At 36.7% G+C, this 62514-nt stretch overlaps 2 protein-coding genes across 2 annotated transcripts; one reads left to right on the forward strand and one right to left on the reverse strand.

Annotated features, from left to right (window-relative positions):
* Positions 1–31502: 31502 nt before the first annotated feature.
* On the reverse strand, positions 31503–37033 carry LOC121995287 (proteasome subunit beta type-6-like). The gene is made up of 3 exons (XM_042549066.1): positions 36794–37033; positions 31774–31851; positions 31503–31547 (listed from the first exon to the last, which is right to left on the reverse strand). The coding sequence occupies exons 1-3, from the start codon at positions 37031–37033 to the stop codon at positions 31503–31505; spliced, it is 363 nt and encodes a 120-aa protein (XP_042405000.1).
* An 11212-nt stretch (positions 37034–48245) lies between these two features.
* Positions 48246–56117, forward strand: LOC121995288 (4-diphosphocytidyl-2-C-methyl-D-erythritol kinase, chloroplastic-like). The gene is made up of 9 exons (XM_042549067.1): positions 48246–48353; positions 49630–49791; positions 49881–49937; positions 50034–50234; positions 54160–54252; positions 54341–54440; positions 54511–54610; positions 55535–55620; positions 55720–56117. The coding sequence occupies exons 1-9, from the start codon at positions 48246–48248 to the stop codon at positions 55827–55829; spliced, it is 1017 nt and encodes a 338-aa protein (XP_042405001.1). The 3' UTR covers positions 55830–56117.
* The last annotated feature ends 6397 nt before the right edge of the window (positions 56118–62514 follow it).

Raw genomic sequence — 62514 nt, forward strand, 5'->3', positions numbered from 1 at the left:
AGAAAGAAAGACACGTTTAACTGAATAATTAATACTATCTATATATGTTAAGTTCAATAACTCATCGCTGCTTAATTAATGTTGCCGCTGTCTAGACAACGACAGACTGTAGTTTAATTAATGCACCCTATTGGAAGAAAGATTTTCACCGTAGTCAACCTGCCGCTCCGCTAATTAATTAATACACTATCAGAATGTCTAATTAATTAATATTGATTCGAACATGCTCATCTTTATGCTTCGGCTAATCTCATTTTTTAATTACAAAATATCATATTTTATATGTATTTAATTAGTAATAACGAGGTAGAGATTGATTTTTTTAGATTAATGAAAAGCCAAATTTACTCACATTCATATATAATGTAATTAATGAGAATTGTACAGTGAGATAAGGTTGACATGCTTTCCTAGTGGTTAATATGCACTATCTATATTAATATTTATGATATGATGTGATATAATTAATTACATTAATTTGAATAATTTTACTTATCGTTCAATTATGATTTTTATTAGACCGACATCTTAAATATTAAGGTCTTATAAAATTACGGACCACTTACAACATCCCATGCATAAGTGTACGATGATAATATTTTTTTTAAACCTTAAGTGAAGCGGAAAAATCACGGCACTGTGCACGATTAATGAGTACAGGATATTTTTTTACTGGTTTAGAACTCTTTCAAATATGTTACGTATATATAAAAGAAATAAATAACATCTAAAACTTATTGATAATGTTTTCATTTGTTATATTAAATTGATTAAATACGTTTTCAGCCTGTTGATAGCGACATCTTTTTGAATTTTAAATCGTACGGGATAATTTAAGAACACACTGCTTTAGTTAATTCACACCCTCGAGAAAAGATCTTAATTAATGCTGACGGAGCTTTGAACCTGTCAATTTCTAGAGCTGTCATCTCGAAAGTCGGAATGCTACTCCAATTAATTAAATTAATTAATATTGCTTCAGAACATCCCTCACTTATACAATTAAGTCACACAACAATAAAAAGGGGAATGCCATTTGTTTTAATTATAAAAAAATATATTTTATATGTATTTAATTAGTAATTACGAGACTATTTTTCTTTTAAATTAATAGAATTAACGTACGATAAGCTAAACATACTCACATCACCCATTTAATTATTCCGACAATCTATTGAATATATGTAGCACATAGGTGAATTGTTCGCCTCGAGCGTGAGGGCAAGTCTGAGCGGGACGATGCGATGATTAAGATATGAGGTGTTATCACATAAGGTCTTGAGGTCAAAACTCGGTGTGACCAAGTATAATCTCCCCCATGTCTTGGCCATTTACACTAATGACTAGTAGTCACCCGTGATTTACCTCTTCCGTGTTGGCCTAAGAACGGGTTAGCGGGGGCGCTGGAGACGAGCGAATCGCCTTTTGCCACGTGAGGGCAAGTCTGAGCCATGTCACCAAAGACAATTATCATGGGTTTTTAATTTTTATGGATTACTAAATTTGACATGTATATATAATATATATTATATATAATTAAATTATTTTAATAAAAACTCTAAAAATATATTTTAATAGATTATTTTAACAAAATCTAAAAATATATTTTATTTTAATAAAGGTCTTAAAAAAATATATTTTCTAACAAAATCTAAAAAAATAAAAGAAAGAAAAATAATAAGGAAGGAAAATAATTCTTTTTTCTCTTTTCAATATTTTATTTCTTATACAATTTTTTTTCATTAATTTATTTACAGATGTTATAAGACTTTGAAGAGTAAAGTATAAATACTGAACACTAATTTTCTTCCTTCTTCTCTTTTGAATCTCTTCTAATTAAATCAGAAAACTTTAATCTTCAATTGAAATTAAATTTTAGTTTCATCAATATATAAACTTAATTACAACGTAGGTTATCTACTTATCTATAATTTTTTTGGTTGCCAATATTCATTATTGATTTTTTTTATTGTATTGGAGCTAATATTTTATGATTTTTCTTATCGATTTGAAAGAATTTAAATAAATTATCCTAATTTTAATCATCATAGAATAGATGATATTAATTGTTTCAAGCACAAATCATGCTTTATTGTTCTTGGACTATTATTTTCACTAGTTGTGTTTGTTTTATTGCTAGTTTTGTGTGTTTTATTTTTACACTTTAAATTTATAGTACAAATATATTTCTAAAGAAATAACAATCTTAGAGTCAGGAACAAAATTAAAAGTAAAAAAGTGAAACATATTAATAAAACTAACAAAGGTACGGTATTCTTTGTAAGTTTTTTAAAGCTAGTTCTTTAATTGAAGATTCAGTCGATGAATTACAAGAAGAAAGTCAAAAAGAACTAAATGATCATGCAACAAATAAGCAACAATCGAGTAATCAAGAAAAACTAAATGATCATGCAATTAATGAGCGGGAAGAGTTGAGAGAAAATAATAATCATAATCATGCACTGAATGGCCAAGAAGAATTGAGAAAAAATGATGATAATGATTTGAATGTAAATTACTTGACAATTTTATGTATCGAAAATAAGAGGTTAGAAAAACTTGATTTTGAAGACCTTATTGATGAGTTTGTTTCTCAAAATGCTAAAATATATAGATTTTTTTAATGATTATTTCATATTTATTTTTTTTATTGGTAGGTATTATACCTTTTGTTTTTTAGAAACTTAGGAAACATATTTTGTACGGTATTGTACTTTTTGAAGAATCTTGAAAAATATATTTGGTATAGAGTTTATCATATTTTAAATAAAATATATTGATTTTCAAGTTTTTCTATTAAATTATATTCAAATCGTATGTTAATAAAAAAAAAATCCTATAGAGGTCCCTTTTCTCTTCTCTTGAAAATTTTAGCTCATGAATATTCATTATTTGAATAGTTAAGTTTAATAGCAATTAGAAGAGGATATAAGAAGACATGATCCAAGGAAATTATTTATAGAGTAGTCTAGTTGATATTTTCATCTTGAACTAATACATGTGCTAATAGTTTGTCTGATAACGTTGTTATGTCTTTGGAGATTAGTTTTTAAAGAGGGCTTACCCTATCAATTTTTTCTGGGAGTACTCTAAAAGTGTTAACTGTGTTACTAAATAATTATTATATAAAAGATTAAGAAAGTCAAATTTTGTCCAATGAACAATATAATTTTAAATAATTGAATTTTAGCCACGACACCCTGAATTATGTAAAATTATACATAAGTGAATTAGAATAATATAACGAACATAAATTATAATTAATTATATAAACATAACAAATTATACCCCACTATCTTTGTTATATTTATTTCATTAACTTGAATGAAATATCAAATTATATTATCTTGATTTACCACATGAGTCAAAGAAAATATAATTAGATAGTTTTATTATAAAATTATAGTAAATACAATTGAATTAAACTTTAACCCATGATTTACATTTGTAAATATGACATTTTCTTTTCTTTTTAATAAGCATGTATTTAATTTACATAATCTTCAAATTTCTCTAATATGCATTGTGATATCCCCAAACTTAAGGGTGATAACTATAAAGTTGTCTGGAAGGAAAGGATTCTTCTCCATCTGAGGTGGTTGGATCATGACTTTGTCATAAAGAAAGACAAATCACTTGTTATTAATGAAATCAGTATTCCTAATGGGATTGTCCTTTATGAAAAATGGGCATTCTGGATTCGTCCCAGAATTTTTAAAAAAAAAATTTAGAATAGTTAAATATGGACCTAGAGACATCAGAATTTCATGAAACAAGTTTTTATGTGTTTGTATTATTCATCTAATCATAAAAATATCCTCATCCATAAATTTAACAAAATATTTTGAGTGTGGTGATTTTTTAACCTGAATTTGGTCAAATTCATTACAAAATCACCATATTTAATATATTAGGTGAAAATTATTTATGAGGGTATTATTATGATCAGGAGAATGATACGAATACATAAAAACTTTGTCACGCCCCAGAGGAGTCTCTGTCCGAATAAATTTCGGCAGCATCTCCCCTGTACGGCGGACAATCTGAAACTTTTCTACAAGCACTATATACCTCAGCCACATGCGGCTGGAATAATAATAATAAAAGAAAACAAACACCACGCAGTTAATATCAAATTCAGCCTCTGGCTGACACAACCACGCAGTTAAAAATAAAGCAGCCTACTCGGTTGTACCAAAATCAAAACACAAAACTGCTAGCCGGCTAGGCTTACACAACCAATAACAAATACAAAATACCACATAACAACATCAACACTCCCAAAAATAAAACCAGAGTACAAAGCTAAACAAACTGATACATAAAACAAACAAAACATACGTGAAACCGATAAGTCTTCTGATGTGACGTGGGGACCAGCAGACAGGATGCTCCAAGCGACACCATAAATATCCTGGTACCTGAAAAAGATAGTGTCAACGGGGGTGAGTTCAACAACTCAGCGAATACCAATGGACATGAGTAGTAAGATATATCTAACAGCAACAAACATGGAATACATCTTCCTAATCATATATAGGGAATATGCAAAACTGAAAGGTAACTGAGGAAGCTGTACTCACCAGGAACTCCTATCCAGACAAAAGGGTCGTCAAACCGAAAGTGTCAATAATCCTGTATGCAGGTCAAAAGTATGCATCCAACCAAAATGCAGCAACCAAATGCAGCAAACACAATCATAAGAATATAAATGCATCAATGCATATGATGCTAATTATGCGTCCTGGTCACCGCCAGTCGATCATCTCACACTCAAATGGTGAGACCGAGTTGGGTAGTGACAACCGTGCACTCTGTCTCATTGCTCCCGATGAGTGACCGAGTGGACGGGATCTTGTCGAGTACTCCTGTCCCGTGACCCCAAATCATAAATGGGGAGCTCAATGCTCTCAACCCGGTACACGATGACGGGAGGTATCTCTGCCGGCTACCCTGAGTCACCGACCAACGGAACCAAACAGAGTCCACCGTCTGCCATTACGCTACACTAAATGCCGAGCCAAACAGAAGCGGAATCGTCGCGGCTACCACGCTGAGTCCTCGGACCAACAGCAGAACCGCCACACACCTGCCTGATATACTACTAATCCATGAGTGGTGATGTGTGCAGTATATGTAACTGGCGATGCGCTCAACCATAGTGGAGCTAACAATCGCGCAGCATGCAATCATGATGCATGACACTAAGCATAGCAATAAAACTGATCAGCATAACCATATCCATATATGTATAATATGGGTACCACAGTATCAGTGAGTCAAATCCACGAATCTAGGGTATACAGATCCTCTATGGTAAAACAACCTAGATCCTAAACATATCCTCCTTCTATAATATATGTATCAACAATATACACAGATCAAAGAATCAGAGTCTAGGTGCACGAATCATATATGATATACAAATAGAGGTACACTAGTCAGGTATGGTATAAAAACCTAGGTATCGGATAATCTAGATACACCTGCCAGAAATAAAATCCAGAACCTAGTCCCAACCTCAGTAGAGCATGGTATGTCACTTACTCTAGGAACTAAGGTACTCATGGTAATAAAGTACTCATGGCAATAAGATACTCATGGTAACAAATCACGAGATATAAGCACGGATACATCACAAGCGACAAACCTAACATGCTATGGATATCAAACAATGACATACCAAAGGCAAACATGTTCATTGCTTGTAGTTATAAAATACTATGCATATCCAAATGACAATATCATAAAAGATAAGTCAAGAGGTACCCGCCTTTAACTGTAGATCATGTCCAGAAATCCTACGTTGAGACGCTCGTCCAAAACAAAATCCTGCGATCACATATGGTATGATATTACTAGTCAAGTAAGTACTAGTTAACTAAATTCATCATAAACCAAATAGCTAACTTATCCCAATCTGAATCAGAATCTATATATTAATTCCATTTCAATTATCAACCCCATATCTGGTAGTTTACCAATCTCATTAATCTTGTTAGGTTTAACTCAATCCATAACCTCTTATTATTCCACAGCATCTAGTTAACAACTACACCTTTCCAATTTGAATCTACATTCATGTATAAATCAACAACTTACCCAAATCAATGCATTCCATTGCCATCTCATAGCCGGAGAGAGTTGCTGTTGTGAATGTCCAAACCAAATATCCTACATTACAATCATCACAGTAACATCTTAACATTTGATCTAATTCCACCATAAATCCATATCCCTACATTAACAACAATCTTAGATGAATCATAGCTAGAGCACAGTAACAACAAGGATAGGACCACAGTGAAGAACCAACTAGAGCACTGACCTTGGCCCTTGGTTGAAACCCAACTCGTGTAGAGGTGGCACCTCGAATCGGGATGACCAGCACTCGTCGGCAGTGGACCGAGAGCTAGGGTAGAGCGAAATTCTGGCCTAGACAAAGGAGAGAAAATCCATCAATGGCAACAAGCATATCACAGTGAGGATGCGCAAGAAAGGGAAAATCTAGGGCACGGGAGGAAATCGACAACCCTACCTCAACCGGCGGTGACTCAACCGGAGCAGGCGGCGGTGGAGACGACTAGGACCCCAATGCTAGGCAGAGGGGAGGTGGCGCCCAGCGACAAGGTGGCGATCGACGCCGGGTCGGGGAGAAGAGGAGCGTCGGCGTTGAAGAGGAGTGAGGGGGAAGGAGATCTGCCCAATTTTTCCTGCTTTTGCCGAGGCTTTGTTCGCGTGGGAGAGGAAGTGTGAAGCGGCGCCGGTTGGGGGAGATGATCGGAGGTGGGGGAAGAAGTAAGGGGTCGGCACAAAGAGGGAAAAGGATCGAGTGGAGAAGGAAGTTAGGGCACGGCATGGTTTCGGGTTCGGCAGCGGCAAAGAGAACGAAATGACGATAAATGAGGAAAAGGAAAAAGAAATAGAAAAAAAAGAAAAAGAAAAATAATTTCCAACTTTTCCTCGCTTAAATGGGTAGCCTAAACAGGCTTTTCCGGACCCCATTTTATCCCCGTAAATTCGTCCATACGAGCTCTGAAAAATTCCCGAAAAATTTCCAAAAATTCTGAAAAATTCCCTTATTAATATTCGCCTATTTTCGGTATTTTACATTCTCCCCCACTAATAAAAATTTGGTCCCCAAATTTCATTATCTACCATCAGCAAGTACTTACAACAGATATAGAGTATAAATGCTGAACGGTAAATAAATCACAAACCTCAAGTGAAAAGATGGGGATATCGAGCTCGGATCGTATCCTCGAGCTCCCAAGTAGCCTCCTCGTCTGAATGATGCTGTCATCCGACTTTAACCAGCCGAATAGTCTTGTTCCGCAACTGACGCTCTTTCCGGTCGAGAATCCGTACCGGAACCTCCTCATAAGTAATGACAGGCTAAAAAGGAACTGAGATATCTGTCAGCACATGTGTCGAGTCGGATATATACCTCATCAACATAGACACATAGAATACGTCGTGAACGCCCGCCAAAGCTGGTGGTAGCGCTAAACGATAAGCTACCGCTCCAACTCTTTCCAAGATCTGGAAAGGTTCATTGTATCGCAGGCTAGCTTACCTCGGAGGCCAATCCCTTCACCCCTTTCGTGGGTGAAACTCACAGAAATGCATGGTCGCAAATGGAGAACTCTAAAAGTCTCCGACTCCGGTCAGCATAACTCTTCTGGCAAACTCTACCAATGACAAATAGTCCTCCCAACTGTTTCCAAAATCCAATACACACGATCTCAGCAAATCCTCTAGAGTCTAAATGGTCCGCTGCGACTATCCATCTTTCTGAGGATGGAAAAACTGTACTGAAACAGAGCTGCGTGCCCAAGGTCTGCTGCAGCCTCTGTCAAAACCGAGACGTGAATCGGGGTCTCTATCCGAAATAATAATCAACGGAACACCACGTGATCGGATGATCTCCCGGCAAAACAGATCTACCAATCGATCCAGGAAATCTGTCCTCCGATTAGCTACAACTTGCGCGGATTTGGGTAATTGATCAAAGATTACCCAAATCGCATCATGGTCTCATAATGTCCTCGGCAAACTCACCACAAAGTCCATAGTAATATATTCCGATTTCCACTCAGGAATAGGAATCGCTGAAATAAGCCGACAGATCTCTAATGCTCGGCCTTCACTTGTTGACAGACGAGATATCTAGCTACAAAATCCGCGATGTCTTCCTTCGTGTCGTTCCACCAATAGAAACACCTCAAATCTTGGTACACACGGGTACCGCATGGGTGGACAGCAAATCATGAGCGATGAGCCTCCGGAAGTAACTCTTATAAGACCGGATGAGACTGAGGTACGCATAATCTACCTCGGAAGTATATAATACCCTCCTCGTCTCGTGTGAACTCGGTCTGCTACCCGGAAGCTATCTGGCTGCAAATAACCCGCAAATACAGCCTAGGGCTCTCGGATCCTCGTACTGATCGATGACTGAGCAACCATGGTAACCAGTCTGTGACCACAACTCGGTGGCAAGCCAAAGTCACTCTAGACTTCCGGCTAAGTGCGTCGACAACCACATTAGCTTTTCCTAGGTGATAGTTAATGGTATAATCAAAATCCTTCAGGAACTCCATCCATCTCCTCTGTCGGAGATTAGGTTCCTTCTAAGTAAAACAGATATTTGAGACTCTTATGATCAGTGAGAATCTCAAATGTAACGTCATATAAATAATGTCGCCAAATCTTCATGGCAAAAATAATGGCGACTAGCTCCAGATCATGTACAGGGTAGTTCTTCTCATGCTTCTTCAACCGACGAGAAACATAGAAGACTACTCTATCATGCTGCATCAAAACAGCGTCCAAACCCGGTAGAAATGCATCGGTATAGAGCACAAATTCGTCCTCTCCAGAAGGTAAAACCAAAAATCGGAGCCGACACTAAACTCCGCTTCAGCTCCTATGCAAACCTCAGTCCAAGTGAACTTCACGCCTTTCCTGATCAGGCGTGTAAGTAGCATAGCAATCCGTGAGAAACCCTCAACGTATTTCCGGAAATATCGAGCCAAACAAAAGAAGTTGCGAGCCTCCTATATCGACTCCGTCTACTCTCAACGGTAACAACCTCGATCTCCTGTGGAATCACGGTATACTCCTACTGGTGACCGTGTGTCCTAATCATCATCACATAAGACAATCCAAATAAGCACTACTGATCATCACAGATAGATGTTCCCGTCGAAACATCTCTAGATCTAAGCAAAGGTGGTGTACGTGACTCACCGCGGATCCGAAATAGATCACAACATCGTCAACAAAGACATTGGAAACTGATCCAAACATTCTAGGAATACCCAAATCATCGAGTCCATGATAACATCTAGGGCACCGCAAGCACTAATGGTAAAACCAAGACACATAATGTCCGTATCACAAACATTCCTAACCATAAGATCCTCAACAATAAATAGTTCTGATCACTAACGATATAAATCACCAAAGAATATATCCTCCAGTGTGAGAGCAACGCTCCATCACACGAAATACCATATATGTAGGAGCAACGCTCTACTACAAGAAATCCTCCATATATGGGAGCAACGCTCCACCACAAATAATCCAAAATATATATCTACAATAAACATGGTAGCAATGCTCCGCTACAAGCAATCCGCAATATATATGGAACGCTCCACCACAAAACAATCCCTAAATATGTGGGATCCAGACTATGTGAGAGCTACGCTCTACCACAATAATACATAAGTGTCCAAAGCACCTAACTATCTAGCTAGAGACTGCACGAGATCTCTCTACCACAGATCACTGTGGGTAGCCTAGGGTATAACCACCCAGTAAGCAAATCAAATCCATAGTCAACTCTATCATCCCTCCTAGTGGGTCGTGTTAGGACCAAAAGTAGCTAGGGGGGGTGAATAACTCGTCGCGTTCGCTCGGTGCTTGGTGTTGCTTGGCGTTGATTGTTTCTTCAAGAATATGCAGCGGAAAATACAGAAACAAATACACTCACGCTAACACTAGGATTTTACTTGATATCCACCTCCAAAGGAGGTGACTAATCCAAGGATCCACACCACGCACGCACCCTCCACTATGAAACACTCCTTTTCGGTAACTACCGAGGGCAGAGAAGCCCTACAAGACTCTCGGTACAAGAAGAAGGAAAGGGAAACAAAATACAAACACAAAGCTTACAATGAATGCAGAAAACCCTAACCCTAACTTCTCTTCTTGCCTTTGATCCGCCTCTTGACTCGGAGAGCTTCCAAGAACCTTCAAGAACTGGCGATCACGAGCTTTGAGAGTGCTGTGGAGGAGCTGGCGAAGATCTGAGATGAAACCGTGAAGAGATGCTGAAGGAAATGAACGCCTGCGGCCTTTATCGACGCCAACGGTCGGATCCCGATCGATTCGAATGTTCCCAATCGATCGGGGAGGCTTTGGATCGATCCACGGATCGATCCGGGCCTCGTGCTCGAAAAGCGCTGGATCGATCCACGGATCGATCCAGCTTATCGGCCAAAGCCCCAATCGATCCATCGATCGATTGAACATCTGATCGATCCACGGATCGATCCGCAGGCTCTCTGCTCGCTAGAAGCTCGGATCGATCCACGATCGATCCAGCTCTGGATCGATCCACCGATCGATCCAACACTTGGTTTTGCCCAAAACCAAGTTCCAAGCCTCTCAAACCAACATCCGGTCAACCTTGACCTGTTGGTACATCATGCCTAGCATCTGGTCACTCCTTTGACCTGCTAGGACTTCCCACCAAGTGTCTGGTCAATCCCTTTGACCCACTTAGACTTTTCTGTTCATGCCAAGTATCTGGTCACTCCCTTGACCTACTTGGACTTCCATCAGATGTCTGGTCAATCCCTTTGACCTATCTGTATTTCCTCGTGCCAAGTATCCAGTCAATCCTTTGACCTACTTGGACTTCCCAACACCAGATGTCCGATCATCCTTGATCCATCTGGATTTTCCCTTGCCTGGCTTCACTCACCAGGACTTTCACCTAGCTTCACTCACTAGGATTTTCACCTGGTTTCACTCACCAGGACTTTCACCTAGTTTCACTCACCAGGACTTTCACCTGGTTTCACTCACTAGGATTTTCACCTGGTTTCACTCACCAGGACTTTCACCTAGTTTCACTCACTAGGATTTTCACCTGGTTTCACTCACCAGGACTTTCACCTAGTTTCACTCACTAGGATTTTCCTTCTGCCTGGCTTCACTCACTAGGACTTTCACCTAGTTTCACTCACTAGGATTTTCCTTCTGCCTGGCTTCATTCACCAGGACTTTCCTTCTGCCTGGCTTCACTCACCAGGACTTTCATACTGCCTAGCTTCACTCACTAGGTCTTTCATTTTGCCTAACATCCCAGTTAGGACTTCCCAGTCAAGTATCCGGTCAACCTTGACCTACTTGACTCTTCTTCAATCAATATCTTATTGTCAAACATCTAAACCCAAACCAAGACTCAGCTTAGTTACCCAGGTCAACCTTGACCTGAGGGATATTGCACCAACAATCTCCCCCTTTTTGATGTTTGACAATACCACAATAACACTTACAATCCCATATGTAAGTTAGGCTAATCCCATAGCCTCCTTCTTCATGCCACTAGGTAATGAAAGCATAAATTAAGCTCTTCATTCTCCCCCTAAGAGGGCAAACTCCCTCTAGGTAATGAAAGCCTAACTTACTCCCTTTCATGAGTCCTTTCATTCTCCCCCTATGACCTTCCCATAGGTAATGAAGGCCTAAGCTTAACCATACATTCTCCCCCTATTGGCACACATCAACCCATCGTTGGACACACATCAACCTATGCTCCAATTCTGGGCACACTTCAACAAATCCATTTGTTGAAGACTCTCCCCCTGAAGAGTTGCTCATCGTGATCACAACTTCACTCATTGTGATCACCCGATAATGAGATCCCATACCCGTCATTATCACCTTAACTTCTCCCTCAATGTTGACAAATACCCAACCTTGAGCATTTTCAACCACTTGAGTGTCCATTTGAAATAATGAGGATATCCACTCCCCATTTCTCCCCATTTCAAGTTTAAATGTTCAACCTTGAGCAAGTTCACAACAGAAGGTTAACCACCTTCCAAGGTTCATGAAAAGTAATTTTTCATGTCTTTAAAGAGTCCCTCCCCCTAAAGACATGGTGGTGACTTCTGTCATTGCACCAACAATGACTTGGAATCCCTAAAACCTTTAGGAAACCCAAATTTAGAAGTTTTGAGGTTCAAATATTCAAAATTTGAAACACACCTCAACCTAAACTTCAACTTAGCCTTCCTTAACCAATCCATCCTTGTTTTCACATGAAAACACCCTTTGTATGTATACAAATGTATTTTAGGGGTTTGGAATGGTTACCTAGACTCAAAGAGGTTCAAAGATGCTGAAATCAAACCTTCCCAGCCAAAATCAGCAACTTGGATCGATTGGAGTTGGGTTCCAATCGATTGACCCTTTCTGAATCGATCCACTGATCGATTCAGACTACCTGGATCGATCGGCTGATCGATCCAGCGAGCTTCTGCTCGCGGGAGTCTTGCCTTCTGAATCGATCCACGGATCGATTCGGGCACTCCAATCGATCCATGGATCGATCGGAGCTCTGATAGTTGCTGAAATTCCATTTCAGTCAACTTCAGAAACCCCTAGAAAATTCTACAAAAATCCAAAAATCATGAAATTTCGTGCAGACATTATTTAAGGCATACTTAATCATGGAAAAATAGCTTTCTATGAAAATACATCATATTTTCAAAGATTGACACAAACTTGAAAACTTGCAAAAACTTTAGTGTTTCTCTTCAAGTTTGTGTCTAACTATTCAATGGTGATTACTATCAAAAGATAACATTCACCAAGGTTTTCCAAAAACATTTTAAAAACATTTTCAAAACCAATATCCCATCATGTTCCTTGGGCATAATGCACATGACTTGTACATTAGCTTTCCCAATGATGGGAAAACACATAACTATGTGTTTTGATGAACCTAAAACTCAAAAGAATGCACTAAATCAACATCTTGAGTTTTGTTCATCTTCCTAACATCTCACTTGTATCTAATGTGCACTAATCACATACAAGTCACCTTATAGTCTTTGTGAGATGTAGATTTTGGTTTTTGCCCTAATCTAGGGATCATGCATATCTATCTAGGTATTCTAGAGATATTAGACATCCACCTAGGATGTCACTTGTCAATAAGTGTCGTTAAATGTCATTCGTCCTTAATTACAAGGAATTAAACTTAATGCATGATTATGTTATGACATACATCAAAAGAAAATAATTTTCAAAAGAAAATATCCTATTACTACATGATGTATGAATGTCATGACATGGTATTTTTGGATTTTTCATACTAAAACAATGAATTCAAAAATAGACATGATGTCATGGCATATGATGGGCAAACAATCATGGCAAGATTTAGCATAAATAAAATATACCTAGATTAACTATCTAAGTATCCTTAAAGTCTTAGCTAAACTTACAACTTAAACCTAGATTGCCCTAAAGTGCTTCAAGAGAATGCCAAAACCTAAATTGGCATTTCTAATTTCCTTGATTTAATGTATGTTAATTGAAAATAAACATGTCCTCAAATGTTGGCATATTCCATTTTTCCTCAAGAGTGATTACATAAATCAAGGCCCGGATTGCCTTAAATTTCCAAGAGAATACCAAAATCCCAACTTGATATTTCTCAAGGTTTTCCAAATTTGTGTCATTTAAGATAAAATCAATTTTTCCACCATTAGGCACATTTTACTCTTTCAAGGAGAAAAAAAATAATTCCATTTCATTTTCAAAGGTTAACAAAAACCTTGAAAATGCCCCTTGAGTGTCAATTTCCTCAAAGTTGGGTTAACTACCCTTCTAATCGGAGTTGACACTCTCTAACCCATCTATGGGGTAGAGAAGATGCTCCTAGGAACCCAACACCTATTGGTGCTCCTTGGATGCTCTAGGTATTCACTAGGGATAACTTCCCTAGATACCTTCCTAGTGACCTTGTTTGGCTTCTTGGAAGCCTTGGTCACACTTTCTAGGTCAACTCTAGGGATAGCCTCTCTTGTGACCTTGTTTGTAACTTTCTTAGACTTCTTAGAAGCCTTAGTCACATTTATTGCAAAAATACTCTTAGGGATGACTTTCTTAGTATTTTTGGCTTGACCACTAGACCTAGGGTTTGTTCCATAACTATATGGAACTCTATGGTAAGAGGGCACATCCTTCTTAGCCTTTGGCTTGTATCCCAAACCTCCATGGCCATTGGATGGCTTTTGTACCCCTAAACCTAGGTTATGCTCATTTTGCCCTAATAGGATATTTTCCATCCTTTTTAGGGTCTTTTCAATTTTATCAAGTCTTGACCTCAAGACTTGATTTTTCATCACTAAGTCCTTAGTTTTTGGTTTTCCATTAAGTTCATGAGCATTTTTGTTTCTAGGCTTGTAGCTGCAATCCTTAGAGTTTTTACCTAGACTTTTACCTACATTCCTAGTCTTAGGTGTAGTAGTTTTAGCATGAAAAGCTATATGTTTTTCTTTAACGCTATCATGCTTTCTATTTTCATGGTAAATAGCATTAAAATGATAGAAATTTGACCTAGCATGCTTTTTACCATTTTGTAAGGGAATAGGCTCAATGAAAGTTACCTTCCTTTTTACCTTAGAGGCTCCCCCTTGACTAGTGCCTCCTTGAGCCGTGACCACCTTCTTCCCCTTGGGGCATTGACTTCGGTAATGCCCCTTTTGATTGCAAGAGAAGCATATGATATGCTCCTTGCTCTTCTTCGTTCCGGGGATGGTCTCCTTGGGCTTCACCTTGCCCTTTTGTGCCACTTGGCCCTTCTTCTTGGTCAATTTAGGGCACTTGCTCTTGTAGTGCCCATGTTCCCTACACTCAAAACATATTATATGATTTTTATTATTAATTGAAATATTCATACCTTTGCTTGTAGGGGTGGCATCTTTTTCTTTGGATCCAGAGGTAGAAACTTCCTTTTGATAGAACCTTGATTCTCCTCCATTTAATTTTTCTTGACTTGTGGAGGTAGAAGCTTCTTCCTCCTCTTCTTCTCTTGACCCGGATGTAGAAGCTTCTCCTTCTTCTTGATCCGGTGTCACCAAGGATTGCTCCCCCTCAATCCTAGAGGTGGAGGCTTCATCATCTTGAATATGAAACAAGGAGTATGCTCCCTCCTTGTTCCCTTCGTTGCATTCCCTTGAGGATGAAGCATCATCTTGGATTTCTTCTTTGGAGGTTGAGCATCTCTCAACCTCGGAATCCTCCTTTTGGTCTTGCTCCAAAGAGTCACCCTCTTTGGATTCTTCATGATCTTGTACAGTGGAGGGGATCTCTTCATGAAGCTTGGCCAATTTGCTCTAAAGCTCCTTGGCATCTTCGAATTCTCCAACTCGAGCCAAGATGTGGCTAGGCAATAAGTTGACCAGAAGCTTGGTCACTTTGTCATTTGCCTCGCCCCTTTGAATTTGCTCTGAGCTCCATCTACTTTTCTTTAGAAGCTTGCCCTTGGAGTTCGTTGGAGCTTTGAAGCCTTCCATTAGAGCAAACCATTGCTCTATCTCCATCATAAGAAGTTTTCGATTCTTGATCTCCAAGAATCGAAGCTTGCCGATGTGTATGGTGGAGCCACCCTTGTGTCAAATCCAAGTCCATCTTGGAATTGCATCTTGAAGTTGAGCTTGATAAAGTCTTGAACTTGAAGAATTTGCTTCAACTTCTTCACCCTCTAGCTTTTCTTGTTATGCTTGACCCTTCCGGCGATGATTCCGGTGAAGAGCAACCTTGCTCTGATACCACTTGTTAGGACCAAAAGTAGCTAGAGGGGGGGGGTGAATAGCTCGTCGCGTTCGCTCGGTGTTTGGTGTTGCTTGGCGTTGATTGTTTCTTCAAGAATATGCAGCGGAAAATACAGAAACAAATACACCCACGCTAACACTAGGATTTTACTTGGTATCCACCTCCAAAGGAGGTGACTAATCCAAGGATCCACACCACGCACGCACCCTCCACTATGAAACACTCCTTTTCGGTAACTACCGAGGGCGGAGAAGCCCTACAAGACTCTCGGTACAAGAAGAAGGAAAGGGAAACAAAATACAAGCACAAAGCTTACAATGAATGCAGAAAACCCTAACCCTAGCTTCTCTTCTTGCCTTTGATCCGCCTCTTGACTCGGAGAGCTTCCAAGAACCTTCAAGAACTGGCGATCACGAGCTTTGAGAGTGCTGTGGAGGAGCTGGCGAAGATCTGAGATGAAACAGTGAAGAGATGCCGAAGGAAATGAACGCCTGCGGCCTTTATCGACGCCAACGGTCGGATCCCGATCGATTCGAATGTTCCCAATCGATCGGGGAGGCTTTGGATCGATCCACGGATCGATCCAGAGCGCCTCTGTGCTCTGGAAAAGCGCCTGGATCGATCCACGGATCGATCCAGCGCTTATCGCGCGAAGCAGCCGCGTCCCAATCGATCCACTGATCGATTGGAACATCTGGATCGATCCACGGATCGATCCAGAGGCTCTCTGTTCGCTTAGGAGAAGCCTGGATCGATCCACTGATCGATCCAGCTCCTGGATCGATCCACTGATCGATCCAGCTCCTGGATCGATCCACTGATCGATCCAACACTTGGTTTTTGCCCAAAACCAAGTTCCAAGCCTCTCAAACCAACATCCGGTCAACCTTGACCTGTTGGTACATCATGCCTAGCATCTGGTCACTCCTTTGACCTGCTAGGACTTCCCACCAAGTGTCTGGTCAATCCCTTTGACCCACTTAGACTTTTCTATTCATGCCAAGTATCTGGTCACTCCCTTGACCTACTTGGACTTCCATCAGATTTCCTCGTGCCAAGTATCCAGTCAATCCTTTGACCTACTTGGACTTCCCAACACCAGATGTCCGATCATCCTTGATCCATCTGGATTTTCCCTTGCCTGGCTTCACTCACCAGGACTTTCACCTAGCTTCACTCACTAGGATTTTCACCTGGTTTCACTCACCAGGACTTTCACCTAGTTTCACTCACTAGGATTTTCACCTGGTTTCACTCACCAGGACTTTCACCTAGTTTCACTCACTAGGATTTTCCTTCTGCCTGGCTTCACTCACCAGGACTTTCACCTAGTTTCACTCACTAGGATTTTCCTTCTGCCTGGCTTCACTCACCAGGACTTTCCTTCTGCCTGGCTTCACTCACCAGGACTTTCATACCGCCTAGCTTCACTCACTAGGTCTTTCATTTTGCCTAACATCCCAGTTAGGACTTCCCAGTCAAGTATCCGGTCAACCTTGACCTACTTGACTCTTCTTCAATCAATATCTTATTGTCAAACATCTAAACCCAAACCAAGACTCAGCTTGGTTACCCAGGTCAACCTTGACCTGAGGGATATTGCACCAACAGGTCGGTCACCCACTAATGGGAGAATTAGTTGATAGGGTAAAACAACCAATATCATAATGTAGACATTTAATATTCTACATTTAACATAGGTAGAATCATCATGATGCTACCAACCATACACCTGACACACATGCACATACAACATATGTATGATCGACATAATCCTCCAATTGGTACACACCAAAAATACCCACATCGTAGGTATAAATCACCGTGATACCTCCAACAATGTATACCGAACCCGTGTGCATATATCATCGTAGGTAAAATCAACAATACCCCTCAAACAACACTCACATGACAAATATACACATATGCCAAGAGTATAATCAACATATACTTCCAATAAGGCATACTAAAACTCAGGTGCATTCACAAATCACACATAATCAACAAGATACCACACCAAACACATATGTACATATCACAACACAGATTTAAATCAATAAGATACCTCCAATATGTCAATCAGACACGTACAGCTAACTAAGAAGCTATAATCCACAAGGAACATACAACAACCATATCTAGATGTGAATACTCACACTTCCTGCAAATGAACTAACCATCAGAGACCTCCTACAACTCATTACAATCATATGTACACGAAACAAAGCTAGGGATAATCAACATATTTGACCCAATCAACCTGACATTCTGAAACGGTAGGGTCACCTTCTAAGTTATCCCACTAGGTACATACAGTCAAAAATTAAAGTCCACATGGAATAGGATACATCGATCCTCTATAGACGAACCCAAATCGACAATGATATACTGTCCACTCAATCTTTTCCACGTCAGTACAAAACATGTACTCAAATGTGCTCTAAATATCCAACTAAGCACGAATAACCCAAGATTCAAACATCTAAAAAATAAAGTAGGTCAATCCCCTACTGATCGGATCAACAAAACTAATCGGTCATCGACTAACTAATCAAGAACAAATAAAGCCTCTACAAGCGTCTAAGGTAAATCAACCCACGACTACCCCAAGTCAATATGTGTAAATCAGTTTTCTATTGACCGATCTAACCAGAATACAATAATCATCTACCGACGAAAACTAACTAAAGTATATCGGTATTCTACTGACTAGTCAACATGAATATGAAGGTACTATCTACTACACACTAATAATAACAAAGACTGGTATGTGCCTCCATCTCCTAATCAATTAGTAGTAACAGAAGCTAATACTACTAATGGTATGATATGAAAAAATCAGCAGAGACTATATTCCTTAATCTCTATTAAGGTCAATCAAGATCAGTGGCTATCCCATCACATATAATATGTGCTACAACAACCAGACAAATACTAATAAAGAATGCTAATATAGGGCATATACTAACAGAAAGGTAGGATAACAGTATATACCAACATACCTCCTATATCTTGGAGATGTCCTGCTGCTGCCAAGTCCCAAAACCCGAAAAGTCACATCGAGAAGATCAAAACACGAAATCCGAAATACAGGGAAAATAAGACTCGTAAGTCGATCTCTGATACCAAATAAATTGATATCAGATAAATCTCAAAAATTCAGAACACATAGCAAGTATCGTATAACTTGGCTCTGATACCACTAAATTGTCACACCCCAGAGGAGTCTCTGTCTGAATAAATTTCGGCAGCATCTCCCCTGTACGGCGGACAATCTGAAACTTTTCTACAAGCACTATATACCTCAGCCACATGCGGCTGGAATAATAATAATAAAAGAAAACAAACACCACGCAGTTAATATCAAATTCAGCCTCTGGCTGACACAACCACGCAGTTAAAAATAAAGCAGCCTACTCGACACAAAACTGCTAGCCGGCTAGGCTTACACAACCAATAACAAATACAAAATACCACATAACAACATCAACACTCCCAAAAATAAAACCAGAGTACAAAGCTAAACAAACTGATACATAAAACAAACAAAACATACGTGAAACCGATAAGTCTTCTGATGTAACGTGGGGACCAGCAGACAGGATTCTCCAAGCGACACCATAAATAACCTGGTACCCGAAAAAGATAGTGTCAACGGGGGTGAGTTCAACAACTCAGCGAATATCAATGGACATGAGTAGTAAGATATATCTAATAGCAACAAACATGGAATACAGCTTCCTAATCATATATAGGGAATATGCAAAACTGAAAGGTAACTGAGGAAGCTGTACTCACCAGGAACTCCGATCCAGACAAAAGGGTCGTCAAACCGAAAGTGTCAATAATCTTGTATGCAGGTCAAAAGTATGCATCCAACCAAAATGCAGCAACCAAATGCAGCAAACACAATCATAAGAATATAAATGCATCAATGTATATGATGCTAATGATGCGTCTTGGTCACGCCTGACGCCAGTCAGTCATCTCACACTCAAATGGTGAGACCGAGTGGGTGACAACCGTGCACTCTGTCGTCACTGCTCCCGATGAGTGACCGAGTGGACGGGATGTCATCAGTACTCCCATCCTGTGACCCCAAATCATAAATGGGGAGCTCAATGCTCTCAACTCCTACACGATGACGGGAGGTATCTCTGCCGGCTACCCTGAGTCACCTGACCAACGGAGCCAAACAGAGTCCACCATCTGCCTACTGTTGCTACACTAAATGCCGTGAGCCAACAGAGGAATCGTCACGGCTACCACCTGAGTCCTCGGACCAACGGAGCCAAACAGTAACCGCCACACCTGCCTGATATACCACTAATCCATGAGTGGTGATGTGTGCAGTATATGTAACTGGCGATGCGCTCAACCATAGTGGAGCTAACAATCGCGCAGCATGCAATCATGATGCATGACACTAAGCATAGCAATAAAACTGATCAGCATAACCATATCCATATATGTATAATATGGGTACCACAGTATCAGTGAGTCAAATCCACGAATTTAGGGTATACAGATCCTCTATGGTAAAACAACCTAGATCCTAAACATATCCTCCTTCTATAACATATGTATCAACAATATACACAGATCAAAGAATCAGAGTCTAGGTGCACGAATCATATATGATATACAAATAGAGGTACACTAGTCAGGTATGGTATAAAAACCTAGGTATCGGATAATCTAGATACACCTGCCAGAAATAAAATCCAGAACCTAGTCCCAACCTCAGTAGAGCATGGTATGTCACTTACTCTAGGAACTAAGGTACTCATGGTAATAAAGTACTCATGGCAATAAGATACTCATGGTAACAAATCACGAGATATAAGCACGGATACATCACAAGCGACAAACCTAACATGCTATGGATATCAAACAATGACATACCAAAGGCAAACATGTTCATTGCTTGTAGTTATAAAATACTATGCATATCCAAATGACAATATCATAAAAGATAAGTCAAGAGGTACCCGCCTTTAACTGTAGATCATGTCCAGAAATCCTACGTTGAGACGCTCGTCCAAAATAAAATCCTGCGATCACATATGGTATGATATTACTAGTCAAGTAAGTACTAGTTAACTAAATTCATCATAAACCAAATAGCTAACTTATCCCAATCTGAATCAGAATCTATATATTAATTCCATTTCAATTATCAACCCCATATCTGGTAGTTTACCAATCTCATTAATCTTGTTAGGTTTAACTCAATCCATAACCTCTTATTATTCCACAGCATCTAGTTAACAACTACACCTTTCCAATTTGAATATACATTCATGTATAAATCTACAACTTACCCAAATCAATGCATTCCATTGCCATCTCATAGCCGGAGAGAGTTGCTGTTGTGAATGTCCAAACCAAATATCCTACATTACAATCATCACAGTAACATCTTAACATTTGATCTAATTCCACCATAAATCCATATCCCTACATTAACAACAATCTTAGAGGAATCATAGCTAGAGCACAGTAACAACAAGGATAGGACCACAGTGAAGAACCAACTAGAGCACTGACCTTGGCCCTTGGTTGAAACCCAACTCGTGTAGAGGTGGCACCTCGAATCGGGATGACCAGCACTCGTTGGCAGTGGACCGAGAGCTAGGGTAGAGCGAAATTCTGGCCTAGACAAAGGAGAGAAAATCCATCAATGGCAACAAGCAGATCACAGTGAGGATGCGCAAGAAAGGGAAAATCTAGGGCACGGGAGGAAATCGACAACCCTACCTCAACCGGCGGTGACTCAACCGGAGCAGGCAGCGGTGGAGACGACTAGGACCCCAATGCTAGGCAGAGGGGAGGTGGCGCCCAGCGACAAGGTGGCGATCGACGCCGGGTCGGGGAGAAGAGGAGCGTCGGCGTTGAAGAGGAGTGAGGGGGAAGGAGATCTGCCCAATTTTTCCTGCTTTTGCCGAGGCTTTGGTCGCGTGGGAGAGGAAGTGCGAAGCGGCGCCGGTTGGGGGAGATGATCGGAGGTGGGGGAAGAAGGAAGGGGTCGGCACAAAGAGGGAAAAGGATCGAGTGGAGAAGGAAGTTAGGGCACGGCATGGTTTCGGGTTCGGCAGCGGCAAAGAGAACGAAACGGCGATAAATGAGGAAAAGGAAAAAGAAATAGAAAAAAAGAAAAAGAAAAATAATTTCCAACTTTTCCTCGCTTAAATGGGTAGCCTAAACAGGCTTTCCCGGACCCCATTTTATCCCCGTAAATTCGTCCATACGAGCTCTGAAAAATTCCCGAAAAATTTCCAAAAATTCCAGAAAATTTCCTTATTAATATTCGCCTATTTTCGGTATTTTACAAACTTGTTTCACGAAATTCTGATATCTCTGTACTTATATTTAAGGTTTCAGCCACATATACGAATATGCATTGAACAATAACTTTCTTTGTTAATATTAAATTATATATGTTTTACTAAATATGAACCTAGAGACATCAGATTTTCATAAAACAAGTTCCTATATGTTTGTATTATTCTCCTGATTGTAATAATGCCCTCATAAATAATTTTGACATAATAGATTGAGTGTGATGATTTTTTAACCCGAATTTGACCTAATTCGGGTTAAAAAATCTCTACACTCAAAATATTATGTCAAAACTATTTATGAGGACATTTTTATGATGAGAAAAAGATAAGAACACATAGAAACTTATTTCATAAAATTCTAATATTTCTATGTCCATATTTAAGCTTTCCAAACTTTTTTGTTTTTTTAAAAATTTTAATTCTAGGACGAATTATGGATTTGTCTCAGATTTGGAGGTGATTCTAAGATTTGTCCCAGAATTAGGGACGAATCCAGGATTCATCCTAAAATTGGGGATGAATCCATGGATTCACCAAAAAATATGGGATGAATTTTGGATTTGTCCCAAATTTGGGGACGAATCCAAGATTCGTCCTAGAATTGGAAAAAAAAAAATTTAAAAAGGAAAAAAAATAGAAGGCTTAAATATGGACCTAGAGATATTGAAATTTTATGAAATAAGTTTTTATTTGTTCGTATTATTCTCCTGATCATAAAAATATCATCATCCATAATTTTGACCTATTATTTTGAGTGTGGTGATTTTTTAATCCGAATTAGGTCAAATTCGGATTAAAAATCCCTACTCAATATATTAGCTTAAAATTATAAATGAGGACATTTTTACGATCAGGAGAATGATAAGAACAAACAAAAACTTATTTCATGAAATTCTGATGTTCTAAGTCCATATTTAAGCCTTCCTATTTTTTTCCTTTTTGTTTATTTTTTTTAATTCTAGGGCGAAATCAGGATTCGTCCCAGAATTAAAAATAAAAAAAAAGGAAAAAATAATCTAAATGCTTAAAAATGGATTTAGAGAATATAGTATATTTTCTATTCAATTAAGTATCAATTTAAAGATAATCTAATATATTTTCTTTCCAATCGAGGTGAAAAAAGAGTATTGAAAATATACTATATTCTACTTTAATTTACTGAATTTAAAATAAATTATATTTATTTTTTAATTTTTTTATATTTAAAAAATATGAGGAGTAATTAGATAAATTGATATCCATTATATTTGATGAAAATAATTATTTTTTGGGATATGAGCACTATATATATATATATATATATATATATATATATATATATAATTTAAAGTTATAATTGGGTACTGTATGCAAAATTTCCCAATAATTTACCATTTACCGTTTTTAGAAATTTTCGATCTGTGTTTCCCATTTGTAGCAAAGCAACGGAAGGAATAAGTACCTTCTCTTTCTAGTAAAAAAGATCATGCATTTAATGTGCTATGCAGGATTAATAATAAAAAAGATCATGATAAATCTATATGGCCCAGCTAAAAAATTAATTAGATATTATTAATAATATTTATATATAATGAATTACTAATTAGCCCTTAATTAACGTATAAATTATTCTTATCTTGAAAAACTTAAAATTAGTTGGAAAATTTATTAAGAACATAAAATTAGTTAGAGAATTTATTGGAAACTGTTAATGACATTTCCCTATAAAAATTTACTAATTAGTTCTTAATTATACTACTTTTAAATATTATTAATAATATTTATATATAATAAATTACTAATTAGTACTTAATTAAAGTATTAATTATTCTTATCTTGAAAAACTTAAAATTAGTTAAAAAATTTATTAAGAACTTGAAATCAGTTAGAGAATTTATTGGAAATTGTTAATGACATTTCCCTATAAAATAATAACATTTCAAAAGTAAGGATCAAAAATAATATTTATTTGCAAGGTAAAGAAACGATGGAACACGGTAGAATAGAATATTGAGGATTCGATTATTGAGAGAATGAATTTTTTTTGAGAATTTGCACCCAAGATGAGTTTCTTAATGATAGCATGGTCTCCCGTGTATTTTGATTTACCATTGCAAATCATATGAGACTCTTCATCTACAGTTCATTAAGAATAGAGCATGTGCAATCAAAAAGAACATTTAATATTCTTGAAAATTTCTAAAATTCTTAAAAAAATTTAATGAAAATATGTATTCATAAAGGATAAGGGTGGCAATTTTTGACCCGACACGAAAACACGACCCGAACTGAACACGAAAAAATCAGGTTAGGGTTGGGTAGTTTCGAGTTCGGGTCGAAATCGGGTCGACCCAATTGACCCAATTAATAAACAGGTAGGGTTCGGGTCAACCCGAAATGACCCAATTCTAACCCGCGAACCCGTTTATAATTATAAATTTAAACTAAAATTACAAATTTAAAAAAATTAAAAATCCTAAACATAGATATGTGCTATTGATTGCTATGTTGCTATGATTTATCATTTATGATATGGATTTTCAATTTATGTAGATAAATGTTATTTTTAATTTTTAATTTAATATGCAAAATTTCTTTATTAATTCAGGTCATGTTCGGGTCAAACTGGTCAAATGGGTCAAACGAGTTAAACGGGTCAAACGGGTTAAACGGGTCGGGTTCGGGTCAAGTGAAAATAAATAGATCAGGTTCAGGTTGAATAGTTTGACCCGAATTCATAATCAGGTCGAGTTCAGGTTGTCATTTTCCAACCCGTCAACCTACCAACCAGAATCCATCAACCCGAACCCGAACCGAATTGTCACCCTTAATAAAGGATGCCTTTAATCAATGCATATCTCTTATAAATGTATGTTATCTTGGAAATGTAATTAAATATTAATATAGAGAGATAATTTGCATGTCTCTTATGAATGCATGTCATTTGGAAATGTAATTAATCATTTAAAAATTAAATATTAAAATAAGTGGAAAGGGTATAATTGACTTATAAAATATGATATTACTTATATATCCTTAATAATAACCTTAAAATTTACTAAAAAGTTCATTCTAGTTGTTCAGATTCTGACTATTTAGCACTGTCCAAAAGATCATTCCTGTTATCGTAATCTGCGTGATTAATGAGTACAAAATCTTTTCCGTGCAGCTCGATCATATTTCATGCACCCCTACATAAATACATAATGAGCACTGCATCAGAAAGAATGACACGTTTAACCTAATAATTAATACTATTGCATCTTCAATCGTTAAAGTTTTAAATGATTTTTTTTTATATAATTTTAATATGTCATGCCAATATTATAAGGATAGTACTAAATTATCATAATTTGACCAACCAGAATACATGCATGCATACATTATACATGGACATTTTAGTAATATCATATTTATATATTAATTACATGTATGTTCATGCATACATTACAATTCATTTTTATCTGGTCATATTCTAGCGCTAGAATATGGATATATTTACGCTCATGACAATGATACGAACGCATAGAAATTTGTTTCATCAAATTTTGATGTATCTAGGTAGATATTTTTTAATACATATATAGGTTGCTATTAGCTAAAAAGGTGTTGTGTAGTGAACGGTTGTAAATTAGTGTCTGAAAGCTTATATCTTGACCTATAGACATCGGAATTTGATGAAACAAGTTTCTATGCATTCGTATCGTTGCCCTGATCGTAAATATGTCACCAAACATATTTTTTAAATAATATTTTAAGTGATTCAAATTTTTAATACCAAATTAGTTCAAATTGGAATTAAAAAATTCCAAAAATAAAAATATTTGGTAAAAAATATTTTTATGGATATATTTACGATCAGGACAATGATACGAATGCATAGAAATTTATTTCATCAAATTTCGATGTCTCTAGGTCCGTATATAAGGCGTCCCATTTTGTTTTTTTTTTTAAAGATATTTAAATTTTTGGGACGAATCTCTGGATTCGTCCCAAAATTTGGGACGAATCCAGAGTTTCGTCCCAAAATTTGGGACGAATTCCTGGATTCGTCCCAAATTTTGGGACAAATCCAGGATTCGTCCCAAAACTTAAAATAATTTAAAAAAATTAAATCAAAGACCGAAAGCTTATATCTTGACTTAGAGACATCGGAATTTGATGAAACAAGTTTCTATGCATTCGTATCGTTGCCCTGATTGTAAATATGTCACAAAACATATTTTTTAAATAATATTTTAAGTGATTCAAATTTTTAATACCAAATTAGGTCAAATTGGAATTAAAAAATTCCAAAAATAAAAATATTTGGTAAAAAATATTTTTATGGATATATTTACGCTCATGACAATGATACGAACGCATAGAAATTTGTTTCATCAAATTCTGATGTCTCTAGGTATATATTTTTTAATACATATATAGGTTACTATTAGCTAAAAAGGTGTTGTGTAGTGAACGGTTGTAAATTAGTGTCTGAAATCTTATATCTTGACCTATAGACATCAGAATTTGATGAAATAAGTTTCTATGCATTCGTATCGTTTCCCTAATCGTAAATATGTCACCAAACATATTTTTTAAATAATATTTTAAGTGATTCAAATTTTTAATACCAAATTAGGTCAAATTGGAATTAAAAAATTCCAAAAATAAAAATATTTGGTAAAAAATATTTTTATGGATATATTTACGCTCATGACAATGATACGAACGCATAGAAATTTGTTTCATCAAATTCTGATGTCTCTAGGTATATATTTTTTTAATACATATATAGGTTACTATTAGCTAAAAAGGTGTTGTGTAGTGAACGGTTGTAAATTAGTGTCTGAAAGCTTATATCTTGACCTATAGACATCGGAATTTGATGAAACAAGTTTTTATGCGTTCGTATCGTTGCCCTGATCGTAAATATATCACCAAACATATTTTTTAAATAATATTTTAAGTGATTCAAATTTTTAATACCAAATTAGGTCAAATTGGAATTAAAAAATTCCAAAAATAAAAATATTTGGTAAAAATTATTTTTATGGATATATTTACGATCAGGACAATGATACGAATGCATAGAAATTTATTTCATCAAATTTCGATGTCTCTAGGTCCGTATATAAGGCGTCCCATTTGGTTTTTTTTTTAAAAGATATTTAAATTTTTGGGACGAATCTCTGGATTCGTCCCAAATTTTGGGACGAATCCAGATATTCGTCCCAAACTTTGGGATGAATTCCTGGATTCATCCCAAATTTTGGGACGAATCCAGGATTCGTCCCAAAACTTAAAATAATTTAAAAAAAATTAAATCAAAGACCGAAAGCTTATATCTTGACCTAGAGACATCGGAATTTGATGAAACAAGTTTCTATGCGTTCGTATCATTGCCCTTATCGTAAATATGTCACAAAACATATTTTTTAAATAATATTTTAAGTGATTCATATTTTTAATACCAAATTAGGTCAAATTGGAATTAATAAATTCCAAAAATAAAAATATTTGGTAAAAAATATTTTTTGGATATATTTACGATCAAGACAATGATACGAACGCATAGAAATTTATTTCATCAAATTCTGATGTCTCTAGGTAGATATTTTTTAATACATATATAGGTTGCTATTAGCTAAAAAGGTGTTGTGTAGTGAACGGTTGTAAATTAGTGTCTGAAAGCTTATATCTTGACCTATAGACATCGGAATTTGATGAATCAAGTTTTTATGCGTTCGTATCGTTGCCCTGATCGTAAATATGTCACTAAACATATTTTTTAAATAATATTTTAAGTGATTCAAATTTTTAATACCAAATTAGTTCAAATTGGAATTAAAAAATTCCAAAAATAAAAATATTTGGTAAAAAATATTTTTATGGATATATTTACGATCAGGACAATGATACGAATGCATAGAAATTTATTTCATCAAATTCCAATGTCTCTAGGTCCGTATATAAGGCGTCCCATTTTGTTTTTTTTTTTTAAAGATATTTAAATTTTTGGGACGAATCTCTGGATTCGTCCCAAAACTTAAAATAATTTAAAAAAATTAAATCAAAGACCGAAAGCTTATATCTTGACCTAGAGACATCGGAATTTGATGAAACAAGTTTCTATGCGTTCGTATCGTTGCCTTGATTGTAAATATGTCACAAAACATATTTTTTAAATAATATTTTAAGTGATTCAAATTTTTAATACCAAATTAGGTCAAATTGGAATTAAAAAATTCCAAAAATAAAAATATTTGGTAAAAAATATTTTTATGGATATATTTACGCTCATGACAATGATACGAACGCATAGAAATTTGTTTCATCAAATTCTGATGTCTCTAGGTATATATTTTTTAATACATATATAGGTTACTATTAGCTAAAAAGATGTTGTGTAGTGAACGGTTGTAAATTAGTGTCTGAAAGCTTATATCTTGACCTATAGACATCAGAATTTGGTGAAACAAGTTTCTGTGCGTTTGTATCATTGCCCTGATCGTAAATATATCACCAAACATATTTTTTAAATAATATTTTAAGTGATTCAAATTTTTAATACCAAATTAGGTCAAATTGGAATTAAAAAATTCCAAAAATAAAAATATTTGGTAAAAATTATTTTTATGGATATATTTATGATCAGGACAATGATGCGAATGCATAGAAATTTATTTCATCAAATTCCGATATCTCTAGGTCCGTATATAAGGCGTCCCATTTGGTTTTTTTTTAAAAGATATTTAAATTTTTGGGACGAATCTCTGGATTCGTCCCAAATTTTGGGACGAATCCAGGATTCGTCCCAAAACATAAAATAATTTAAAAAAAATTAAATCAAAGACCGAAAGCTTATATCTTGACCTAGAGACATCGAAATTTGATGAAACAAGTTTCTATGCGTTCGTATCATTGCCCTTATCGTAAATATGTCGCAAAACATATTTTTTAAATAATATTTTAAGTGATTCAAATTTTTAATACCAAATTAGGTCAAATTGGAATTAAAAAATTCCAAAAATAAAAATATTTGGTAAACAATATTTTTATGGATATATTTACGATCAAGACAATGATACGAACGCATAGAAATTTATTTCATCAAATTCTGATGTCTCTAGGTTGATATTTTTTAATACATATATAGGTTACTATTAGCTAAAAAGGTGTTGTGTAGTGAACGGTTGTAAATTAGTGTCTGAAAGCTTATATCTTGACCTATAGACATCGGAATTTGATGAAACAAGTTTCTATGCGTTCGTATCGTTGCCCTGATCGTAAATATGTCACCAAACATATTTTTTAAATAATATTTTAAGTGATTCAAATTTTTAATACCAAATTAGTTCAAATTGGAATTAAAAAATTCCAAAAAATAAAAATATTTGGAAAAAAATATTTTTATGGATATATTTACGATCAGGACAATGATACGAATGCATAGAAATTTATTTCATCAAATTCAGATGTCTCTAGGTCCGTATATAAGGCGTCCCATTTTGTTTTTTTTTTAAAGATATTTAAATTTTTGGGACGAATCTCTGGATTCGTCCCAAATTTTGGGACGAATCCAGAGATTCGTCCCAAACTTTGGGACGAATTCCTGGATTCATCCCAAATTTTGGGACGAATCCAGGATTCGTCCCAAAACTTAAAATAATTAAAAAAAATAAAATTAAAGACCGAACGCTTATAACTTGACCTTGAGACATCGGAATTTGATGAAACAAATTTCTATGCATTCGTATCATTGTCTTGATCATAAATATATCTATAAAAATATTTTTTACCAAATATATTTATTTTTGGAATTTTTTAATTCCAATTTGACCTAATTTGGTATTAAAAATTTGAATCACTTAAAATATTATTTAAAAAATATGTTTTGTGACATATTTACGATCAAGTTAATGATACGAATGCATAGAAACTTGTTTCATCAAATTTTGATGTCTCTAGGTCAAGATATAAGCATTCGATATTTGATTGTCTTTTTTTTAAAATAATACCATTTTTGGAACGAATCCTGGATTCGTCCCAGATTTTGGGACAAATTCTGAATTCGTCCCAGATTTTGGGACGAATGCAGTATTTGTCCCAAAATCTGGGACGAATTCTGAATTCGTTCCAGATTTGGCGACGAATTTAGCAACGAAATTGTTTCTTGTTGCAAATTTGAAACAAATTTTTTTTGTTGCAATTTTCGTTGGTTATTTGGGTCGAAATTTGTTTTCGACCCTAAATTTGTCGTAATTTTGGGACGAATAATTTTCGTTCCAAATATTTGTCCCCAAATTTATGTTTTTTTGTAGTGAGCCAACAAGATTTATTGTAAAAACTCATTGAAACACCCCAATGGTTAAAGTTCTAAATGAGTTGTTTTATTATATAATTCATAGCATGTAGTTACAAAACTTCATTATATATATCAATTTAATACAAAAGAACGGATTTGAATTTTCACTACTGTTTTACTGTTTTTGAATTATAAATCCCAAACCTCATATCTACAATGATTTAAACTTTTTTATTCAATTTTTTTAATTTTAAAAATTCCTCACAAACCTTGTATTGGAGATGTTCAATAACTCATCGCAGCTTAATTAACGTTGTCGCTGTCTAGAAACGACCATACTGTAGTTTAATTAATGCACCTTATTGGAAGAAAGTTTTCACCGAAGTCTAATTAATATTGCCCTTTGGGCTTTCAACCTGCTTCTAATTTTCAGAGCCGTCATATCGGAATGTGTAATTAATTAATATTGATTACGCTCCGGCTTAATTAATACTATTAAGTTTAGGATAATACTAAATAGTTAGAATATGACTCCTCAAAATATATACATGCATGTATATGCATGGACATTTTAGTAATATCATATGTACATATTAATTACATGCATGTATTATGATTGATAGATAAAAATTTCTAACTGATCAGATTCTGACCAACAAGATTTACTCTTAAGTTTAAGTCGTACTATAAAAAAGATGAATGCCATTTTTTAATTACAAAATATCATATTTCATATGTATTTAATTAGTAATTACGAGTTTGAGATTAATTTTTTTAGATTCATCAATAATATGTGTATGTGTTAACTCGAAATATTGATAAGTGTTTCAATTTGAAGACAGCTCGTTTCAATATTCAATCTCAGTTATCTTAAAAAGGAGTTAATAGATCATCAAATGATAGATTTTAAACGTTCATCTGATCTGCTCCAGACTGAAGTTTTATGGCTTCAGATCGCCGTCATCATCTGTCGCTGTCAGCACCTTCGGGCGTCGTCGTCGTCGTCGTCATCGTCATCGTCATCGGGTGTATAGGATTTTTTTCATGACACCATCAGAGTTTATCTGCAACGTCAAAGAAAAAAAAATAATATAATTAAAAAAATTAACATGTATGTTTCAAGAAATGAGAAGTAAAATTATTTAAAATTGGTCGGATGAATTATAATTTTGCGGACAACCAAAATTGAATGAGTATTTTTATTCTCTTTCAGAAAAATAAATATTTTTTTTTAAAAAATGTAAACTTCTTTTTGATAGAAATGATGCACTTAACAATTAAAATACTCACTGTCACTGTGCGAACAAGTCCTCCACTCGCTTCATCGTCGGCAATAGCCAGTGATAATACAGCTTTAACTACTAATATCTGCATGTTAAAAGAGACCATCTCTCAAATTATAATAATGCAAACAATATGAAAGCAAATACTCATAATGCTAAAAACAGAAATTGCTAAATACTCGTATATCGTTGGATTCAATAACTCTAGTTGGATTTAGGAAACTCTTGATGATTTTTTTACATCTCACTCTTAGCACATGTTCTCCAATTTCATCTATAATTAGAGTCTGTGCAATATGAAGAAGCCTCTATCAATAACTATATGCAATCAGTCAAAATCATTACTAAAAACCTAGTGTAATTGGACACTGGTATCTAATACAGAATTATTAATGCATGTTCTTGCAAGTTTGGATCCTCAATATAATAGCTTTGTTCCCAGTATGACGACTCGCATGGATTAAGTGTCACTTGAAACTCTTCATGTTATGCTATCCTCTCATAAAAGACTTTTATAAATACAATCTCAAAGGATATCAAATTTTCTGTCTTTATCAGCACACATGATCAGAAAAGCTTCACAACCTAATCAATATAATCAACTTCTTCCCTAACAGATGGAGGTTTAGATGTTGAGGTTGAAGTCGGGTTCGGGGTCGAGGTCGAGGTCGAGGACACTATCAGATTTGCTTCAACTATGGTCATTATACATGCCCAAAATTGTTATAAAAGATATAACTCAATTTTTTAAGAGGACTTATGTCATTAAATCAACCCCTTCCCTCATCTTGGCAATCTAGTACTCAATCATCTCATTCTGGAGCATTCTCACTGTCCATCTCTCCTAATGCAACGTCATCGATTCCTGAAACCCCAGGATTGTTTTGGATTCTAGAGCGACTCATCATGTTACACTGGAGTATGATATTCTTACAAAAGTTTCGTCTTATCATGGATCTGACGTGGTGCAAATAGGCAATGACTCAGGTTTGCAGATTGCTCACATTGAAAATACATCCTTTCATTCATGTGGTCGTACTTTTCGCATGCACAACACTCTTCATGTTCCTTCTATTACTAAAAATTTATTTTCACACGTCAATTTACTCTTGATAATAATGTATTTTGTGAATTTCATCCTCATCATTATCTTGTGAAGGATCCCGTTACAGGAACTACTCTACTCCATTGGACACTCAAAATAGTCTTCATCATATTCAACACACCTCTCTTAAAACCTTTGTTGGAGAATGCTTAGACAAATTCTCTTGGCATGCATGTCTTGATCATCCGTTTCTATGTCTTGTTTAACAAATTATTAATCATTTTGGTTTACCAACTTCTTTAATGCCATCATCTCATTTATGTGAAGCTTTATGAAAGCAAAATCTCATAAACTACCTTTTGTATCCTCTACTCACAACTCTAGCTTTCTTTGGAAATTATTCACGCTGATGTATGGAGTGCTGCTCTTATTATTTCTAATCAACATTTTCTTTACTATGTTATTTTTATTGATAACTTTAGCAAGTTCACTTGGATTTTTCCTATGAAAAGAAAATCTAATTTTTTGATATTTTTTTATCATTTTCAAAAGCATGTTGAGTGTTATTTTGATCGTAAAATACTCTCCCTCATTATGATTGGGGTGAAGAGTATCAACCTCTTCATCGTCATCTTTCTTCCTCTGGTATCCTCCATTGATTATCTTGTACCCACACTCTTGAACAAATTGGATCCGTCGAGAGAAAACATCGTTATGCGATTGAAACTGCCTTCGCTCTTCTTAATCATGCATCAGTTCCACTTAAATGTAGATCCACTACATTAACGACCCCCTAATGTCGGTCCCACGGATATAGAGGGAGGTACATGCAGGTACACAAGCATCAGACGCATTGTGGGGTAAACTCTAGGTCATCAATTCCTGAGAATCGACCCCTGACCATTACGCCAGAGATGTCATGCGTCCACCGATTGTGCTACGCCTTGGGCACCTCAGTTCCACTTAAATTTTAGGATGATGTCGTCCAAACCACAGTCTACCTTATCAATCTTTTACCAACTCCATTACTTCAAAATAAGTGTCCCTCGGAAAGACTTTATAATCGTCTTCTAAATTATTCTTTCTTTTGTATCTTTGGTTGTGCATGTTATCCTTAGCTACGATCTTACTCTAAACACAAGTTAAACCCTCTCTCTCTATAATTATTTTCTTTGGTTATAATAATTTGTATCATGGGTACCATTGCCTCCATATTTCGACCAGGTGGATATATATTTCTCGACATATTACTTTTGATGATTCTCTTTTTCTGTTTGCAGTTGCTATCTCGGATCCTCCTTCAGATAATCAAGGTACACATATCTAATATCACTAAGTAATATTCTAGAATCCCCACATATTGATTCATCATGACGTATTGAAAGTACTAGGAGGGATGATATCTTGGGTCCTACTCCATTTCCACAAATTCCTGTAGATTCAGCGGCTAGTGGTGATCCACTCTCTAGTTCTGATTCTCATCCGTCTGATCACTCATCTCCGAGTAACTCTAATGATGATACTCAGCAAATATTTCCTTTAAGAGATATTTATGCACGATCTCAACCAATTTCCACTCGTTATCCTCTTCCACGTGCTCTTATTGCTTCTTCAAATTATTGAACCTTCTAGCTTTAAACAGACAGTTAAAGATCCAAATTGGCATGCTGCGATGACTACAGAATTTAATAATGCTCTTCTTCACAATGCAATCTGGAGCTTAGTTCCTCGTACTCCATCTATGAATATTGAGAATTCTAAATGAGTTTACCGAATTAAGTATCGTGCAGATGGATCTATTGAACGCCATAAAGCTTGCCTTGTTGCTAAAGGCATTAATCAACAACCAGGTATTGTAGTTCAGTCGTCAAAATTATAATTATCATATTGCTACTATCTATAGCTGTTAGCTCCAATTGGCTGATACGATAATTAGATGTTTCCAATCTTTCCTTCATTGACACCTTAAAGAAACTGTTTATATGGAGCAACCATCTGGATTCATCCACCCACAACTTCCAACACATATTTATCAACTTCAGAAATCTATATATAGTCTTCGGTAAGCACCTCATGCTTGGCTTCATTGTCTATCTACTTGGCTTTATACTTAGGGATTCTCTGGCTCAAAAACTAATTCTTCCTTATTCTACAAATATAATGAGAAATTTTTAATACTTTTCTGATTTATGTGGATGATATAATAATAACTGGTAGTGATCAAAATAGCATTATTACTTTACTCCATCTTCTTCATCAAAAGTTTCCAATTCGGCATATTGACAATGCTTATTTTTTTTCTTGGCATAGAGTTTCTCTCACATTCTGAAGGTTGTATTCTCTCTCAGAGCAAATATATTACTAGACTTCTACAATGAGCTAAAATGAATAGTACGTGTCCTAATTCCACACCAATCATTGAAGGTGGTTTCATTGCACCTTCATCCTCCTCTTTCATGGTTGATCCTCAAATCTACCGAAATATGACCCGATAATACTTTCGATGTTAATTGTGTCTGTCAATTTATACATGCTCTTACTAAACATCATTGGGAAGGTGTTAAGAGAATTCTTCGATATCTCAAAAGCACTATTTTACATGGTATTCTTTTATATCATTAGTCCTCACGAGAGTTGATTATCTACAATGATGCACATTGGATTGGATCTTCCACAAATAGACATTCTACTAGTGGAAATGTCATATTACTTGGGCTAAATCTTATTTCCTGACTTTCAAAGAAGCAACCTACAATCTCTCACTCAAGTACTAAAGTTGAATATAAAGCTATAGCTAAGGTGATATCAGAATTTATTTGCCTACAATCTCTTCTTTCGGAATTATACTTTTTCCCAACCGCTACGTTCAAAATCTGGGGTGATAATATTGGAGCAATTTATCTGGCGGGAAATCCTATTTTTCATACTCGTACCAAGCATGTAGAGATTGATTTCAATTTTATTTGTGAGTGTATGGCGACTCAACAACTTTCAGTTTATTACATTTCTACTGAAGTTCAAATTGATGATATATTTACCAAGCCATTATCCAAATAATGTTTCATCAAGTTAGCACTCAAACTCAATGTTCAGACACTCCCGTTGAGTTTGTTGGGGGGAGGGGGGGGGGGGTAATGACAATAAGGGAAAATAATCTCGAATTGATTTCAATTAATTGAGATTTATTATATTTGGTATCACAATCAAGATCAACATGAATCAAATAACAAAAATAATATTTCCAAATCTATTATATTTATTACTATATTTATAATTATATTTTATATTATATATTTCCATTATTGTTTGGACATTTGTATAAATAAGCCTTTTGACTTTAGTAAATAGTTTTTATGCTCTTTATTTTTTTGACTTTTTTTCCTAAATGAACGGAGAACAGAAAAAAAATTAACGATTTGAATAAAATGAACAAATAGCAACTCTGTCTTGCTATGATTGATGTTGACAAAGTTGCTGTCGTCAACGGAAAAGAGTTGTTGATGAAAGGAGAAAAAAACTGATGTTGTCGAAGCTACTGTTGTCGTCGTTAAAGTTATCGAGATTGTCGTACTATAAACAATGATATCAAACCAGCATGCAGAAACTCCTATAACTACTGTAACAAATATTCATAAAAAGAAAATTGGAAGTAAAAGAAGATGACTCTGATACCATGTTGAAACTAATAGACAAAGGAAAGAAATAGAATACAAAATAATTCTTTGATCTATTATTTACTAAAATCAAAAGGCTTATTTATATAAGTTGTCAAAACAATAATAAAAAGATTAAATATGACATACAATTATTAGCATAATAATAAATATAATAGATTTGAAAGTATTATTTTTGCTATTTGATTCATGTCTATCTTAATTATAATGCAGATCTTGATTGTGATGACAAATATAATAAATCTCAATTTATTAAAATTAATTTAAGAGTATTTTCCATTATTGTCATTAGCCTTCACTTTTCATACATCAGCTTCAACTTTCCTCATCCCTTCTTTCCAAGCTTTGTCAAAAAATTCTTTAATGTGGCGCGAGCCAGATTCTATATATTGATAGTACACATATAATGTTTTATTTTGATTCTCACAATTCGGATTGTTATACCAATCATAAATTGCATAAGACAGTTTCAAAATTGTCGCTCCTTGCGCAACAGTAAATATTTTGCCTCCTTCATACTTATCCCATCCACCAACAATCACACCCATTTGTCTCATTTGTATCTCGTTCTACAAAAGTTCATGAATAGAATCGTATAAGAGTGTTATTGTGTATCCTAAAATAAATGAATAAAAAAACTATAGCATATATTTCACTAGGAATCATAATGTTTTGGTATCGTGTTTTTATAAAAGAATGATCTAACTAAATTAGCTGCCGCCTTGACAGTTGCAGATTGCCCAAATTGAATTCTGTGCCAGATCCTATATATTGACAATACACATGCGATCATATATGAGATATGGACAATGAATAAGTTTTATTTTGATTCGCACAATTCAGATTGTTATACCAACCATCAATTGCTTGAGGCAACATTTGGTGCAGCGGGGTCAGCAAAAGGGGGGTGAATTTCTTACCATCAAAGTTAAAATGAATCTCTTGCTTTGCTTAGCAAGGGTGCACAATTAAATTAAGTAAATATATAGACAATAAACATTAACGAAAACAACTCTATGCGTTGAAAAACTCACTAAGAAACTCCTTTGAAGGTCCAGAAACCCTTTATACATATTGATAGTTCATAAATAACTAGGAAAGTTAATACAAAAGTTGTTCAATATTTTATAGGTTCAGGGATCTTTTTATAGCCCATGAAAAATCTTATCTGCGGTTGGAAGGCACCTCCAATAAGGTGGAAGGCGCCTCTAGCGAGGCAAGCGAAGATAAGATTTTATTTTCGCTAACGGTTACATTTTACCTAGTCTAAGGTGTCTTCCATGGGTGGTTGAAGGTGCCTTCAATAGGAAGACGACTTCAATAGGGTTGAAGGCGCCTTCCCAAAGAAAGGCGTGCATGCGCCTCCAACCAAATTGAGGGCACCTCCAGCAGCTCCCCGTTGTTTTTCCACTGCTCCAATCGCCTAGGTGATTTCCTCCATTCTGAATTGGCTTACCCGGACCTATCTTTCAGCCTTCTCCTTAAGTAAACTTCCTCCCTGGCTTCTCGTCCCTCAAATGTCGAGCATGTTCTTCTCGTCCACAACTCTTCTACAACACCTTGTCCCTCGGATGCACGGAGCCCGCCGACTCCTTTCCTGTACCATCATTCTCGCTAACTGTGTCTTCTCCTCACTTGTGTTCCTAAGATCCTACACACTTAGATACAAGAATCAAACACACACAGGATTTAACTTAACTTGGTTGACCACATCAAAACTATCACGTGATACTTACAACATCAAAATTGTCCCTCCTTGCGCAACAACAAATATTTGGCCTCCTTCATACTTATCCCATCCATCAACAATCACACTCATTTATCCCATTTGCATCATGCTCTACAAAAGTTCATGACTAGAATCATATAAGAGTGTTATTGTGTATCCTAAAATAAATTTAAAACAAAAAATTGTAGCATGTATTTGACTAGGAATTGTATTGTTTTGGTACCGTGTTTTTATAAGAGAATGACCTAATTAAATTAGTCGCCGCCTTGACAGTTGTAGGTTGCCCAAATTGAATTCTGTGGTAGAAACAAACAAAAAACATGTTCCATATTTTTTTTAAATTCGAATTAAACAATATAGTTTAACTCACGTCTGTTGATCAAGGATATGTCTAACATAAGCTGAGATAACCTCAGAAATAATCTAAGATAAGTTCGAGGACGAACTTTGAATAATTCTGGATATTTCTGTCTCATACTGTCCTCCCGCTCCCAAGTGACTTCCTCGTGCTTCTGGTTCTGCCAGACGACCTTCACTAGTGGTACTTCTTTGCTTCTTAGTCTCTTGACTGCTATGTCCACTATCTGTGTAGGTCTACTCTCAAAACTAAGATCCTCTTGGATCTGCACTGACTGAGGCTCAATCACTTGGCTAGGGTCATGGAGGCACTTCTTTAACATGGAGACATGAAACACATTGTGTATTGCTGACATGTCTTGTGGTAATTCCAGCTTGTAAGCTACCTTCCCAATCCTGTCTGTAATCAGGTAAGGTCCTACATAGCGAGGACTTAATTTGCCCTTCTTGCCAAATCTCATCACTCCCTTCATAGGAGCAACTTTGAGAAAAACTGAATCTCCTACTTGAAATTCCAGTGGCCTACGGCGTGTGTCAGCATAGCTTTTCTGTCTACTCTGGGCAGTCTCAATCCTCTGTCTGATTTTCTGAATAGCCTGAGTGGTTTCTTCTATCAGCTCTGTCTGAATGCCCAGCTCTACTTCCATTTCCTTTCTTTCACCTGCTTCTTGCCAGCATATAGGTGATCTGCACTTTCTGCCATACAACGCCTCATATGGTGCCATCCTGATGGTGGCTTGGTAGCTGTTGTTGTAGGCAAACTCAGCTAAGCACAGATACTTGCACCAACTTTCTTTTAAAATCTAGTGCACAATCCCTGAGCATATCTTCTAAGATCTGATTTACTCGCTCTGTCTGTCCATCAGTCTGAGGATGAAAGGCTGTGCTGAACTTGAGTTTGGTGCCTAGCGCATTCTGAACGCACTCCCAAAAGTGTGAAGTGAAGCGTCCATCTCTATCACAAATAATAGATTTGGGAACTCCGTGAAGTCTGATCACCTCTTTAACATACAGCTGTGCCAACTGCTCTATAGAGTGAGACACCTTGATGGCTAGAAAATGGGCAGACTTGGTCAATCTATCTACTATTACTCATATTGCATCATATCCATTCGTAGTTCTTGGGAGACCTGTTATGAAGTCCATGGATATGTCTTCCCACTTCCACTCTGATATTGAAAGAGGTTGTAGCTGTTATGACCAAAAGTAGCTAGAGGGGGGGGGGGTGAATAGCTCGTCGCGTTCGCTCGTTGCTCGGCGTTGCTTGTTCCTTCAAAGATGTGCAGCGGAAATACAAAGAAACAATCACACAACGCTAACACGGTTGGTTTACTTGGTATCCACCTCACAAGAGGTGACTAATCCAAGGATCCACACCAACACACACACCCTCCACTAAATAAAACTCTCCTTTATGGTAACTACCAAGGGCGGAGAAGCCCTACAAGACTCAATACAAGAAGAGAGGGAAAGGATACAAGAAATACAAGCTTACAAGCTTACAATGAGTATAAACCCTAACCCTAGCTTCTCTTCTTGGCTTTGATCCGCCTCTTGACTTGGAAAACTTCCAAGATCCTTCAAGAACTGGTGATCTGAGCTTTGTGAGTGCTGTGGAGGAGCTGGCGAGAAATCTGGAGTGAATCGGAGAAGAGATGCTGCAGCCAACGCACGCCTGCAGCTCAAATACGACGCAACGGTCGGATCCCGATCGATTCGAATATTCCCAATCGATCGGGGAGGCTTTGGATCGATCCACGGATCGATCCAGAGCGCCTCTGTGCTCTGGAAAAACGCCTGGATCGATCCACGGATCGATCCAGCGCTTATCGCGCAAAGCAGCCGCGTCCCAATCGATCCACTGATCGATTTGGACATCTGGATCGATCCACGAATCGATCCAGAGGCTCTCTGTTCGCTAGGAAAGGCCTGGATCGATCCACTGATCGATCCAGCACTTGGCTTTTGCCCAAAACCAAGTCCCAAGCCTCTCAAACCAACATCCGGTCAACCTTGACCTGTTGGTACATCATGCCTAGCATCTGGTCACTCCTTTGACCTGCTAGGACTTCCCACCAAGTGTCTGGTCAATCCCTTTGACCCACTTAGACTTTTCTATTCATGCCAAGTATCTGGTCACTCCCTTGACCTACTTGGACTTCCATCAGATGTCTGGTCAATCCCTTTGACCTATCTGTATTTCCTCGTGTCAAGTATCCAGTCAATCCTTTGACCTACTTGGACTTCCCAACACCAGATGTCCGATCATCCTTGATCCATCTGGATTTTCCCTTGCCTGGCTTCACTCACCAGGACTTTCACCTAGCTTCACTCACTAGGGTTTTCCTTCTGCCTAGCTTCACTCACTAGGGCTTTCACCTGGCTTCACTCACCAGGACTTTCACCTAGCTTCACTCACTAGGGTTTTCCTTCTGCCTGGCTTCACTCACCAGGACTTTCACCTAGCTTCACTCACTAGGGTTTTCACCTGGTTTCACTCACCAGGACTTTCACCTAGCTTCACTCACTAGGACTTTCACCTAGCTTCACTCACTAGGGTTTTCCTTCTGCCTGACTTCACTCACCAGGACTTCCCTGTCAAGTATCCGGTCAATCTTGACCTACTTGACTCTTCTTCAATCAATTTCTTATTGTCAAACATCTAAACTCAAACCAAGACTCAACTTGGTCACCCAGGTCAATCTTGACCTGAGGGATGTTGCACCAACAATCTCCCCCTTTTTGATGTTTGACAATACCACAATAACACTTACAATACCACATGTAAGTTAGGCTAATCCTATAGCCTCAATCTTCATGCCACTAGGTAATGAACATATAAATTAAGCTCTTCATTCTCCCCCTACGAGGGCACACTCCCTCTAGGTAATGAAAGCCTAACTTACACCCATTCATAGGTCCTTTCATTCTCCCCCTATTGGCACACATCAACCCATCTTTGGGCACACATCAACCCATGCCCCAATTTTGGGTACACATCAACAAATCCATTTGTTGACGACTCTCCCCCTGAAGAGTTACTCATCATTGTTCACAACATCACTCGTTGTGATCAACACGATAATGAAGGTCCCATACCCTTTATTTATCCTTAACTTCTCCCTCAATGTAGACAAATACCCAACCTTGAGCATTATCTAACCACTTGAGTTCCCACTTGAAATAATGAGGATATCCACTCCCCATTTCAAGTTCAAAAGCTCATACATGAGCATTTTCTTTAAAGAAGGTTAACCACCTTCCAAGGTTCATGAAAAGTAATTTTTCATGTCTTTAAAGAGTCCCTCCCCCTAAAGACATGGTGGTAACTTCTGTCATTGCACCAACAATGACTTGGAATCCTAAACCTTTAGGAAACCCAAATTTAGAAGTTTTGAGGTTCAAATACTCAAAATTTGAAACAAACCTCAACCTAAACTTCAATGAAGCCTTCCTTAACCAATCCATCCTTGTTTTCACATGAAAACACCCTTTGTATGTATACAAATGTATTTTAGGGGTTTGGAATGGTTACCTAGACTCAAAGAGGTTCAAAGATGCTGAAATCAAGCCTTCCCAGCCAAAATCAGCAACTTGGATCGATTGGAGTTGGGTTCCAATCGATTGAACCTTTCTGAATCGATCCACTGATCGATTCAGACTACCTGGATCGATCGGCTGATCGATCCAGCGAGCTTCTGCTCGCAGGAGACTTGCCTTCTGAATCGATCCACGGATCGATTCGGGCACTCCAATCGATCCATGGATCGATCGGAGCTCTGATAGTTGCTGAAATTCCATTTCAGTCAACTTCAGAAACCCCTAGAAAATTCTACAAAAATCCAAAAATCATGAAATTTCGTGTAGACATTATTTAGGGCATATACTATCATGGAAAAATAGCTTTCTATGAAAATACATCATATTTTCAAAGATTGACACAAACTTGAAAACTTGCAAAAACTTTAGTGTTTTTCTTCAAGTTTGTGTCTAACTATTCAATGGTGATTACTATCAAAAGATAGCCTTCACCAAGGTTTTCCAAAAACATTTTAAAACATTTTCAAAACCAATATCCCATCATGTTCCTTGGGCATAATGCACATGACTTGTACATTAGCTTTCCCAATGATGGAAAAACACATAACTATGTGTTTTGATGAACCTAAAACTCAAAAGAATGCATAAAATCAACATCTTGAGTTTTGTTCATCTTCCTAACATCTCACTTGTATCTAATGTACACTAAAACACGGACAAGTCACCTTATAGTCCTTGTGAGATGTGGGATTTTGATTTTTCCCTAATCTAGGGATCATGCATATCTATCTAGGCATTCTAGAGATATTAGACATCCACCTAGGATGTCACTTGTCAATAATCGTTGTTAAATGCCATTCGTCCTTAATTACAAGGAATTAAACTTAACGCTGATTATGTTATGGCATACATCAAAGTAAAATAATTTTCAAAAGAAAAATATTCTATAACTACATGATGTATGAATGTCATGACATGATATTTTTGAATTTTTCATAATAAAACATGAATGCAAAACTAGACATGATGTCATGGCATATGATGGAAAAACAATCATGGCAAGATTTAACATAAATAAAATATACCTAGATTAACTATCTAAGTATCCTTAAAGTCTTAGCTAAACTTACAACTTAAACCTAGATTGCCCTAAAGTGCTTCAAGAGAATGCCAAAACCTAAATTGGCATTTCTAATTTCCTTGATTTAATGTATGCCAATTGAAAATAAACATGTCCTCAAATGTTGGCATATTCCATTTTTCCTCAAGAGTGATTACATAAATCAAGGCCCGGATTGCCTTAAATTTCCAAGAGAATACCAAAATCCCAACTTGGTATTTCTCAAGGTTTTCCCAATTTGGGTCATTTTAAGATAAAATCAATTTTTCACCATTAGACACATTTTACTCTTTCAAGGAGTAATCAATAGGTCTATTTCATTTTCAAAGGTTAACTAAAACCTTGAAAATGCTCCTTGAGTGTCAATTTCCTCAAAGTTGGGTTAACTACCCTTCTAATCGGAGTTGACACTCTCTAACCCATCTATGGGGTAGAGAAGATGCTCCTAGGAACCCAACACCTATTGGTGCTCCTTGGATGCTCTAGGTACTCACTAGGGATAACTTCCCTAGATACCTTCCTAGTGACCTTGTTGGGCTTCTTAGAAGCCTTGGTCACACTTTCTAGGTCAACTCTAGGGAAAACCTCCCTTGTGACCTTGTTTGTGACTTTCTTAGACTTCTTAGAAGTCTTAGTCACATTTATTGCAAAAATACTCTTAGGGATGACTTCCCTAGTATTTTTGGCTTGACCGCTAGACCTAGGGTTTGTTCCATAACTATATGGAACTCTATGGTAAGAGGGCACATCCTTCTTAGCCTTTGGTTTGTATCCCAAACCTCTATGGCCATTGGATGGCTTTTGTACCCCTAAACCTAGGTTATGCTCATTTTGCCCTAATAGGATATTTTTCATCCTTTTTAAGGTCTTTTCCATTTTATCAAGTCTTGACCTCAAGACTTGATTTTCCATCACTAAGTCCTTAGTTTTTGGTTTCCATTAAGTTCATGAGCATTTTTGTGCCTAGGCTTGTAGATACAATCCTTAGAGTTCTTGCCTAGACTTTTACTTACATTCCTAGCCTTAGGTTGGGTAGTTTTGGCATGTAGGGCCACATGTTTTTCCTTAAAGCCCTCATGCTTTCTATTCTTATGGTAAATTACATTAAAATGATAAAAGTTAGAACTATCATGCTTTTCACCATAATGTAAGGGGGTAGGCTCAATAAAAGATACCTTCTTCTTTACCTTGGAGGCTCCCCCTTGACTAGTGCCTCCTTGAGCCTTGACCACCTTCTTCCCCTTGGGGCATTGACTTCGGTAATGCCCCTTTTGATTGCAAGAGAAGCATATAATATGCTCCTTGCTCTTCTTTGTGTTGGGGATGATCTCCTTGGGCTTCGCCTTGCCCTTTTGTGCCACTTGGCCCTTCTTCTTGGCCAATTTAGGGCACTTGCTCTTGTAGTGCCCATGTTCCCTACACTCAAAGCATATAATATGATTTTTATTTTTAATTGAAATATTTATACCTTTGCTTGTAGGGGTGGCATCTTTTCCTTTGGATCCGGAGGTAGAAGCTTCCTCTTGATCCGATCTTGATTCTCCTCCATTTGATTTTTCTTGACTCGTGGAGGTAGAAGCTTCTTCAATCTCTTCATCTCTTGACCTGGATGTAGAAGCTTCTCCTTCTTCTTGATCCGGCGTCACCAAGGATTGCTCCCCCTCAATCCTAGAGGTGGAGGCTTCATCATCTTGAATATGAAACAAGGAGTATGCTCCCTCCTTGTTCCCTTCGGTGCATTCCCTTGAGGATGAAGCTTCTTGGATTTCCTCTTCTTCGGAGGTTGAGCATCTCTCAACCTCGGAGTCCTCCTCTTGGTCTTGCTCCAAAGAGTCACCCTCTCTGGATTCTTCATGATCTTGTACAGTAGAGGGGATTTCTTCATGAAGCTTAGCCAATTTGCTCCAAAATTCCTTTGCATCTTCAAATTCTCCAATTTTGCAAAGAATGGTGCTTGGCAATAAATAGACCAAAAGCTTGGTCACTTTGTCATTTGCCTCGCACCTTTGGACTTGCTCCGGGCTCCATTTGCTTTTCTTTAGAACTTTGCCCTTTGAATTTCTTGGAGCCTTGAAGCCTTCCATTAGAGCAAACCATTGCTCTATCTCCATCATAAGAAAATTTTCGATTCTTGATTTCCAAGAATCGAAACTCGTAGAAGTGTATGGTGGAGCCACCCTTGTGTCAAATCCAAGCCCATCTTGGAATTGCATCTTGAAGTTGAGCTTGATAAAGTCTTGAACTTGAAGAATTTGCTCCAACTTCTTCACCCTCTAGCTTTTCTTGATATGTTTGTCCCTTCCGGCGGTGATTCCGGTGAAGAGCAACCTTGCTCTGATACCACTTGTTAGGACCAAAAGTAGCTAGAGGGGGGGTGAATAGCTCGTCGCGTTCGCTCGTTGCTCGGCGTTGCTTGTTCCTTCAAAGATGTGCAGCGGAAATACAAAGAAACAATCACACAACGCTAACACGGTTGGTTTACTTGGTATCCACCTCACAAGAGGTGACTAATCCAAGGATCCACACCAACACACACACCCTCCACTAAATAAAACTCTCCTTTATGGTAACTACCAAGGGCGGAGAAGCCCTACAAGACTCAATACAAGAAGAGAGGGAAAGGATACAAGAAATACAAGCTTACAAGCTTACAATGAGTATAAACCCTAACCCTAGCTTCTCTTCTTGGCTTTGATCCGCCTCTTGACTTGGAAAACTTCCAAGATCCTTCAAGAACTGGCGATCTGAGCTTTGTGAGTGCTGTGGAGGAGCTGGGTGATACCGCAGCCATCACACGCCTGCAGCTATAAACGACGCCAACGGTCGGATCCCGATCGATTCGAATATTCCCAATCGATCGGGGAGGCTTTGGATCGATCCACGGATCGATCCAGAGCGCCTCTGTGCTCTGGAAAAGCGCCTGGATCGATCCACGGATCGATCCAGCGCTTATCAACAGCGTCCCAATCGATCCACCGATCGATTGGACACCGGATCGATCCACGAATCGATCCAGAGGCTCTGCTCGCTAGGAAAGGCCGGATCGATCCATCGATCGATCCAAAGACTTGGCTTTTGCCCAAACCAAGTCCCAAGCCTCTCAAACCAACATCCGGTCAACCTTGACATGTTGGTACATCATGCCTAGCATCCGGTCACTCCTTTGACCGCTAGGACTTCCCACCAAGTGTCCGGTCAATCCTTTGACCCACTTAGACTTTTCTATTCATGCCAAGTATCCGGTCACCCCTTGACCTACTTGGACTTCCATCGATGTCCGGTCAATCCTTTGACCTATATCTGTATTTCCTCGTGCAAGTATCCATCAATCCTTCGACCTACTTGGACTTCCCAACACCGTGTCCGATCATCCTCGATCCACCTGGATTTTCCCTGCCCGGCTTCACTCACCGGGACTTTCACCTAGCTTCACTCACTAGGGTTTTCCTTCCGCCTAGCTTCACTCACTAGGGCTTTCACCGCTTCACTCACCGGGACTTTCACCTAGCTTCACTCACTAGGGTTTTCACCTGGCTTCACTCACCAGGACTTTCACCTAGCTTCACTCACTAGGGTTTTCACCTGGTTTCACTCACCAGGACTTTCACCTAGCTTCACTCACTAGGACTTTCACCTAGCTTCACTCACTAGGGTTTTCCTTCTGCCTGGCTTCACTCACTAGGACTTTCACCTAGCTTCACTCACTAGGGTTTTCCTTCTGCCTGGCTTCACTCACCAGGACTTCCCTGTATCAGTCAACCTTGACCTACTTGACTCTTCTTCAATCAATTTCTTATTGTCAAACATCTAAACTCAAACCAAGACTCAGCTTGGTCACCCAGGTCAACCTTGACCTGAGGGATGTTGCACCAACAGTAGCATCCCTCCTGGTCTCTGGTGTTCTGCTTTGACTCTCTGGCATGTCAGGCAGGTACTGACATATTTAGCTACATCTCTTTTGAGTCCAGACCACCAAAACCTCTGTTTCAGATCTTGATACATCTTGGTGGAACCAGGATGCATAGAGTACGGTGTACTGTGAGCTTCTTCTAAAATTTTCTTTCTCAGCTCTTCATCATTGGGAACACAAAGGTGACTCCCCTGATAAAGAATTCCACTGTCTGATACTCGAAATTCGGAATTTTCTTCTTCTCGTACCCCTTGCTTGATCTTTTGGATATCTGGATCTTCACTTTGCTTCTTCTGTATATCCACAAGCAGGGTTGACTCTAGAGTCAATGCAGAGAGTTGCCCATAAATGATTTCAAGTCCGAAATCTGACAACTCCTTCTGTAGTGGCAGGGCTAATGATGACAAAGACATCAGGGATGCACTGGATTTTCTGCTTAATGCATCTGCCACTTTGTTAGCTTTACCTGGGTGGTGGAGGATTTCACAGTCATAATCTTTGACCAACTCTAGCCACCTGCGCTGTCTCATGTTTAAGTCCTTCTGAGTGAAGAAGTACTTAACACTCTGATGGTCTGTGAAGATTCTGCTCTGGACTCCATACAAGTAGTGTCGCCAGAGTTTCAGTGCAAAGACCACAGCTGCCAGCTCTAGATCATGAGTGGGATAGTTCTTCTCGTAGTCTTTGAGTTCCATATTTTTTTTAAATTCGAATTAAACAATATAATTTAACTCACGTGTGTTGATCAAGGATATGTCTAACATAAGATGAGATAACCTCAGAAATAACAACCTGCAAAATGGCCAAAACTTTTTAAAAGGCTACTTTAAGAATCTCAAAATACTAAACTAAACTATAACAAAACTATGATCCCATAGAAAGATATCACAACCCCATGCGGTAACATAAAAATAAAAAATGATTTGCCTACAAAGAGAACTAGAATTTATATTCACTTAGAATCCTAGTGAACCTAAAAAAAAGATACAGAGGCCCTTCTGATCCAGAACGACAAATATAAACTTTGTCTGTTAGCTAGGTGATCTTGTCTGACACCGAATCAATTGTGACACTCATTCCTACGGTCTTCCTAGAATTTATGCCATGGACGACGACGACGTCGCTGTCGTAGGTCACGCAAACAATCGTAGTTCCCATGGAGTGGGGAGCGTTGAGATCCATGGCTACTTGAGAGAAAATGAGAGGATGCTAGTAGGTGTTAGCATTCGGTTAATTTGGTATTAATTTTATATAAATTATTTTTAAACAAATTTGTTTAATTCGGTGTTTACCAAAATAACCTATTTTTAATTTGATTCGGTTATTTCGATTTTAATAAAACTTTGATTCGATTCAATTAGGTAATATTAAATCAATTTTTGATTAATTCAATTAATTTATGGGCCAAATTAACCGAATGTTTACATTTAGATGTCAGAATAAGCCTTTAGATTTGTTTGTGACTCTATGTTTGCATTGCATTTATAGGAAGAAGTCAAGCAGCCAATACGTAGAATCATGTCGTTTGTGCCTAACGATGTGTCAAAAAATTCTTTAATGTGGCGTGTGCCAGATCCTATATATTGACAGTACACATGTGATCATATACGAGATATGGACAAAAAATAAGTTTTATTTTGATTCTCACATTTCAGATTGTTATACCAACCATCAATTGCATAAGGCAACTTCAAAATTGTTACTCCTAGTTTAGTTTCACATGGGAAATTGAGGGTTGATAAATCTTAGATGGCTAAAATATCATTAACAACTTACTTATCTTGATCCGTGGTTGAGCCCATCATGTTAATGTGCCAGTTTTCTTATTTGGATCAACAATTATCACAAGTGTGCTACAACGAAGGCCTAGATAATTGATGTCGGTGTTTTATTAATCTTTTATGTGAGGAGTATAAGTATAGAATTCAAATTTTCTTGATTTAATATTTTGTTGAAGTAAAGATAGTAGGGGCTGAAAGGCCTATATAGGCATAATTTCTTGGTGTTGAGTTCAACATGTTATGAATTATGAACTAAATTATTAATTGGTATCTCCTCTTTGTCTTCCCCTTCACCACTTTCCTCTATTAACATGGGATTGCTAATTAAGGCACATGATTTTGTGTCCTGTCAGTTACTGTAAATGAGGCCACATAGGCTTCTTTTTAATACAATGGTCACTAATCCTTATGGTTCTGTTTAGAATTGGTTCTACAACGTTTATCATTGTTCTATAATTTTTTGAATTACCATAAATGCCACTTGACTTTTTTTAAAAAAACAACAGTTAGTGATCCTTATTATTCTATTTGGAATTGTTTCTGCATCATGTTTATTATTATTCTATATTTTTTTTAATATTAGTGATGACAACTATCCTTGTTCTTTTTAGAGTTGGTTCTACTCTATGTTTATTGTATATCTGTAAGTTTTTCGTCTTAGGAATCTATTCCTCATGATTTGCACAAGTGAGGCCTTTTAATTCTAGTATTTTCTTTTGTATCTTATATTTGAGGTGCTATATTTTTACCTATTTAATTTTCAGGTAATCAGTTTAGGAGATACTATCAAGTTTTCCTTGTCACCCACTAAGACAAAGGATCGCTTGTCAGCAAATGTCCCAGGTGTTCCAGTGGATGAAAGAAATTTGGTATGTTTGTAAACAGTATACTTGCATTATGAATTCATCAATTTCTGTCTTTATTATTGACTTTGGATTTTGTGATTTTTAAATTTTAGATAATTAAGGCACTCAATCTCTACAGAAAGAAAACTGGCACTGATAACTACTTTTGGGTAAATGCCCATTTATTGAATCAAAGTCTGAATTTTTCTAAATATGTTTATATTCGTAGAGCCTTAAGTTTGTGTCCATCTCAACATTGCTTATAGATCCATCTTGACAAGAAAGTTCCCACTGGTGCTGGTCTTGGAGGTGGAAGTAGTAATGCTGCTACTGCACTGTGGGCTGCTAATCAATTTAGTGGTGGTCTTGCTACTGAAAAAGAGCTTCAAGAATGGTCAGGTGAAATTGGTTCGGATGTTCCCTTTTTTTTCTCACAAGGAGCTGCATATTGTACTGGCAGAGGAGAGGTATGCATCACAATTTTCTAGGACTCGTTAGCTAAACATGCCTCCTTTTTGTCTATAAATTATTGAATTCAATTTGACTCATAACTGCATCTACTTAAGAATCTTTTGGAATGTTTTGCTTCACGATGAATCTCATTTTGATACCTCTAGGGTAGCATCACTATTTTGTTCGAAATGTTGTTTGTATTATACTCTTTCTGGCTTTCCCATTGCCCTCACTCAATTCACTATTTTTCTGGAATATTTCTAGACATTCTGTTTGTATTCTTGTATTTTTTTTTTCTTTAATATTTTCATTTAGGAAAGAACACTCCAGTTCTTATGTCAAAGAAGTTATTGTTGGTTAATCCTAGGAAAACGTACCGATTCTACTGTACAAAAATTTTTGTACAAGTGTCGAACCTTTCCTTAAATAACCTATTGTGTTCTTTAGAAATTAATAAGGAATCGCAGACGGAACTTAACATCATTGATTCCAAATTTAACTTATCTGTTCTTAATGGTTTAGATTTGAATCGCAAGCGGAACTTAACACTATTGATTCAAATCTACCTAAGTTATTAATTCCATAAATATTAATTTCCAAAATTGGTTTCCAAGACTGCATGGCGAGGCACATGACCTTCTTGGATATGGGAGCAACCACCACCGCCTAGGCAAAACCTTTTAAGGAAAGCTAATATTTATTTCCTTAAATAACTCTAGGTTAACCAAAAGGAACAATCGAATCACAAATTCGAAAAAGAAGAAAACACAAAATCGAAAAATAAATTCGATAAACTAGATCTAATTGCCTCTTGTATTTAGAATTCACACAAAGAAAAATAACTAGTATGATGCGGAAGAAAATTACTAGTTATACCTTCTCTTTGTAAGCTAACGACCTCAAGATCTTCTGCCGTATTCCTCGCCTCGCCTTGGACGTCGTGTGGGCGACGATCCTCCAAGATGAACATCACCCAAAAACTTCCTCCTTCTTCTTCTAAAATCCGGCCACCACCACCACCAAGGAGAAGAGCAAAGGGAGAGGAAGAAGGGAGAGGGCTGACCACCAAGAGATCACCCAAGCAAAAGAATAAGAGTTGTGTCTCATGAAACCCCTCACCCCTTCTTTTATATTACTTGCCCAAGGCAAATAAGGAAAAACCTTTTACAAAAAATTAAATCATCCAAGAGTTTTTCCTTTTCCCTTTTTATTTTTCCTTTTCTTTCCTCTTGATTGAATCAATCATCAATCAATGGTTGAGATCAATCCTATTTGGTTTAGGATTGAATTTGGTTTAATCCTATTGGCCGACCCTTGCTTGGGCACCAAGTAAGGTGGCCGGCCACAATTAAAAGGAAAGGAAAAATAATTTTTTTAAAAATTTTACAAGAAGAAATCCTCTTATAAAATTTACAAGCTCTCTTTCCTAAAGTATGAGTTAAAAAAGGAAAGTTTCTAAAAATTAAAACCATGTTTTAAAATTTAAAAACTATCTTATAAAATTTCCTTTTTTAACATGGTGATAGAAAATTTAAATTTTAAAACTTCTTTTCCCTTTTTTTAAACCACGAGGATGGTTAAAAAAGGAAAGTTTTAAAATCTTTTAAACTCTCTAATTAAACATGTGACCTAATTCAAATAAAGAAAGTTTTAAAAAATAAAATCTCTCTTTTAAAACTTATAGTTTTCTACAAAGAGAAGATTTTAAAAATTCAAAACAACCCTCCCTTTTTGAATTATTATGGCCGGCCCCTACAAGCTTGATTACCAAGCTATAGGGTCGGCCCCTTTCAAGAGGATGTGGCCGGCCATTGCTTGGTCACCAAGCAATGGTCCAGCCCCCTTCTTGAATACTAAGAAGAGCCTTACATTTGGATGGACTTGAGGCTATAATGAGGCTACGACAGGGACCTAGAGGAGAAATTGGTTTTGGCCTTCCGATGAGCTTGAGTATCCCGTGTTCGCCCCGAACACACAACTCAAGTTCATCGATAATAACTCATTCCACTAGAGAGTTATTGCCGCACTACCGCACCAATCCCAAATTACATTATGGGCTCCTTCTTATCATGAGTGTGTTAGTCTCCCTGTGTTTAAGATTATGAATGTCCACTAATTAAGTAAGTTACTGACAACTCACTTAATTAATATCTAGCTCCAAGAGTAGTACCACTCAACTTTATTGTCATGTCGGACTAGGTCCACCTGCAGGGGACATTCTCAACCTAGATAACTAGGACACAGATTCCTTCTATAATCAACAACACACACTATAAGTAATATCATTTCCCAACTTATCGGGCATATTGATTTATCTAGCTAAACCTCACCCTTTGATAAATCAAAGAAATAAATATTAAATATATGTGCTTGTTATTATATTAGGATTAAGAGTACACACTTCCATAATAACTAAGGTTTAGTTCTTTTACTAAGTCAGTACAAAAAGAACATACCTAAATGATCCTACTCAATACACTTAAAGTGTATTAGTGTAATTTATTAGTCAAGATAAACTAATACTTAATTACACTACGACTATACTGATAGTTTGTTCCTTTATATCTTAGTCGCGAGCAACTGTTTATAATTTATAGAGAACCGACAACATGATCTTCTGAGTGTGACACCACACTCCATGTTGTCTACTATATAAATTAATTGAACAATTACATTTAATAAATAAATACAGATATTGACCAATGTGATTTTTTATTTTAACAAATAAATGTTTACAAAAGCTATGCTTTTAGTATACACTCGTTATGCCAGAAGAAGAATCAAATTCTGTTATCTATTGATATTATAAAAAATATATCCTAAAGCATCTATTTGACGACCCCTCACAAATAAATTTTAGCTGTAGGTTTAAGCAAGCATTGGGTCATGTTAGAGTTGTTGATAGATTCGTTTAGGATATTTGTGTCTCGAATGAATAACATATAGCATAACATGTTGCCTACTGCCTAGTATACAGCATTCACATGCCAAATTAACATGTAATTTGTCTCTAAGATATAGGCTGGTTGCAAACAGGAATTGCCATTAATAGTTAACATTTGTTCAAATCTACATGCAGTTTTTTTTTTACAATGTCAGCTGTGCAGTTGACGACAGCTGCAGATATTTGGATTTTGAACATTCAATCAAGTACATCTTATTAAATATTTCAATTTAGCTGACAAGATTATCACCACATCAAGAATAACGCCAACATCATTTTCTCTTACTATATTCAATCTTATTGTTTAATTTATTTATTTTTATTTTGTTTCTTAAGTAATGATATTTGGATCAAATCTGTTTGCATCTAAATATAGAAAAAATGTTTTATTTTTCTGTTTGTTTCTAATTCTACTTGTGAATATCTGACATTGTAGTTAAAGTTGTTAGCTAGGATGAGAATAGATCCATTATTTTTTTCCCTAAAATTCTCAAATCTATACCTATCTTCTTAAGTTATGTTTCTGTGAACATTAATTGAGCAGAAATAGTAAGATCTCTATTAGGTTCAGTGGAAGTTTAGGCACCCAGTCTCCATGCATCAAGTATGATATATTAGTGCATGTACTCAAATAAAACTAAAATTAAGGATGAATTCAGATATATGGGTTGGGTGTGGTTAATTTTGCCAACTGCTGGATATGTTGCCATCCATAGTTGCAAATCAACATAAAGTAAGGCTAGATTTACTTGGATGGATAACTAAGAGGGGGAAGGGAAGGAGGGAAAGCAACACGTTTATGTACATTACTGATCCCTGATCCATGTGTGATTTTATAATGCTTCCCTCTTCCCCCTCCCCACTTCTAAAGTATTTAAGATTTTGATTGGAAATGTGTGAAACCGACTTGCCGGCAGTTGAACATCCCTTTTCTTACTACTGATAATTGCTTATTTTATTTTTCTAGTTTTCATGATAAATGAATCTCTTTACAGGTTGTTGAGGATATTCCACGTGCACTGCCAATGGACTTGCCTATGGTTCTTATAAAGCCTCCAGAAGCTTGCTCTACAGCTGAAGTTTACAAGGCAACAAATTGATTAGTTTGCTTAAAGTCAACATCCATAAGTACATTTTCCTTGAGATTTTTGTACTGAAATTGAGTTTCCTGTGCAGCGATTCCGGCTAGACCAAACTAGTTCAATTGACCCCTTGGTGTTACTTAGGGAGATCAATGAAAATGGAATATCTCAAGATGTTTGCATCAATGATCTTGGTAGATAGTTAGCATGTTAGTTTCTGCTTTTTTATGTTTGATCAATTGTATAACAATGGTTATTTTGCAGAGCCTCCTGCTTTTGAAGTACTCCCATCTCTTAAACGGTTGAAAAAACGTGTGCTTACAGCTGGTCGAGGAGAGTACAATGCTGTACTAATGTCAGGAAGGTACATTGGTTACCATCTTTACATAATGTTGGTATCAAGATTTGACTTTGTGGAAGCATAAATGGATACTATTATTGATTATATTCTGTATTGATGCATGCAAAATCCTTTGCACCACTGGATTCCTTGGGATTTTGGTTCTGTAAAGGGTTTCTACTTGGCATATGATGGAAATAGTATTTCTTCCTTAAATCTAATTCTCTATGGAGATATTTATATTCTTTACCTTTTCATACTTGTAGTAATAGTTAACTTTTGAGTTTCTAAAAGAGGGAGACAATTAAGTAGAAAAGGGAGGTCTTCTATATTACTTTGGCTTCTTAGTTCCGAATTTAGTTAGTTGGGTAAGTTTTGCATAAGAAACAAATGACATAGTAGATGAATATTTCGAGGAACAAAAATTTCTCTAGTATTTTTCATGTTTGTAGCAACTTGAAGCACACATCATTTTTGTGATGTTCTTGGCAAGCATGAAACAAGTCAAGACTTAAAAGTGCATTAGAGAGTAAGATAGGAGAAAATTGTTAAGATCTTTCACACTTGGATTGGATTTTTTTCCCTAGTTATTAGGATGATTTAAAGCACCATACATTTAAATGGATTCGTAGAGAGAGAATTCAAACTCATCTGGAAGGTTCTGTTTTCATTTTTTGTGCTCAATCCAAATGTTAAATACTTATAAAGATCTATTCTAATGATATTGAGTGGGAGCTTTCATCTCGTATTTTTTTTGTTTTGTTTGTCTGATAGAACTCTAGCTTGTGTACTGGTGGTGCAGTCAAGGCACTCTGCCTTTGCACATGCACGGGAATATTTCAACTATAAATGTTGTAATGATAATAATAAGAATTACATTTATTGAATCACTCATTTCTTACCATTTTCAACCATCATGCTCAATTTTTTTGCACGTGTTTCCAACAGCGGAAGCACCATTGTCGGCATCGGATCACCTGAACCTCCATCATTTGTCTACGATGATGAGGAATACAAAGATGTCTTTGTATCAGGTATATTTGTGTAATTCCCTCATCCATGTGGCACCTTAGCACATGTTTCACTTTATTAAAATTCGTCCTTGCTTAACCATCCTTGTATCTTGAATCTAGATGCATGCTTCTTGACACGCGAAGAGAATCAGTGGTACAAGGAACCAAGTTCGATGAATGCCTCATTTAGCGACAATACAGTTTCTGGAGTTGGACCAACCGCTGAATGATCTATTTGAGATAATTGCTCTTTCTTTTCCTGATCAATTAGATCTCGATGAGATTGAGCATATATAGCACATTGCTGAGGATGAACCAGAAGAGGTTTGTTCATGGCAGTGTTATAGAGGTACCTTTGGAACAATTGTAACTCGTCGAGTGATTCTACTTTTAGTTAGCAATATTTGTACTGTTTTATTGCATGGCATCTGATACCTTTCATCCAATAAGTTAATTGTAAGATTACTAAATCGTTCGTTGTTGAAATTCATGAATTGAGTTATGAGATCGTAATTTTTTAAATTGTGCTTGTTTGCTGATTTGTTGCCAACTAGATTTCTTTTTGTTCGCCAAGAGAGTAACAATTTGTATTATCGCATTGTCGTCTCTGTTCTGACTTTCAGCTATTCACGAAGAAATGCACCAGACACATAGGCTTAAGCAATACAAGATTTCATTTACAACGGATGCGGTCGGCTGCTGAGGATCTGAAGGAAAACATTTCAGTATCTTTACGTACAAAATTAGTCAAAGTCAAATAATCCACTAGCATTAACTAAAGAAGTTGAAGCAAACCATAGAAAATTCAATAGTCAACAAACGGACCAATAACTCCCACCATTATGCCCATTACAATGAGGACATTTATCATGAAATAGGAATGATACTGGTAAACAATGACATTTATCATGAAATAGGAATGATACTTGGTATCAGTCAATTTTAGTTTTAGCAACCTTGTTATCAGCAAAATGACACTACAAATAGAATTGTCACAACTGAAAAATATAAACAGGATCGAACCGCAATTGAATTTCTACTCGCCAACCTTTTGCAGTTGAATTAACTTTAGCTACTGAACAAAAATTGAAAAATTAGATGATTTAGAAGCACAAATTCAATGGTATAAACAATATTTATTTTATTAGCCTTAAATGTGTAGAAATGTAATTAATGTTACAATTATTTTTCTGGGGTATGTAGTCATTCTCAATGCTTGGTTTTTCTAAGACTAATAACAATAAATAGGTTGGTTGATCTAAGAATGCCGGATTAATAGATTATCTGTTACGAGCACTTTTTGATTTATTCTAATGATCGATAAAAAATTTTCGTAGAATAAAGACTGTGTTAGAGTGTATACTAAAAGCCTAGCTTTTGGTATAAATATTTATCTAGAAATAAGAATCACATTGGTCAAAAGTCTACATTTATGATAAATGTAGTTGCTCAATTAATTTATATTGTAGATAACATGGTGTGTGGTGTCACACACAGAAGATCATGTTATTGGTTCCTTATAAATTATAAACAGTAGCTCACGACCAAGATGGAAAGGAACAAACCATTGGAAGGTCGTAGTGTAATTAGGTATTAGTATATCTTAACTATATAATTACACTAGTACACTTAGAGTGTATTGAGTAGGACCATTTGAGGTCGTTCCTTTTATACTGACTTTATAAAGGAACAAAGACCTCAGTTATTATGGAAGTGTGTGCTCTTAATCCTAATATAATAACAAGCACATATATTTGATATTTATTTCTTTAATTTATCAATGGGTGAGATTTAGTTCGATGAATCAATAAGCCCGATAAGTTGGGAAATGATATCACTTATAGTGTGTTGTTGATTATAGAAGGAAACTGTGTCCTAGTAATCTAGGTTGAGAATGTCCCCAAGAGGAGCTCATAAGGATTGTCATGTTAAACCTGCAGTGGACTTAGTCCGACATGACGATGAAGTTGAGTGGTACTACTCTTGGAGCTAGATATTAATTAAGTGAGTTGTCAAGAACTTACTTAATTAGTGGACATTTGTTATTTTAAACACAGGGAGACTAACACACTCATAATAAGAAGGAGCCCAAAATGTAATTTGGGATTGGTGCGGTAGTTCAATAATAGTTCTCTAGTGGAATGAATTATTATTGATAAAATTAAGTTGTGTGTTCGGGGCGAACACGGGATGCTTAATTTTATCGGGAGACCAAAACCAATTCCTCCTCTCGGTCCCTATCGTAGCCTCTAGTATATAGAGATTTATACCCACCGCATACCCACCTTCTTACCCATCCAATGGGGCCGGCCAAGCTAGCTTGAAACCCAAGCTAGGGCCGGCCAAGACCAAGTGGATGAGTTAAGTTGGTGGCCGGCCAAAGCTTGGGTCCCAAGCTTAGGTGGCCGGCCACTAGAATATTAAAAAGGATTTTTATTAAAATTATTTCTCATGTGGATATCATGTTTTAAAAGAGAGTTTAAAAATTAAAAATTTCCTTTTATAGCTTTCTACAAAAGATTAAGAGAAGAGATTAATCTCTTTCCTTATTTGTAGTTTAAAAGGATGGTTTTAATTTTTGGTAAAAACTTTCCTTATTTGTAAATCATCTATATGTTTAAAAGAGAGTTTAAAATTTGAAATCTTTCCTTATTTGTTGATTAAAGGAGGATTTTAAATTTTAAGAAAACTTTCCTTTTTAAACATGTTCATGATTTAAAAGAAAGTTTAAAAATTAAATATTCTCTTTTATAAGTTTCTACAAGAGATTAAGAAAAGATTTGATATCTTTCCTTATTTGTAGATTAAAAGAGATTTTAATTTTTAGAGATAACTTTCTTTTTATTCACATGTTTAAAAGAAAGATTTTAATTTATTAAATTTCCTTTTTATAAACCAATCATGAAGGGATAAAAATTATTGAGAAATTTTTATAAAATTCCGGAAGCAAATAAGGAAGTTTTAATTGGTGTTTAAATTTTATTTGCTTGGAGTTTTTTTTCTTGTGGCCGGCCATTATAAAATTGAGAAAGGAAATTATTTTTAATTAAATAAATTTTCCTTTTCAATGGCAAAAGAATTAAGGAAGTTTTTATTAAAATTTCCTTATTTGCCAAGATCAAGGATTATAAAAGAGGGGGTAGAGGAGGCTTCATGGCTAACGAATCTATTCTATTTTTCTCTCTCTCTTTTCTTCTTCTTGTGGCCGGCCCTAGCTTTTCTCCTTTCTTCTCTTTTGGTGGCCGAACCATACATCTCTTGGAGCTCATGTTGGTGGCCGGACCTAGGAAGGAGAAGAAGAAGAGGAGGAAGCCTCATCTTGAAGATCCCTTGGAGTATTGGTGGTGATCAAGTTCTTCTTCCTTGGAGGTGGTTCTTCTTGTGGCCGAACCTTGCTTGGAGAAGAAGAAGGTGCGTGGTGGTTCTCGTCTCAGAAGATCGTCGCCCACACGACGTCCGGGATAAGAAGAGGAATACGGTAGAAGATCAAGAGGTTTTTCTAAAAGGTATAACTAGTAATTTTTCTTTCCGCATCATACTAGTTATTTTTGGAAATAATACTAAATACAAGAGGCTTACGTTCTAGTGTTTCGAATATGGTTTTTCGAAGTTGTGTTCTTTTGTTTCTTTCTTTTCCTTGTGATTTGATTGTTCTCTTTGGTTAACCTAAAGTTATTTTAGGAAATTGAATATTAGCTTTCTATTAAAGGTTTTGTCTAGTCGGTGGTGGTTGCTCCCATATCCAAGAAGGCCATGTGCCTCGCCATGTCAGTACTGGGAACCTTTTATGGAAATTAATATTTAATGGAATTAATAACTTAAGGAGACTTGGGTCAAACGTGTTAAGTTCCGCAGGAGATCCAAGTCAAAACCTAAAAGAACAAATAGATTAAGTTTTGGATCAAACGTGTAAAGTTCCGCAGGCGATTCAAAAATTTAATTTAAAAGAACACATGGTAGCTAGGAAAAGGTTCAGACCTTTGTACAAAAATTTTGTACAGTGGAACCTATAGGTTTTCCGAGTAGCAACCAACAGACTGATCATCCAAAATTAATCGACGTAAACTAAATACTCATCCACATTAACAACCATGAAGTTCAACTATACTTTGTCACTTCCTCCCACGATGCCCAACCATACATCAACCTTCTTTCCATTTGACCGATCCTATTATAAACATAAATGGGCGCCTCTTCTTTGTCCCTAGTCCCTCTTTCTGCCTTTTTCGCTCCGATGAATACTCCGCCAGCGCCAGCTTGTTCCAATTTCGCCAATTTCGCACCCATCTCGACCATTTGTTTCACCATCTCCGGCTCCGTGCTCTATTATCTCCTTCGCCGCCACTTCCAACTCCCCCACCTCCTACGCCTTCACCATCTCCGCCGCCAACTCCTCCGCCTCCTTTGCCATCTCCACCGCCTCCTCTGCCTCCATTGATACTGACAATGTTGGGAGCCTCCACATAAGCCCAAAGGGCTAATCATCTTGTTGAGGTGGAAGTTAAAGTTCAGGTGATTCGCCCCAATCAAGTTGTCAGATCAGATTATTTAAATATGTATTAGATATGTCTAGCCGTCGATTTCTATAGACTCTAGGGGCTCAGCTCCTCGGACTCAGTGCCCCGCTTTGGTAGTTCAGATGCGTCCAACTGGTCAGTTTCTACTAACTCACTTAGTGCCCCACTCTGGTAGTTCAAATACGTCTAGCCGATCGGTTTCTATAGACTTAGGGGGCTCAGCTCCGCTAACTTAGTGCCCTGCTCAGGTAGTTCAAATACAATCAGTCGGTCGGATTATATCGACTCCAGAGACTCAAGTCCCCCAACTTCTTAAAGATGAATAGTCATTCTATCCTTTATGGGCCAACACCATTATAAATACAGCAAGAGGAGTGTCAAAGCATATGGGAGGTATAATTACACAAATACAAGATATGAATGATGAGACTTGTAAATACAACAAATATACAACAATATGACGTTCCTCGTACTATGACATGACACCTAATTAATGAAGAGAGATGGTCATCTCAGTGGTACTATAAAAGGAGTCAACTCCTGCGGGCACAAATATGCAATCATCTAAGCACATCTTCCACATTTTCCTCCACTAACTTAAGCGTCAGAGTGGACGAGTCGGGGCACCTCCGACCTAACAACAAAAAAAAAAGAAAAAAGAAAACAAAAAGGGAGAGAGATTTAAGTTTTTCAAAATCTTTAGTCCACTACTAGGAATGCTAAACATAAAAATGGAGAGCATATTTGGATTCATTGTAATTTTAGAAATCCACAGGACCTGAAATGACTGCAATCTGAGGTCTATAGGTCAATCAGTGAGTTTCGATCAAAACCCACTAATGGACCTAGAGAACTCCGATTGCACCCATTTCAGTTTTTATAGATTTCTGATGTTGCAATGAGTTTAAATATGCTATCTATTATTTATTTCAACTTCTAGAAGATGTTAAAATATAATAAGAAAGAATTAGTAAAACAAGCCCCATACATCTTAGGTTTTTCAAAATCTCTGGTCTACCACTAGGAATGCCGAAAATAATAATGGAGAGCATATTTAAACTCCTTGCAATATCAGAAATCCACAAGAACTGAAATGGGTGCAATCGGAGCTCTCTAGGTCCATCAGTGGGTTTTGACCGAAACTCACTGATCTACCTAGAGATCTCAGATTGCAGTCATTTCAGGTCCTGTGGATTTCTAAAATTTCAAGGAGTCCAAATATGCTCTTCATTATTATTTTCGACATTTCTAGTGGTAAACCAGAGGTTTTCAAAAACCTAAATATCTCTTTTTTTTTATTATTATTATTAGGCCTGATATGAAGAGATATCAGGCCCAACGTGGTCTGATATCTCTTTATTTGATTCCATCCATATTCACTTTCAATTTAACAAGATTTCAATGGATTCAGATCAATTTTCAACTATTATCGAATGTATCTCCAGTTCTCTGTATCGATATCAACTTGTTTTGCCAACTGTAGACTCTAGCTCAATAAGGATATTGTAGTTTGAGCAGGTTAGATATCTTGCAGATAGCATTGTCACTAAGAGGGCAAGACTTTTCTAATTAACTCTAAAAAGTAGACATTGATCTTTTGGCTAGATAGAACTACTACAGCAGGCAAGACTTTTGAAGCCCACAATCAGAGGGAAAGAACAAGCGATTAAAGTCTGATGGTATATCTATAGATATGAGCCAGACGTATCACTTTGATAATATGGAGTCCAGTATATGGGCAAAAAAGGTTATACTAAATATGTTACATGTCACAAATATGAGGCGATATGAGTTATACAGATCTTGCACAAGCAATATGAAGCTTAATGTAGGTGGCAAAGAGACTAATATGAGCGGTATAGATGTAAATGCAATACAAAATTCAAAGTACCTAATATAACCAATGATCATGCCTATCATGCATGCACGATAAACATAAAATCCAGCTCAGTCCTAGATAGCTCCTTGTAACATCATGTCCACGTTGGGTTTGATATGATTTCATATCAGGTCCACATTAGGTCTGATATGATTCCATATCGGACCCAACATGGATCTTTTTACCGATTCTTTGATTTTATATATGAATATCTATGAAAAGCGAAATAAATAATCAACGCCATATTTGAACTCCTCGCAACATCAGAAATCCATAGGAACTGAAATAGGTACAATCAGAGCTCTCTAGGTCCATCAGTGGGTTTTGATCGAAACCCACTGATGGACCTAGGGAGCTCCGATTGCACTGATTTCAGTTCCTATGGATTTCTAATGTTGCAAGGAGTTCAAATATGGTGTCCATTATTTATTTCACCCTTCATAGATATTAATATATAATATCAAAGAATCGGTAAAAAAAATCATGTTGGGCCTGATATGGACTCATATCAGACCCAAC

The sequence above is a fragment of the Zingiber officinale genome, chromosome 6A (assembly GCF_018446385.1).
Source record: "Zingiber officinale cultivar Zhangliang chromosome 6A, Zo_v1.1, whole genome shotgun sequence".
NCBI classification, from domain to species: Eukaryota; Viridiplantae; Streptophyta; class Magnoliopsida; order Zingiberales; family Zingiberaceae; genus Zingiber; species Zingiber officinale.

Bases quoted from the DNA above. Each gene is read 5' to 3' on its own strand.
- LOC121995288 (XM_042549067.1), top strand. From the start codon at position 48,246: ATGGACGACGACGACGTCGCTGTCGTAGGTCACGCAAACAATCGTAGT. The intron at 50,235-54,159 runs GTATGCATCACA...ATCTCTTTACAG, and splicing joins ATTGTACTGGCAGAGGAGAG to GTTGTTGAGGATATTCCACG. The intron at 54,441-54,510 runs GTAGATAGTTAG...GTTATTTTGCAG, and splicing joins TGTTTGCATCAATGATCTTG to AGCCTCCTGCTTTTGAAGTA.
- LOC121995287 (XM_042549066.1), bottom strand. From the start codon at position 37,033: ATGGGTGTGATTGTTGGTGGATGGGATAAGTATGAAGGAGGCAAAATA. The intron at 31,852-36,793 runs GTATGAAAAGTG...TTTAACATGCAG, and splicing joins TGAGGAAAGTTGAAGCTGAT to ATATTAGTAGTTAAAGCTGT. The intron at 31,548-31,773 runs GTGAGTATTTTA...TTGACGTTGCAG, and splicing joins GACTTGTTCGCACAGTGACA to ATAAACTCTGATGGTGTCAT.